At 36.5% G+C, this 72089-nt stretch overlaps 5 protein-coding genes and 1 pseudogene across 5 annotated transcripts; all 6 read left to right on the forward strand.

Annotated features, from left to right (window-relative positions):
* Positions 1-4016: 4016 nt before the first annotated feature.
* LOC107790603 (eukaryotic translation initiation factor 4B3) lies at positions 4017-6812 on the forward strand. The gene is made up of 2 exons (XM_016612553.2): positions 4017-5265; positions 6423-6812. The coding sequence occupies exons 1-2, from the start codon at positions 4100-4102 to the stop codon at positions 6502-6504; spliced, it is 1248 nt and encodes a 415-aa protein (XP_016468039.1). The 5' UTR covers positions 4017-4099; the 3' UTR covers positions 6505-6812.
* A 19795-nt stretch (positions 6813-26607) lies between these two features.
* Positions 26608-29008, forward strand: LOC107790601 (uncharacterized). The gene is made up of 2 exons (XM_016612551.2): positions 26608-27401; positions 27826-29008. Exons 1-2 carry the CDS (start codon positions 26608-26610, stop codon positions 29006-29008), a joined length of 1977 nt encoding a protein of 658 aa, XP_016468037.2.
* An 8202-nt stretch (positions 29009-37210) lies between these two features.
* LOC107776590 (uncharacterized) lies at positions 37211-40356 on the forward strand. The gene is made up of 4 exons (XM_016596504.2): positions 37211-37466; positions 38012-38145; positions 38414-38724; positions 39783-40356. Exons 1-4 carry the CDS (start codon positions 37310-37312, stop codon positions 40132-40134), a joined length of 954 nt encoding a protein of 317 aa, XP_016451990.1. The 5' UTR covers positions 37211-37309; the 3' UTR covers positions 40135-40356.
* Positions 40357-42430: 2074 nt separating this feature from the next.
* Positions 42431-51815, forward strand: LOC107776591 (putative amidase At4g34880; annotated as a pseudogene).
* Positions 51816-51931: 116 nt separating this feature from the next.
* LOC107776593 (putative amidase At4g34880) lies at positions 51932-54925 on the forward strand. Its single transcript, XM_016596505.2, has 6 exons — positions 51932-52466; positions 52543-52860; positions 53191-53405; positions 53492-53734; positions 54250-54448; positions 54528-54925. Exons 1-6 carry the CDS (start codon positions 52248-52250, stop codon positions 54879-54881), a joined length of 1548 nt encoding a protein of 515 aa, XP_016451991.1. The 5' UTR covers positions 51932-52247; the 3' UTR covers positions 54882-54925.
* Positions 54926-57660: 2735 nt separating this feature from the next.
* Positions 57661-58495, forward strand: LOC107776594 (dirigent protein 23-like). Its single transcript, XM_016596506.2, has one exon. The coding sequence runs from the start codon at positions 57923-57925 to the stop codon at positions 58472-58474; it is 552 nt and encodes a 183-aa protein (XP_016451992.1). The 5' UTR covers positions 57661-57922; the 3' UTR covers positions 58475-58495.
* Positions 58496-72089: the final 13594 nt, after the last annotated feature.

Consider the following 72089-nt stretch of genomic DNA (forward strand, 5'->3'; position numbering starts at 1 on the left):
TAGATTACATACGGCCCAAGCCAACAATAAAAAAAAAGAAGAAAGGAACAACGACAAACGACGATGAATATAAAAAAACATAAAACAAACTAAGACAACATTCTTTCACTCGGCGTCATCACCACCACCATCATCTCCAAGAAGCTCTCCCTCATCATTTGCACCCTCGTCGGCCTCCGGAGTCGCAGAGTCATAAACACAGTTGATGCGGGCCTCCCGCGCCTTTGCTCGTGCTTCTTCATATGCGGCCTCATTAACATTGCCCGCCTCCCACACACTCTTATATATATCCCGCTGAGCTTTAACATGACCCCAAAGCTCATGTAGGCAACGTGGAGCATCGACAGAGGAAGACTCAATCTGAGCCAATAGTCGCTCCTTTTAAGACTTAAGTGCGGCAACCCGGTTTCCTAAGGTCGAAGTTTCCCGATCAATCTCACCAATGCGCTCCTCAAGCCTTGCCTCCATTAACATTGTCGTCGCTCTCTCCGACTCCTGCTCAGACTGAAGGACGCAGATAGTGTTCTCCAGAGCCACCGCCCTTGCTGAAGCCGCAGACCAGGCACTCTCGATACTCTCCAGTCCGACGACCTTTCTCTCCAACTCACCCATCTTCCCCATCCACTCTGCACTCATTGCCTCAACCTTGATAAGGTTTTGGTCCATTTTGGCTTGTATTGACCTCAGCCTCCCCTGCAAATAGTCACACTCTGCTGCCACCCCCTTTCCCACCTCGAGCTCTTCATCCTTCGCGTGAAGCTGCTCTTCGAGCACACTGTTCCTGCGAATAGCCTCCATCAACTGCTGATCTCTCTTCTCCAATTCCTCGCTGAGGGATCGAGCACGAGGATTCTCCATCAGTCGCTTGTGCATCTCACGGCACTTGTTGCGATAACGTCGATATTTTTCCAACATCTTCAAGAAAATCTTGGCCCAAATGTTAGCCCTGCGCATACTCTCCACTTCCACCATGTACGTCTGAAAAACAAGAGGAGAGGTTAAAGCCATATCAACAAGAAAAATGAGAGAAGTATAAAAGAAAAGTGCAATGTACCCTCAAACCCATAACGGCTATCTCATTCATCAAATCGACATCAGGAACGTTATGGAGAGCCTCGTTCTCAGCAGCAAAACACAAAATGTTGAACTGTGGCACCAGATCCTCCGTGTCCCCCAGGAGATTAACATCCGAAGAAATCTCAAGAATACGGGCCGGCCCTCCCGCATGAACCATCGATTGGTAATACCCTCCTCAAGCATCCTAACATCATCAGGATCGAGGTCCGACTCGAATTTATAATCGTCAACCACAACACCTTTCCCTCTTTCAGCAGCTGGGGAAGAAGCACGACCAGGTACGGAGGACGAGGTTACTTCTGAAACTATAATGGCAGCCTCAAAAATCTGTCCCCCGGTTACAACAGGATGCTGATCAACAACAATAGCATGAATCTCCATCGACGGGGCAGATACGACGACTGTCTCCATCTCCATGGGCAGAGCAGTATCAACCCCCGCCCCAGATTTTGTCAAGGGAGAGACGTCTAGATGAATTACAGTCGGAGGGGCTGCCTCGAATTCCACTCGCCGCCTCTTGGATGGCCCTTCTTCTTCCTTAACATGAGGAGACTCACCCGTCTGACGAGAAACACGAGTCGGGACCTCAGTCTAAGAAGTGGCCTCCACAGGAATAACTACAGTCGCCGACTCGACTGATGCAACCCTCAATGAAGGCCGAGCGGCAGGTGCTGCAACAGGGCGAGCAGACGAGATCGGCTGATGGAAAGCCAATGGAGGAGCCCTCACTCTCCGCACTCTCCCTGGCATCGACAAACAGCACATGAGAAACTAAGTAAAAAGAGAGGAAAAATAGCAAACAGAAATGACATCTCACCTGTAAGGGGTCTACATCCAAATTTTTCATAAAAGGCCGACCATGTGTGAACCCCTACCGTATAGGGAAGGATGGTGCTCACCCACTCGCGGATACCTTCGACAGATGGATGAGGCAATTTATCGGCTGTGGAGACATAATAGGGTTTAGTACTGTAACAGAAAGTGGTCGGATATATCTCCGACTAAAAGCATAAGAAACTTACGTGCAAAGTACCAATTCTCAAGGAACCCCATTAGATCCGCCACAATGTGCCCGGTCCGCACATAGAAATAATTCTCGTAGAAATGACGGTTAGCCCTGTCGTCTATTTTTACCACCAGAATCTTCGACCCCAGAGGATGCATGTGAAGCATCGTGCTGCGGATAAGCTGAGGGGCGAAAATATTGAGCATGTGATACAAAGTGATCTCACGGCCGGCGAGTTCTGCAAACTTAAGCAACATAAGGAACAACTTGTATAGGTACGGTGAAAGTTGGGCGGGTCATACCTCATAAAAGTGGTAGAAATCTACCACCAGGAGAGGGAGAGGAAGTGTGTACCCAATAAGAAAGGGGTAGGCATAAAACACGCAGTACCCAGGGCAGTCAAAATGAACTATGTCAGTCCCTATCGCCGATCGCATGTCAACGTAACCGGGGATACCCCACCTAGCTTTCAACTCTGCAATGTATTCTTCTCTCATGACAAAAGCGACAGGTTTCGGCTCCGCCCTGGCGCGATTGCTGAAGTCGGTCAATTTTCTCCCAAGACGAGGCAAAATCTCAACTACCGACGAGACCTCCTCGTCTTCTACCACTTCTGCCCCCAGTGTCCTGAGCAACATTTTTCGGTGTCGGAATTGTGATAGGGAGATCAGTGCAAGAGGAATCACCAGCCATTTTGTCAAGATGATGCGGCAAAAAGACAATGGAAAGAAAGGATGAAAATTTTCAGTTAACTGAGGGCAAACGAAAACTCGGAGTATCAGGAAGAAAGTATATCTGCAGAATTCTTTCAAGCAAAAGGCAAATAAGTGTGTCAATCGAATGATGAGTTCCTTATATTTATAAGAGATGTAAACCCCTCAAGCACGAAACCAAAGAGTTGCCAATCGAATCTGATAGGGCACGAAACGTTTCGGTTCCCTAGGAACGTGTGTCATAATGGTAGCAGCCACGAAACAAGGTTTCATTTCCAAACGACATTTCGGTTCCGAAACAGCCGCAACGGTCCAAGGAAATCGAAAGAACGCCGTCATCCCACTTGAAATCTAAAAAGCATAACCAAGGAACCAACAATCAGATTTCTCTCGAATTCGTAGCAATCATGATCCGTCTACCTAGCCCGACAGGGGATGACTCCGACAGACGGAGGGACTAACTGTATTGGTCAAAATCCGACCGCTGCCGTCAAGTTGACCAACGTCCCGTCCAGGCGGCAAGGCGACGAAAAATGACATGACATATTCCAAATCAAGCAATCTCGATACCCGTCGAGCCAGAAGAAACGATGTTTAGAGGACAACCAAGACAGACATAATGTAAGAGCGTCGGACCAAGTAGATAGCAAAGGTCCCATGACTATATATAGTAAGGAAAAACTTTCGGTTAAGGGGCTTCTCTTCTCTCCTTACTCCCCTCTTGTGCAATCTTCCTAAAAACAAAAGGAACAATTTAGCAATCTCCAAAGAAGGATATGTAAAACAACCTCCCCATTGATTAATGGGAGACACAACGAAAGTTTCAATAAGATCGATTATATCTATTTCATCTTATATACTATTTATTCTGTTAGCTCATTAATCTGAAGTTTATTATGTTTGACTAAGATTTACCTCTTTATTTTTTTTGATTGATTTATTCAAAAATGTTTCGATATTTTTTGAGTCAAAACAATAGTGATTACTTGTAAATTCCTAGTTATTAGACCAAAGATATGTAATGCAATATTTGTGGTCTACAATTACACGCCTTCAAATAAACATAAAAGAATAGTGTAAACTCAACGCAAAGTCCATTTCCTTTGAGATGAAGGACTTAATCTCCACCGTCCAATCAAGCCGAATCTATTCCGCATTGAACGCTTACCGTTTGATCAAATCAACGCAATCCTTTTATATTTATATAAAACCTATTTCTTCGCTTGAAACAGAAGCGAATACTCTCAAAAAACCTACACAGAGATAACAAACAGAGTCCAAAGAGCAATTAGCAAGAGCAAACATGGCGGCAACTGTGAGCGCGTGGGCAAAACCAGGCGCGTGGGCTTTAGATTCAGAGGAACATGAGTCCGAGCTCCAAAAGGAAGAGTCAGTAAACGGCGACAACCACTCCAACGGCGCCACCGCTGGGCTCTCCGATTTTCCATCTCCAGCCGCCGCCGCCACCACCAAAACGAAGAAGAAGAAGCCACCAACCTTATCCCTTCAGGAGTTCTCAACTTACAGTTCCGTTAAGAAGTCTCAATACGCTGCTGCTGCCGCCGTCAAGGGATTAACGCCGGAGGAAGTCATGATGCTCCCCACCGGTCCACGCGAACGCTCCGCCGAGGAACTTGACAGCTCTCGCCTGGGAGGCGGCTTCAGATCGTACGGTTACGATAGGCAAGGAGGTAGAGGTTCGTCGGACGAGTCCCGGAGACCGGGAGGGTTCCGACGTGATTCCGACAGGGAAATTGCGCCTTCACGCGCCGACGAGACTGACGACTGGGGCGCAGCTAAAAAAACTTCCATTGGTAACAGTTTCGACAGAAGGGAGAGAGGCGAAAGGGGAGGATTTTTCTCAGATTCGCATTCCAAAGCTGATGAATCTGATAACTGGGGCGCAAATAAATCCTTTGTACCCTCTTCGGGTCGAAGATTTGATAGGAGAGGGAGTTTCGGGTCAAACGGCAGTGATTCGGATTCGGATAAGTGGACTAAAAGGTCCGGTGGAGGTGGGGCATTCGACAGTTTAAGAGAGCGAAGAGGCGGGGGCTATGAGTCCAATAATAGTGGAGTGGATTCAGAAAATTGGGGAAGAGGAAAGAGAGAAGAAACTTTAGGTGGTGGTGGTGGAGGTAGGCCCAAATTGAATTTGCAGCCCAGGACATTGCCTATAGCTGAAGTACAGCATCAGAATGGTGGTAATAATGAGGCTACTGTGGTGGTGAAGCCCAAAGGGTCTAATAATCCATTTGGGGCAGCTAGACCGAGGGAGGAAGTTTTGAAGGAGAAGGGGCAAGATTGGAAGGAGATTGATCAAAAGCTTGAATCTTTGAAGGTAAAGGAGGTGGTTTCTGAGTCAAGTGACAAAAAAGCTTGGGGGAATGGGAAGCCGAGTTTCATGCGTGAGGAGAGGACTGAGAAGAGTTGGAGGAAGCCTGAGCCAAAAGAAGTTCGTCCTTTAAGGTAGTGATGAATTCTTATGTGTTTTAGTAGCTTGTTTTATGCTGAATTAAGTTTCATGTGATGTTGGTTTTTCAATGAATTACTTAGTAATTGATTATCTATTTTTGTAAGGTAGGGTCTTTGATGAATCATATTACTGGTTGCTCTTTAGTCTTTGCAAAAGCGAATCAACTGTCACTAGTTAATTGGTTATAGATATTTGGTAATGGAACTATTTGAAAGACGTTGGGGTACGCTGTTTGGTCTGAAGAAGATTTATTTTTTGGGGTTAACAAGTTATGTTAGGGTTAAATTTTAATTTTTTGCTGGATTAGCCTAAATTTAACTCCCTATGCACCAATGTGACAGAGCGTGGGGTGTTCCAAGTATGATGTAGTCGTGTAGTCATAGTCATGGATGATTTATGGAAGAACAACTAAAGCTTTGTGCCCCTTGCTTGGTACTGAATGAAGCCAGCTGCTTTGTACCCTAAGTTTAGCATTGCCTTTTTAGGGACGCTGCAATAAAATGCTGCTTCACCCCATGCATTTGACTCAATTTTGCTCCAAAATGGCCTCAGAACAGGACGTTGCTAGAAGATCTGTAACATTTTGTTTTCGAGGTCTTCTGTCCTAATTTAGAGAAATTATGAGGGGTTTAATTTTGGATGAAACGGGGGCAAATGATTTACAGATTTGAATCCAACTAATTTGAGAATGAAACATAATTGATTGAATGCTGATTCTTGCTGCTGGTCAGTGCATTTCCCGTCGAGTAAGTTGGATAAACTCTGGTTCCGGTAGAATAGGATTGTGTGTGTTAGGCCTATTGGGTCAACTATACCCCCTTCCTGTGTTATGCTGCACTAGCAGTTTGCTAGTGGTGTTTTGTTTAAGGGTCATGAATGATTTTTCTGTTCAACCGGGTCGGAAGTGTGACTTATTATGTACAGTCTCTCTTTTTCCTCCATTATGTTTTATGGCTGCTTGGGTTGTACATGTCTGTTTTATCTGATTGTGCAGCGGTTTGATGACTTTATCTGCCTTTGTATATGTTCTACTTTCTTAGTGCACCTGAAAATTTGCTTGGTTTACTGGTTTCTCGTTTTGATTTAGAATTGTTTCCACTCTTTACCTTAGTGGCGTGGTTCTTGACCCTCATTTTTAAATGTATTGTAGTGCTGAGGAAACTGTAAATGGAGCTGTTGAAGAAACTGCACAGGGAGCTGCTGAGGAATCTGGTGGAGAGCCACAAATATGATGCCAAACAGAGGAGTTATTTATGAGCTGTGTTTGTTTCCTCAGAGTTTGAAATAGTTTTACCCCGATGCATGTGATGCGCGAAGCATTAAGGCAATTTTGATAGAACTGCTTAGTCTGTAGTGGGTTGTGTTTTTCCTGTGTACTTACACCAACATTATTGTTTTGCTATTTATGTTTGTTCTTTTTCTATTCATCATAGTCTAGAATTGTTTGTTCGTAAGCTAGTACACATTCATATGCGGAACACAAAGGCGTAAAGACTGTGTGGAAGATTACAGATTCATATAATTATTGTTATTTTATTTATTTTTGACTTCTCCCTAATTCTTATTATTATGTTTAGATCTTGTTTAGGATGTTCAGATGGGATTATTAAAAGATTACAGATTCTTATAATTGTGGAAAGTTGTTTACATATATTAGCGAGTATAGGCAGCAACTGAAATCTGCTGTCTTCTCCTTGCTTCGGCTGGTGTTTAAAGTGTTTGACCTGTATCTTATTTACCATTTATCTACTTTGTGTCGGATAGTGTTTGTAAGGTCCCTCTAGTCTGCTAGATTTAAAATTTCAAAAGAAAGTGTCTTATCTCTAGTCCTTTATAACTTATAAGCTTGTAAATGAGTTTTCTTTAACGCAACTTAACATGATAATCACAAAAAAATAACTTGAATTTGGGTCTTGTCATCTCGTGTTAACTATTCTATACATGGCTCAAAAGTAAGAATTAAGTCTATACATGATTTTCGATTAGTATAAAAACAGTTTGATTTCTGTTTCGACCGTTGGATGACCTGATAGGGGATTTACTGTTAAGGCTGTGATTTAACTCGCCAAAACTGTGGAGTTCCAATTTGCTCATAATTTGGGCAATTTGGCGGTTTTTTTCTTCCACAATGGTTTGCTTCATCGCAGCAAGTTAGATGTTTAATGTTTGAGTGGATGAATATTTGGATTTTGTCATTTTGACCTGAACGGCTAGGATTTGGAGGAGTTCTCTGCAACTAGAGGGTTTTAGGCTGTGGACAAAAGGGATTCATCTACTTTATGAGAGTTTCTGATGACCGGTGCCATAAATTGTAGTTGCTGTAAATCAGTTTCTGTAAAAGAAAAACCCGTAAGTCTCCTAACTACTATTTATGGTAAAATACTACACCTGAAGTAATTGGTAAAGTCATAACTTTGCCTTAATTCGAGAGCATGTAAATTTACACTTAGTATGGTCATGAGCTGGGATTATTTACCATTTGCAATATATAGTTTACCCTGAAACTTAGGCGTAAATCCCGGTGACATATTTTTTGAGCATATGCGACCTTTTACACACCTATTTTCTCCTATATAAGAAGCACCGTAGGAGCAGGTGAAGCAGCCTGCTCTTCGTCGACATGCCAGCTTCAGCCATACTACTTTTAACCCTGCTTTTCAACATTATTACATCAACTGCCATCACACCAGTTTGTAAATAAAGTAAACTTTTTAGGTATTTTCAAAGCCTACTTTTGACCTTTCACTGTTACCTGCCTTAGCTCTAAAAGTGACAGGTTTTATATCTTGGCTGACTCATTATAGTTACAAAGCAACACGTAGATTGACAGCTCCAAGGTATTTTCGTATAGCACAGAAAATTGTAAACCTACAGATACTCTCTTCTCCATAACTTTGTTTTTGGATTACCTTAGCTTTTTCTCTGTGAACTTCGGACTTTTAAGTTGCTGTGTCTACTCAATTGAAAGATCTTCTTTTGGTATTTTGCTTGGTTTTCCTGTTGGGTTTCTCTGAAGATCACATTGTCTGCTAATCAGAGGTTATAGTGACTGCTACTTGAGAAGTTCTATTTCGAATTTTCTACTTATTTCAAGGTAATTATTATATAGGATAATTTTATTTTACGGATGGTGTTTTGTGTGTTACTGTGATTTTGGTCGAGGTTACCAAATCAAAAAAAGGATACGGCAAATTCTCATGTAAGGGTAAAAGTTTTTGTAAATCAGCTCTTAAAAGTTTTTTATAAATCAGCTAATCCCCTGGTAATTCATAGTATTCTGATTCTTTTTTGTTCTCTAAAATTAATAGATCTAATTACAGTAAGCACCCATGTTTTGATCATTTCTTGAATTCTTGATTTAATCCATCTAAATATTATGTCTTTATATATGCGCTTTTTTTATCTTTTCCTTTTCGCTAAGTTTCCCAAGATATTTTTCAGTTTCAATTTACTAATTAGACTCAAATTTACCTAAAATACAGGTTTGAAAATTGTGTCTTTTGGTATGCCGTTTTCTGCTTTTCCCCTTTTAGCTAAGTTCTCCAAGTCATTTTCCAGTGTGAGGCCAGCATCTTTGTTATGCAAAATCAGTAATTGTATTTAAGTTAAATTAAATGATTTCGTAGTATTCTTTTACAAGATATATAGCAAATTGCCATAAATTTACATATAAAATGTACTATAGATGCTCTGAATGTTAATCATCTTTACTGGGACTGATTGTGAATGTGAATGCTTTTCTTTATTTTCATTTTTTTTTAAATTATCAGCTCATAACAGATTTATATATATACAAATTCAGGAATTCTTATTCTCATCTTTTCATTAGACGTGCTAATAGTTAGTGGTGGCTTTTGAAGGTATAAAATTACTACCAATGCCTTCTCTTCTCTAAGTGTTTGAATAAATTCTTCAATGAATTACCATTTCTATTAAATTTGTTATGCATATTTCTGTCTTCTCTATCTTTTAAGTGTTTGTGATTTATTTTTATCCCCGTTGTCTTGAGGAGTATTAATGGCTTTTGTTCTTATTTTCCTGGGGCTAAATTATATCATAACTACGGCTTGGAAGATGATATAAGTCAGAATTTTAAAAAAATCTAGGTTTTCTTTATCTTTCGATATCAGAGTTCATTCATTCAGTTGGATGCCTTTAAAAGGAAAATTGTTAGTTTGACCAACATGGGCATAAGTTGTTGTCAATTTTAATTTCTTTAGCCTTATGATGATTAGGGGAAGAGGCTAGATCAATGGAGGGATGACATTAGTTTGTTGTTAGAGTCAATTTACTGGTATATCAAAATGAGATGTAATTTCTCATGCATATTTGTTTTTATAGTCTGATAATGGTTTGTGTAGAGCAATTTAGCAACTTTAATAGAAGTTTATTCATTTTTTTGGCAGCGATTAAGTTTTGTGACTATAAAAAGATGTCTAGGCTTGAAAAAAATATTGATTCCATATGCCAACAAAAAAAGGGAAGCGTCAATGCACGGAAGAAAGAGGCGTCAAAATAAAACAGAGACGCCGTGAAATATATAAAGAGATGTCGGCAGACATAAGAGAATTAAACTTAATGCAACGACGAATGGTATACCTTCATTCTACAACACATAATCTTATTGGTAATTCCACGGAGGTACCAACTGCCTGTCAATTTAGCAAAGAGCGTATCGAGAATACGATTGGTGTAGGAGGAGCCCCATCTTCTCTCTTGGAAACAAGTTAGCACAGTATTATTTTTTTAGTCAATAACTTGCTTCTTATATGTGTATATTTTAGTTTATATGTGTGAGCACCTAATTTTTGATAATATTTAATTTTTTTTATCACTTCTTCTATGTAAATATTTTAGGGGTTTTAACCTACAATTTTTAGCTTTGTTAACTTTTATTATAGGGTAAAAATACAAAATTTAAAAGGTGAATTATTACTATTAGTATTATTTTATTTTTATTTTTATTTTAAAATAATAAAAAAATTCCGAAAAAATATTAATTTTTTTTAATTTTCGGGAGTGATTTAAAAAATAAGAAAAAGGGAAGTATTCAATAAAAAAAATAAAATTAAAAGTAGGTGGAATTCTCTTTTAAAAAGTAAAAGAAAGTAGAAAATTTTAAAAATAAAAGTAAAGTTTTGTGGAAATTTTAAAAAAATAAAAAGTAAAAGAAAGTTGGAATTAAAAAACAAATATAAAGGTATCTGAAAATTTAAAAAATTTAAAGTAAAAGAAAGTAGCATTTTTAAAAGAAAAGCAAAAGAAAGTGGATTGTTTTTTAAGAAAAGTTAAATAAAGTGGAATTCTCTTTTAAAAAGTAAAAAAAAGTGAGATTTTAAATAAGATAAAAGTAATTAAAGTTGGAATTTAAAAAATAAAAGTAAAGAAAGGTGGGATTTCTTTTTATAAAAAAATAAAAACAATTTGTAAGTGAGATTTCTTTTAATTAAAAAATAATAAAATAATAAAATATTTTTTTAAAAAAACATCTGAAAAATCTCGAAAATTTTGCTATTAATAGGAGAAAAAAAAGAAGAGAGGAGAAGAAAAAAAAAAGAGGGGTGGAGAGAGCGGTATACACTCGATATACACTCTGGATACACTGGATATACTGGGGCAGAATTCATTTTGGAGAGAGTAAAAAAGATAGAACCAAATTTTCTGAAATATTGAGAGCGGAAGAACACCAGAGAGAGTTTAAAGCTAGAAAGAGAAAACAAAGAGAGATTTTCGGACTATTTTTCTTCTCCATTTTTACTGGTTTTCTCCGTGTTGCTGGGATTTCTGGATTGAGGTGTTGAAGCTACTGTGTTGGGCTTTCTGCTGCTGTATTTTGTTGTTTGCTGTTGCTGATTGCTTACCCCATTTTTCTGTTCTACATACCAGGTACACACATGAACTCACTGATGATGTAACTATCCAGTTGAAAATGAATGAAGTGACAACCTATTGTTGTTGAAGTGGAGGCCTATTGTTGATTTACTGCTTTCATCATACTGTAATAACCGTACTGATGGACTGTTAATTATAAGTTTGTGCATTTGAACCGTTAAGTGTGTGTTAGATATTTAGAAATGCATATGAGTTTAGTTGAGTATTCGTTGTAATAATTCCATGCTACAGAATAATTTCTATTAGTTTAGTTAATTTCTGATTTTCCTAGATCTGTATAAATGATATTTTCAAGCTGTGATAAATTAGGCTGTAGACTGTTAAAGTAGTATGATACTTCTTCTGATCATGGGAGCTTTATATTTAGTAGTGATGATGTGAGTTAATCTATAATTTTGAGTTTGAGTGGTTGTGTGTGGGTTCGAAATCAGAAAGTTAAAAGTAGATATGAGATATGTAATTCGTAAGGTTAATTTAGGCAATCCATTTTCGTCCAGCATCCTTAATTCTCGAGTTTCAATTCTCATATGTGGTCACGTTAGTGTTTAATCAAAGTTCACGAGTCAGTATTTTAATAAAAATGAGTCATAGTAGGGAATTTGAAATTTGAATTAGTATGCACCATGTTTGAAATTGTGATCATAGGCAGTTTACGTGGGTCATGAAATCTGAAATCAGTTGCTTTCCAACTCATGTTTAATGTTGCATTGAATTTATTTTACTGGCTAGTTAATTTTAGTAGTAGATTCATCAGATTTGTATTCTTAATTAAATTGAAATTTCATTTAGTGTAAAGACTGGGCTTAACAGGCTAGTCCCTAAACGTTTGGGCCTCAGGATAATTGATACACGGCCCAGGCCAGTTTTGGCTCCTTTCTCATTTAGGCCTGGGCCAAGGTCTGTTTTGGCCGATTTTATGGTGTATATCTGGTTTTAAATTCCCTCTGCTGGGCTCACATCGGAGCTCAATGGTCGGATGTTGGTGCAAAAATATTACATAGTTTGCATCAGTTCAGTAACAAATTAATTAGGGCCTTTTTTTATTTTAGAGACAAATTAAGTAGAAAACTATAGATTGCTCTTGGTTTGCACTTTAAAATAATAAAACGGGATGAGCCTCGCTAAACAAAACACATAAAGTGCGGGGCCCTCGATAATTGTATATATTAAAATAGTTAGATTTCGGGATAGGCCGTTTAGCGAATTTCACGGCCTTCCCCAAAATAATAACGCGTTAGTCTTTTTAGGCGCGTATTTTAATCACATTACCTCCCTAAACTCGGGTGCGCATTTATGTGACCCAAATCCAAATCCCAACGATGTTAAAGTATGTCTATAAACCACGGGTGCATTTATGTGACGTGGTTCAAGACTTGTTTTAATGACGTTGCAATTTTCTTTAAAAATGAATAAAAGCGGTTAAGGTTAAAATTTGCACATAGGTTCATAATTGTTAAAATCAGATAATTTAAGCCAAATATAACAGTTGAGTGACCGTGCTAGAACCACGAAACTCGGGAATGCCTAACACCTTCTCCCGGGTTAACAGAATTCCTTACTTAGATTTCTGGTTCGCGGACTGTAATACAGAGTCAATATTTTCTTCGATTTGGGATTCAACCGGTGACTTGGGACACCATAAATCTCCCAAGTGGCGACTCTAAATTTTTAATAATAAATCCCGTCTCGATTATCCTTTAATTGAAAAAACTCCCTTATGCCCTTGCGGGTGTAGGTAAAAGGGAGGTGTGACAGCTCTGGGGACTCTGCTGAGGACCAAGAACCCAGAACTTTTGGTTCAGGGTTCAGAATTCGAGCTTATAATAATTGTTATATCGGGCTTTGTTTATTATCTGATTTTATTACATGTTTGGGCCTAATGTGCTAAATGTTGCTTTTACCGCTTTGATATTATCTGAACTATATATATAAACTGCTACGAAATCTCTCTCTTCTCTCTCTTGAGGAGTGCACGCTGGTCGTGACTTCTTTCTGTTAGTGTCCTATTCCAAATAGAATGAGGTTCGGACAAGTTGCAAAATTGGTTGATCTTTTAGTTACCGGTATGCAGCCCCCTCTCGGCTCGAATTGTTCGCTCGGGTAAGCCAGGTCTAGAACAAATAAACCTAGGTTTTAAACCTAGTATAACAATACCTCATGCCGGATCCCTAGTAGGAACGCTTGTTTGCATCATGTGCATTTTGACTTTGGGGACTCAACACAGGGGTTGGGTCCGTCTAGGACAGGTGTACCCAAAATAACAGACCAACTTGATGCATCCTATGTGCTATATGTTGCATTTCTTCGAGGGTAAAAGGGTTATTTGGCGGACTAATGATAGTTGAGGGCAAATGAAAAAAAAATGAAAACAAAATAAAAAAAAGAAAAAAAAGAGAGGGTGAAGTGTGAAGATAAAGCGAGTGGGGCCTAATTATGTTTTCTGTTACATTTTGTTAAGAGAAAAAAAAAAGAGCTTGGAAAATTCAAAAGATTTTTATAATTTTTCATCATTTTTCAAAAATCAAAAATCAAAAAAAAAGGAAAAAAAAAATTAAAATAAAAGAGTTTACACGTTTCATCATTTTTTCAAAAAAAAAAATGAGAAAGAAAAAAAAACATATTTTCTCTAAATTAGTTGTTATTTTTACTTCTCGCCCGTATCCTATCAGCCCAAACTACGCGAACCTGATTCTCGTCTCTCGGGGCGGGATACGTAGGCAACCCACATAGGGTCCGGTCTTCCTAGTAAATCTTAGGTTCTTGGCTTTGCGGGGTCTTAGCCAAATTTTGCACTTCTAGCCACCTTTTGGCCAAATAAGCCATTTTGCAAAAATAGCCTCAATCATGTCTTGCATGTGTCCAGTAGGGAGTGTTATTGTCTCACATAGTGTTGGTTTAAAGTTTTCTCATACAGGTGTGGATTTATTTACCGGAGTTTGAGCATGACAGACACCCCGTGACCATCCAGTCAGGATCGCTCAATCAGGAGTTGCTTAAGGAGATTTGTTTTATTTTTATGTTTTGAGTCCGTTCTTCATTTTATGTCTGTCTTTTACTTTCTAGTTTTGTACAATAATGTCAAGTCTTTTGTTATTGTATTTTCTTCTTTATATTTGAAAAACATGTGTTGTAACTCAAAAATCCAGAAAAAAAGAGATATTGCATTTTATATTTCCGTTATAAGTTTTCTTTAGATTACTAATTCTAGAAATGGGAAAAAGAAAAATTTTTGAGGTTGTTTTTCCTTTAGGCAACCAATATCTAGGACTTAAAATGAATTGTTTTTATGTTTCCTTTAAGTATATTAGGACCAAAATTCCAAAACAAAAAGAGAATTTTTTTTAGTAGTTCTTTAAAATCTTTATTTAAGGTGTTAATTCAAAATCTAAAAAGATTTTCTTTTGAGAAGTTTCTTTGGGAAATTAGTGAAAAATGAAAAAAAAAATCTTTTTATTTTCTTTAGGATATTGTACATAGAAGAGAAAAAAGACAACATACTTTCTCTTTGATTTATTTTCGGAATTTCTCTTTTAGGCAATAAAAAAATTGAAATCAATTTTTTTTTCTGCTTGTTTCGAAATCTTGCGTCAAGATATCAAATGAAAATTCAAAATATTTTTCTGTGGTTTATTCTTTAGATTTTCTTCCTAAAAGAAAAAGAATAAAAAAAATATTTTTCTCTTCTACGATTTTCCCTTAATAATTCCCATAGAGTATTTGTTTCCAAAAGAGAGAAAAAATATGTGTTCGCTAAGCTTGAGTTTGAAATAGGTTTAGAACATTCAGTTTAGAAAATTCAAATTCTTTTAGTTCTTTTTCTCTTCAGAGTAGTCATTAAGGTAAAAAAAAATAAAAAAAAATGTCAGTTTGTTTACTTTATTCTCGATCTTCCAGAACTACGCAAAGATCTTATTCATGCGGCGTCATGATACGTAGGTAACCTACATAGGGTTCGATCGAATCATTTTATTTTTTTAAAAGAAAAAAAAGAAGGAAAAAGGGGGGAAAAGAAAAGAAAAAAAGGGTGAAATTATGGGACGTGAGAAATGAGAGGAAAGAAAAGAGTGATAATTAGAAAAAAAAAAAGAGGAAGGAAAATGATCAAGCAAGTGCTAGAAAAGCAAAGAAATGAGAGGTTGAAATGAACAAATTGGGATGATGCCAAGTGACCTTATGACCCTCGAAGTCATTCTAGAACCGTTAATTGTGGCTAGGTACATTGCACGCAATATGATATTTTTGTTATTAAATGCCTTAACGCTAACGTGATGGCCTCATTTTGTTATATTCATAGCAGAAGGGTGGTTGGTTTGTGGTTTTTAAAGTGGTAACTCTTCTATACAGCACAAAGTCAAAAGGCAATGGCAGACAACAACATAACCGAGTTGGTTGATACCAGTGCCCGAAAGCAGTTGGTTGAACAGGACAGTGGGTTGGTTGAAGAGGTAGAGATGTTAAGACAACACATGGCGGACATGTATCAGGCTTGGATGACTGGGAAGGCACCACCCCCGCCACCACCTAACTTCCTAGATGCTGCCCTTACCCAAACTCCGGACACAATGCCAGACGATCCTCCATACTTTCCAGATCTACCCGCTTATCACAACTTTCCCAACCACCCTAGTAGCTCCATCACTCGTCCTCCAACTATCTTTTCCCAAAAGTGCCCTCCTGTCATTTCTACTATTCCCAACAATGAATATCTACTCAAAGCTTATGACCAAAACTACCCCGTAGAGGTTGCCTACAAGATTCCTGACTCATACATGAAGAGCCCTTGGGATAAGCTTCATGTTGAAAATGAAAGGTTCACAGGAAGAGAAGGGAAATAAGGGATACCCAGGAGGCTGAAAGGCATAGAAAAATCCTTGAAGAACAAACAAGGAAGGGAAGACCAGGGTAGCATGGCTTACAAAGAACTGTCTATGTCCCCTGACGTTCGCCTGCCCGCGGGGTTCAAAGTGCCAAAATTTAACTTGTATGATGGGTGTGGAGATCCGATAGCCCACCTGAGGGTCTATTGCAGTGAAATGAGAAGCGTTGGAGAGAAAGATGTCTTGTTGAGTGCATATTTCAGTAAGAGCCTAACTGGGGCAGCTTTGGACTGGCATATTCGTCAAGATGTTGGTAAGTGGCCTACATTGGGAAACATGGCTCAAGATTTTGTTCGATACTTTTAGTACAGATCAGGTGTTACCCCAGACCGCTCCTCCCTATCTAAAATGGAAAAGAAGACGGAGGAAAGCTTTAGAGAGTTTGGGCTCAGATGGAGGGAACAGGCTTCTCGAGTCAATACCCCGATTGGTGAAGAAGAAATGATTGAGCTTTTCCTACGAGCCCAAGGGCCCACCTACTTCAGTCATTTGATCCCAGCCTTGGGAAATCCTTTCAAAGATGTGTTAAAATGGGGGAGCTAGTAAAAGAGGGAATCAAATCAGGCAAAATCATGAGTTGTTCGAAAGACATTCAGAACATCCCAGTAAGCTTGGGTGGAAGAAAGAGAAACAGAAAAGATGATCCGATGGGCTTTCCCGATCAACACTTCCAGCCTCGACATCGTCCCCATAGATATCCTGATGTACCTGGTGATCCTCCCCAATGCCACTTCTCTCCACGGAACTCCCAAAATCGTACATCACTCTCTCAGTACCCAGCTCCACAAAATGCCTATCCACCCCCACGGGCCTATCGAAACCCCCCTGGATCAGGTTTCTGGACCAATCAAGCATTTAAGAATGAGAGGTTGCTGAAAAAAGAAAAGGCTTTCACCCCATTGGGAGTGTCATACGCCAGTTTGTTCCAAAAGTTGAAGCAATTGGACATGTTGAAGCCGATCCAGATAAAAATGCCAAACTTTCTTCCAAAGAAGTTTGATTTTCTCAAAGGTGCGTATATTGCTCAGATGCCCCGAGGCATGACATAGAGAAGTATTGGAATCTGAAGAAAGCAATTCAGAAACTTATTGATGCATGCGACATTGTTGTGCAAAATCCAGATGCAGCAGACACTAGCCAAAGTCCATCGCCTATGCATAATGAGACGCATATGATGGGTATGATTTATTTTGAAAAGGAATATGAGAATTCTTCTAAGAACCTCGGAAGTCCACATGCTACAAAGCTTTCAGCGCTATTAGAGGTTGATCCTAAGAAAGAGCAGGCAAAGGGAACCCAAAAGAAATTTGCTAAGAACAATGTGATGGAGACTTGTGAAGGTCCTAGTATTGTTGATGCAGAAGTCAGTGGCTAAGAAGTTGAGTTTGGTGATTGGAAAGACGCTCTTTTCTTGGTTAACCAGGGAGGAGTTTGGTGGTTTATTTTGTTGTCATTTCTGTTGTCCGAATTATTCCAAGGGTTGTAATCTGGATATGGTCTTGTGACTCAAACCCTTCTATCCTTTTATTTATGCCTGATTTGTTTAGTCGTAGTAACTCTTTTAGTGCTGTCTAGGTTGTTCCAGGTTTGTAACCCCAGTTTAGTGCTTGTTTTGTTGTTCAAAAGCCTTCACCATCTATCTAATGCAAGTTTCTGTTTTCTGTTATTTATGGTCATTTTGTTTAGTTCTCTTTTCTTTTACAGTTCTTTCCCTGTTGACTCTAGTGACATGATATGCATGCGTAATTCTTAGCCTGGTCTTAAAAAACAGTTTAGTCATGAAACAATGAAACAATTTTATAGATGATAGGGACATTTGAGGGAAATAAGTAAAGACATTTTGAGATCATTTCAAGCCTGAATTGCGTGAAACTGGGGCAGATAGAACATAGAGAAACCCTATTGAAATGCATCCTGCCGCATCAGGTTGAAGCCAACGGCAAGTTTGCCCCAAATTGACAGGGGTCGTTCATGGTAATGAGAGTGAGGGTGTTGTCCAATGGTGCTTTGTAGTTAACAGATGTAGAAAGCGAATGCGTGGATATGGTTATCAAGTCTGGTACAATCAAAAGATGATACAAATGTTTTCCTTGGTTTGTTTAATTGTGTAGTTTGCACTTGACATGTTTTGGAGATTGGAATGACGAAGACATTTTGTTCTGCTATCTAAACACTTTATCCTTCGTTACCCCTTTGAGCCTTATTTATTTTCTTTCATACCCCTCTTTCGGAATCAGTAGCAAAGATCAGAAACGCAAGCATGAAAGATAAGTGAAGGAAAAAGAGAAAAGAAAAAGAATGAAAAAAGGAGAAGAAAAAGAAGAAGAAAAGGAAAAAAAAGAAGAAAAAGAAAAAAGAAAAAAAACAATAAAACAACAAAAAGAGAAAAGGAAGAAAGAAAAGAAAAGAAGAGGAAGAGGAAGAAAAAGAAAAGAAAAATCACAACAACAAAGTAATTTCTATGACATAAACTACGTTCGACCTGATTCCTTTTAAGGATACGTAGGCAGCCTCACGGTTCGGTCCCATCAAAATAAAAATTCAAAAGTCCCCAAGCAAAGAAACTGGGGCAGAAGTTGTGTTTGCTGTAAGAAATCTGATTCCAAAAGTTGTAATTTTAAACTCATGTCAAACTGTTTTGAGCCTTTGATACCCTTTCTTTCTAACCCCATCCAAAATCCCACATTACAGTCCAAATAAAGACCTTCCGATCAGTCTTTGAGAGATGACAAGTCGAGCAAATAGAGGTGATTCATATCAGGGTAACACTCTGGTCCAAGCAGGAAAAGTAATGAAAATGAGAGAGTCTTATCGGTGAAAATACTCACAGGCACCGTAAGGCTATGGGAATTGAGAGAAATAAAAATGAGAGAGTCTTATTGGTGAAAACCTTCATGGGCACCTTGAGGCGACGAAAGTTGATAGAAAGAATCAAATGAGATAGGCTTGATAGTGAAAACCCTTTGGGTCAGATTGGATAATCGGAGTATTGAAGCCTAGTTTCACGGCTTAGAGGGTACAACAATAGTTGAACATCAGACTTGCTTGACAGAATAGGCCACATGTTCATGTCATGGTCGTTAGAGTTGGTATCCAATCTGATAGGTTTCTCATTTGTAGTTTTTTTGTTAGGAATCATCTCTTTCCCTTGTCCTTTACTTTGTTTCTTTCGTCGTGTTTACTTCCTTTTTCTGAGTCTGTGTGGTCCAAATAAGTGAGAAATGACTTTAAAATTTGCCACCAGCTATCCAAGTGCACAAAATGAGATCTCGCTAGCACATCAAAGCATCATAAGTCAGTAAAGAACAACAAGCACACTAAACTGGTAACAATCAACTTGCTTTGGGATCCTTGTGAAATACAAAGCTTTGGTACATATCAATCCATAGACGATACAACAAATAGAGGGTGTTAGGTGAACGGATCAAATGTATCTTCTGTGTTAAGATTGACAAAAGTGGTTAACTAGTGGCAAGCGAGGTCTTCCAAGCAGAAATCAAAGTTATCATGGCAAGCGAGGGAGCAGTAGACCTCAAGGCCAGGGCCAGTGGTTTAAGTCAAGGAAGAACAACACATACACTGAGTTGGTAACAATCAACATGTGTTGGGATCCATGTGAAATACAAGGAAAAAAAAGGTGGTAAACCAGTGACAAGTAAGATCTTCCATGCAGAAATCAAAGCTATCATGGCAAGCAATGGAGCAATAGACCTCAAGACCAAGGCCAGTGATTTAAATCGGGAAAGAACAATGTGTACATTGAAGTTGGTAATAATCAATATACAATGGGGATCATGTGAAACACAAAGGTTTGGTAGATGCCGGTTCATGAGCAATGCAACAGATAGAAGGTATTGGGTCTGAACGGATCAGAGGTATTTTCTGTGATAAGGATGACAGAGAAAGTGGTCAGTCAATAAACAGGTAAGGTCTTTCAAGTTGAAACCAAAGTTATCATGTGAAGTGAAGGAGCAATCGCCTTCAAAGTCAATGCCACAAAGCAACCACCATATTTATAAACTCACAAGTTTTCTTTGTTTGAAACAGGGACAAATATTGTGTCCAAATCTAAGCTTGCAAGATTGAATTTTTTTCAAATGTCATGCCCAAATTTTGTCAGCACAAAGGCGGTTTAAGAAGGGGAAAGGAAAATTTGTTCTATCTGTAGGAACCCTCCATGAGGAAAGGCATGGTTCAGAGGCAAGGAATTTTGTTCGTCATGCGAGATCCTCCAGAAAGAAAGCATGGCTCAGGTAAGTTCATTCTCGTCTCTTTAGGACCCTCTTGGATAATGGGATTTAGTTTTAAGTGTTCAGGACCCTCCTGGACAATGAGATTTAGTTCTAAGACCTTCATAGAAAATAAGATTTAGCGTAAGTTTTACCTTTAGGAAATATGATTTAGCTTTGAAGTTGTCACTCTTAAGGTGAGATTTAATTTGAAATTTTCAGGACCCTCCTGGAAAATGGGACTTAGTTTAAAATTCAAAACAATCATGAGTAGTAACATCTAGCATAAATGTACCTCAAAAAAATATAAGTTGGTTACAATTTTTTTTTCTGTAGATAGAATTCAGCTAAGAGTTGTCAGGACCCTCCTAGAAAATCGGACCTAGTTTAAAAAAATGAAACAATCATAAATAGAAAAATATAGCATAAATGTACCCCAAAGGAATATAAGTTGGTTTCAAAGATTACATGTTTAAGATAGGATTCAATTAGGAGTTTTCAGGACCCTCCTGAATAATGGGACCTAGCTTTAAGATTTTCATTAGATAACAAGATTTAGCATAAGTTCTGTTGTAGGGTAATATAGTTTAGCCGTAAAATTGTCACTCTTAAGATAAGACTTGATTTTTGATTGTTAGGACCCTCTTGGATAATGGGACGTAGTTTAAAACTGGCTTGGATAACAACATTTAGCATAAGACATACCTTCAGTAGATATAATTCAGCTTTAAAATTGTCGTTTAATTAAGAGTTGTCAGGACCCTCCTGGATAATGGGGAATAGTTTAAGACCGACCCTTTTAGATAACAAGATTTAGCGGAAGTAACACCTTTAGAAGATATAACTTAGATTTAAAATTGTCGTTTAGTTAAGAGTTGTCAGGACCCTCCTGGATAATGGGGAGTAGTTTAAGACTCTCTTAGATAACAAGATTTAGCAGAAGTCATACCTTTAAAAGATATAGCTTAGATTTAAAATTGTCGTTTAGTTAAGAGTTGTCCAGATCCCCCTGGATAATGGGACATTACTTTCAAATTCTTAGTAATATTTGGTAATATGATTCAATTTAACACTCACATATGCGCCCAGCTACCAAACTGGGGCAGAAAATTTTCTTTGTTTTGTCTATTTTTGTTGAAATCAGGGACCCGCTTGGAGAACAGGGAGAAGCAAGTCAATTTTCAGCAATCAGGCGCCCACCTGGAGAGCAAGAGAATACAACAAATTTCAGCAATCAAGCGCCCACCTGGAGAGCAAGGGAATATAATTCAAGTTTTGGCAATCAGGCGCCCACCTGGAGAGCAAGGGAATACAATTCAAGTTTTGGCAATCAAGCGTCCACCTAGAGAAAAAGGAGTAACAGTTCAATTTTCAGTGATCAGGAGCCCGCCTGGAAAGCATGGGAACACATTCAAGCGCAGCAGTCAGGAGCCCGCCTGGAGAACAAGGGAGTATAATTTAAGTTTTAGCTTTCAAATTCTTGGTTTGTCTATTTTAAGTCAGGAACCCGCCTGGAGAGCAGGGAATACTTTCAAGCGCAGTAGTCAGGAGCCCACCTGGAGAGCAAGGGGATACCATTCAGATTTCAAGTAATTAGGAACCCACCGGAAAAACGAAGGGAAGAAGCAATTCAAGCTCAAGCAATCAGGCGTCCACTTGGAGAACAATGAAGGGCAATGGAAGATTCCGCAGGGAGATCATCTCAAGAATAAAATTCGAGTCAGCAGTGAAGGAACGACTGAGGGAAATGCAATTCAACAAGGCAACAACAGTCACAAGACCAAGTTTGAAAATAAATCTTTGTAAAGCATAGATTATAACTTAGTCCAGCTTCTTCATTTTTGTCATGGTGTAATAAGGAGGACAGTAGGCAGTATCAGCAGCAGCAACAGCAGTAACAGTAAAACCGCAGCTTCATGGTAGTCCCAGCTACCAAACTTCTTGAACTACACGCAACCCGATTCCCCTATAACCCGGGATATGTAGGCTGTCCAAAACCAAGACTCGGTTGTACCCTTTCTATTTTCTCTTATCCTTATTTCTTCCCTTTTGAATAATTATATGTTCAAAAATTAGACACATGGCTCACCTTATCTTTGCTTGAAAACTCTTCATATTTCCAAACAAAGAGGGGCAGCTGTGAGCACCTATTTTTTGATAATATTTAAATTTTTTTATCACTTCTTCTATGTAAATATTTTAGGGGTTTTAACCTACAATTTTTAGCTTTGTTAACTTTTATTATAGGGTAAAAATACAAAATTTAAAAGGTGAATTATTACTATTAGTATTATTTTATTTTTATTTTTATTTTAAAATAATAAAAAAATTCCGAAAAATATTAATTTTTTTTTAATTTTCAGGAGTGATTTAAAAAATAAGAAAAAGGGAAGTATTGAATAAAAAAAATAAAAGTAAAAGTAGGTGGAATTCTCTTTTAAAAAGTAAAAGAAAGTAGAAAATTTAAAAAATAAAAGTAAAGTTTTGTGGAAATTTTAAAAAAATAAAAAGTAAAAGAAAATTTGAATTAAAAAACAAACATAAAGGTATCTGAAAATTAAAAAAATTTGAAGTAAAAGAAAGTAGCATTTTTAAAAGAAAAGCAAAAGAAGGTGGATTGTTTTTTAAGAAAAGTTAAATAAAGTAGAATTCTCTTAAAAAAAGTAAAAAAAGTGAGATTTTAAATAAGATAAAAGTAATTAAAGTTGGAATTTAAAAAATAAAAGTAAAGAAAGGTGGAATTTCTTTTTATAAAAAAATAAAAACAATTTGTAAGTGAGATTTCTTTTAATTAAAAAATAATAAAATAATAAAATATATTTTTAAAAAAAAAATCTGAAAAATCTCGAAAATTTTGCTATAAATAGGAGAAAAAAAAGAAGAGAGGAGAAGAAAAAAAAGAGGGGGTGGAGAGAGTGGTATACACTCGATATACACTCTGGATACACTAGATATAAAGGGGCAGAATTCATTTTGGAGAGAGTAAAAAAGATAGAACCAAATTTTCTGAAATTGAGAGCGGAAGAACACCAGAAAGAGTTCAAAGCTATAAAGAGAAAATAAAGAGAGATTTCTGGACTATTTTCTTCTCCATTTTTACTGGTTTTCTCCGTGTTGCTGGGATTTCTGGATTGAGGTGTTGAAGCTACTGTGTTGGGCTTTCTGCTGATGTATTTTGTTGTTTGCTGTTGCTGATTGCTTACCCCAATTTTCTGTTCTACATACCAGGTACATGTCCTGAAACTCGATGTATGAAAATATCCAGTTGAAAATGAATGAAGTGGAGGCCTATTGTTGTTGAAGTGGAGGCCTATTGTTGATTTACTGCTTTCATTATACTGTAATAACCGTACTGATGGACTGTTAATTATAAGTTTGTGCATTTGAACCGTTAAGTGTGTGTTAGATATTTAGAAATGCATATGAGTTTAGTTGAGTATTCGTTGTAATAATTCCATGCTGGACTAACAGAATAGTTTCATTAGTTTAGTTAATTTCCGGTTTTCCTAGATCTGTATAAATGGTATTTTCAAGCTGTGATAAATTAGGCTGTAGACTGTTAAAGTAGTGTGATACTTCTTCTGATCATGTGAGCTTTATATTTAGTAGTGATGATGTGAGTTAATCTATAATTCTGAGTTTGAGTGGTTGTGTGTGGGTTCGAAATCAGAAAGTTAAAAGTAGATATAAGATATGTAATTCGTAAGGTTAATTTAGACAATCCATTTTCGTCCAGCATCCTTAATTCTCGAGTTTCAATTCTCATATGTGGTCACGTTAGTGTTTAATCAAAGTTCATGAGTCAGCATTTTAATAAAAATGAGTCATAGTAGGGAATTTGAAATTTGAACTAGTATGCACCATGTTTGAAATTGTGATCATAGGCAGTTTACATGAGTCATAAAATCTGAAATCAGTTGTTTTCCAACTCATTTTTAATGTTGCATTGAATTTATTTTACTGGCTAGTTAATTTTAGTAATAGATTCATCAGATTTGTGTTCTTAATTAAATTGAAATTCCATCTAGTGTAAAGACAGGGCTTAACAGGCTAGTCCCTAAACGTTTGGGCCTCAGGATAATTGATGCACGGCCCATGCCAGTTTTGGCCCCTTTCTCATTTAGGCCTGAGCCAAGGTCTGTTTTGGCCGATTTTATGGTGTATATCTGATTTTAAATTCCCTCTGCTAGTCTCACATCGGAGCCCAATGGTCGGATGTTGGTGCAAAAATATTACTTAGTTTGCATCAGTCCAGTAACAAATTAATTAGGGCCTTTTTTAAATTTTAGAGACAAATTAAGTAGAAAACTATAGATTGCTCTTGGTTTGCACTTTAAAATAATAAAACGGGATGAGCCTCGCTAAACAAAACACATAAATTGCGGGGCCCTCGATAATTGTATATATTAAAATACTTAGATTTCGGGACGGGCCATTTAGCGAATTTCATGGCCTTCCCCAAAATAATAACGCGTTAGTCTTTTTAGGCGCGTATTTTAATAACATTACCTCCCTAAACTCGGGTACGCATTTATGTAACCCAAATCCAAATCCCAACGATGTTAAAGTATGTCTAAAAACCACGGATGCATTTATGTGACGTGGTTCAAGACTTGTTTTAATGATGTTGCAATTTTCTTTAAAAATGAATAAAAGCGGTTAAGGTTAAAATTTGCACATAGGTTCATAATTATTAAAATCAGATAATTTAAGCCAAATATAACAGTTGAGCGACCGTGCTAGAACCACGGAACTCGGGAATGCCTAACACCTTCTCCCGGGTTAACAGAATTCCTTACTTAGATTTCTGGTTCGCAGACTGTAATACAGAGTCAATCTTTTCCTCGATTCGGGATTCAACCGGTGACTTGGGACACCATAAATCTCCTAAGTGGCGACTCTAAATCTTTAATAATAAATCCCGTTTCGATTGTCCTTTAATTGGAAAACTCCCTTATGCCCTTGCGAGTGTAGGTAAAAAGGAGGTATGACAATATGTTCACACATCAATGTGATGTGACTAACTTGTTTTCTCTTTGTATGTCTTACCAAATGTGCACTCAGTTGATGATTCTATTATTTCTGATAATGACAGAGATATAAGTAGTAGCTCCTGCATTTTTGAAGTTGGTAAGCCTAGAACAATGGTGTTATTTGTAGTTTTTTGACATATTCATACTTATGTGATAATTCCTTATATGTTAGGGTCCACGTCGGGAACGTGCACCGAACAATACACCATTACGTCGCATACAACAACAAAGAAAGGTTTGCTTTCAGCTACTCTTCAAACCATTTTAGTTATTTTTTTCCTTGAACTGATATATGTTCCTTCGCTAAAATTTGAGATACACAAGTCGTAAAAATAGAATATTGGGTCGTTGCAACACTAATAAATTGCCTACTAGCTCTTTTAGACTCAAATCCGTATCAAACTGTGAATTTTGTAGAGCCAAAAGATTTGAATATGAACCGTCGAGGTTTTGTTGTGACAATGGTTCAGTGAAATTGGTTCACTATGGAATGCCTGCTGAATTGCTAAATCTTTATTTAGGAAACTCTGAGGAATGTTAATATTTTCGCACTTATGTTAGAATGTATAATAATATGTTCGCATTTACTTCTCTTAGATGAAATATGACAGAGATTTAGCGAGAAGAAATCGCGGTATTTATACATTTAGAGTTCAAGGAAAATGTATCATTTTATAGATGACTTGGTGCCATCGAGTCAATCGGCTAAAAATCTACAGTTGTATTTCTATGATACAAATAATAAAGTAGTGGATCGAATGACATTCTCTGACAAGCTTAATGAATCAGTTATCAGAACTTTGATGGACACTTTAAAAATGAACCCATACTGCATTTTCTTGAAATCGTTAACAGATATTTCAGAATTATCCAACTTTATATTGCGCTTAAGTCTAACTCTGGTTTAGATCAAAGAACATACAACTTACCAACATCGTCAGAAGTAGCAGCAATATGGATAGAAGATGAGAGTAGTTCCAATATTTCTTTACCGTACATTCGAATTTATACACATAGTTGTAAGAGCCAATTGATAAATTATTACTACGGCTGTTATGATCCGTTGTAGTATCCATTACTATTTCCTTATTGACAGAATGGATGACACTGTGGTATTAAAAAGATTATTCGAACAAACAATACTATTAGTACTGGAATTTACTGTGAACACGACCAACTTCCGAGTGTAGAAAATATGTGCTCAATTGACATGCTTCTTGATATGGAAGCGGAACTTCTGCAAAAAAAAGAAACGAAAAATAAATACTGTATCTTGCTGTAAATATTACTGTTATAAGCTTCAAATGAGGGATGACGAAGAAAACGGAGTTCTGCATGCTGGGAGAGCATTTCAACAGTACTCAGTTGATCAATTCATCAAGCTTGAGACTCAAAGGTTAGATTTCTATTCATTTAATCAAGATTTATTTCGAGTTGAAGCGTTAGCGGGGCTTCTTGATGTTCTAAGACACGGAGAGAGAGATGCATCAAGTATTGGTAAACAAAGTTTTCTTCCTGCGAGTTTTGTAGGAGGTCCTAGAGATATGCGCCGAAGATATATCGACGCTATTGCGTTAGTGCAACATTTTGGAAAATCTGATATATTTTTGACAATGACATGTAATCCATCTTGGCCTGAAATAGAAGAACATTTATTTGTAACAGATGGGGTACAAAATCAGCCTGATTTAGTTAGTCGAGTATTTAGAGTGAAGGTAGAAGAGATGAAAACAGATATACTGAAGAGAAACATATTTGGAAGAGTTGCTGCTTTTATGTTTACTATTGAATTTCAAAAGCGCGGTCTTCCACATGCTCATTTTCTTATCATACTCAACAACGAATATAAATTGTTAACTCCAGAAGCTTATGATAAAATTATTTGTGCTGAACTGCCTGATTCTGATACGAATGATTATTTGTATACGCTTGTTACTAAACATATGATGCATGGACCTTGTGGTAGCTTAAATCCTAAATGTCCTTGTACAGAAAAAAAGGATATTATAAGTTTGAATATCCAAAAGAATTTGCCGATCACACATCAAAGGGAAAAGATGGGTATCCAATATATCAAAGACGAAATACCGGCAAAGTTGTAAATATTAGAGGACAACTTCTTGATAAATCCCGGGTGGTTCCTTACAATCCATATCTATTGGGCAAATTTAATTGTCATATTAATATTGAAGTTTGTTCTGATATTAAAGTTGTCAAATATTTATAAATATATTTGCAAGGGACATGATAAAATTACTTTTTTCGTACATACTAATGATCCAAATATTGAAATAGATGAGATCAAATAATATCAATCCGTTAGATGGGTTTCGCCGCCGGAAACAACTTGGCATTTATTTGGCTTTTCCACTAGCGAAATGAGCCCAGCTGTTTACCATCTTCATCTATATCTTGAAGGACAATAATTTATTTCTTTTAAAACTACACAGACCATAAATGCAATTATAAGTAATCCCATGATTAGAAAAATAATGTTGACAGATTTTTTTTTTGATAAACAGAGAAAACAAAGATGCTAAAAATCTAAAGTTACTTTACAAGGAATTTCCAGAATATTTTGTATGGTCCAAACAATATAGGATGTGGACACGTCGACAACGGGGTACTGTTATTGGACGTATTGTGACATGTCATCCTACAGAGGGGGAAAGATACTATCTTCGATTGTTATTAATGATTATTAGAGGATCAAAATCATATCAACATTTGCTAACTGTAAATGGAGTATGTTGTAGTACATTTAGAGAAGCCGCAGAAAAAAAAGGATTACTACAATGCAACAATAATTTGGTTGACTGTATGTCAGAAGCTGTAAGATATCAGATGCCTTATAGTTTAAGATGTTTATTTGCTATGTTGTTGATCTATTGTAATCCTGCTAATCCGAAAGAACTTTGGGACAAATTTGAAGATTCTATGTCTGAAGACTTTAAGATTATGCCAAATTTGAACAAGAAACAGATTCGTCATATGACTTTAAACCATATTAATGATATTTTGCATTCAATGAGTCATGACATAAATGAATTTACACTTGTACCTGAAAGAATTTCAGTTTCATCAGCTGCTAAAGAGGCTCAAGATTCTCATTTTGAAAGAAATATAATTGTTAGAAAAGAAGATTTGTTATTGGAAGCAAAATTGAACAATGAACAACGAGAAGCATATAATATAATTCTTGATAGAATATTTAAAAATAAACCTGGAGCTTTTTTTATAGATGGTCCTGGAGGAACAGGAAAAACTTCTTTGTATCATGCATTACTTGCTGCTATACGATCAAAAGGATTTGTAGCTTTAGCAACAGCAACCTCTGGTGTTGCAGCTTCAATTCTTCCCGGAGGACGAACTGCTCACTCCCGTTTTAAAATTCCTATTGATATTGATAGACAATTCTCATGTAATATTAGTAAACAAAGTTCACTTGCATTATTGATACAAGATGCCAAATTAATCGTATGGGATGAAGTATCAATGGCTAAAAAAGAATTGATAGAGGCTTTTGATTTACTATTGAAAGATCTAATGGATACGAAGATACTATTTGGTGGGAAAGTTGTTGTTTTTTGTGGTGATTTCAGGCAAACTCTTCCAGTTATTCGTAGTGGAAAAAAGAGGACTTCATACAAGAAAGCTTGCTATGTTTTGACATTTGGAATCAACTCGAAAAATTGCGATTATTAGTAAATATGCGAGCGAGAACATATTCTGCTTTTTGTGAATATTTGATGAAAATAGGGAGAGAAAAGAAAAAACAAATTGGCAAGGTAAGATTGAAATCCCTAATTGTTTCAGTGTCCCTTTTATTAGTGAAAAAGAATCGTTAAATCTTTTATTTAGAGTAACTTATCCAGATTTTTATGCATCTCCTTGTAATATGTCTTTACATCTTCTCGTGTTATTCTAACAACAAAAAATGACTTTGTTGATGAAATAAACGATATGCTCATAACTCAATTATTTGGTGATTCTAGGACATATGTTGGATTTGATGAAACTACTGAAACAAATGATCAAAGTCAATATGAAGATTTTTTGCATAGCTTACACCCTGCTGGTTTACCTCCGTATAAGTTAACTTTGAAAATAAATTGTCCTGTTATGTTATTACGAAATTTAAATCCGTGCAAAGGCTTATGTAATGGTACACGACTTGTATGTTTTAATTTTGAAAGGAATATTATAAGTGCTAAAATTGCAAGCGGGGATTTAAAAAACACACATGTATTTATTCCGAGAATACCGTTGTTATCTTCACAAGATGAAAAAATACCTATTCCTTTCAAAAGAACACAATTCCCTATTAGGTTATGTTTTGCTATGACTATAAATAAAGCTCAAGGTCAGACGTTAGATTTTGTTGGAATTTATTTACGAGAGCTTGTTTTTTCTACGGTCAACTTTATGTTGATTTATCCCGAGCAAAAAACTCGAATTCTGTGAAATTGTTGATCCGACTGCCAACATTTGATAGCAATGATTATCATACAACACACAATGTAGTATACGAAGAAATCATTCAGGCAGCTGCGATCATATAAATTGACCATTGTACTATCAAAAGTCAAGGTATGACACAATTTGGGCACAACACTGGCTATCCGGTAAGTAATTTTCTTGTTGAATGGATGAATTTAACAATTGCTGTTACTGTAGACCACCTAAAAATAATATCTTCTCTCATTATTACATACAACAAGAGATGCAACGGGCGTTCTCTATTCATACTCAGGATATGCAATTAATACTTGCTATTCACATCATCTTAAGGTCTACTTAGCTTCTTAGGTCTTCTTGTTTTGAAGATTTCGGGTATTTGTATCAGAAAGAGGCATTTAGGATTTCTTGGGACACCCATTCCTAATTCGCATAACTACATGATCTAAATCATTTGTATCAAATATGAAATAGCTAACTAACTCTACAGTAGCGTAGATTTCGAAAATATGAATAACAAGTGTTGATTAATAGAGTAGAGCAGAAAACATGATCCTTCCTTATTGAAACTCTATTCTTCTGCTTCCTAAGGCAATGTCTTGTTTCAACACTGTATTTTTCTTCCTTTACTATATCTTCAGATGTTATCTGGGGCTTAGTGGTACTGCTCTAGGTTTATAGCTCATAGATTTTCAGTTTTGCTGATATGGTTAGCTCTTTACAAGAGTAGACTTTTGCTGAATATTCTATACTTATGCGTGTATCTTCACTTGCAACTTTGATATTTATTGATTACTAAAACTGAATTTCCATTAACGAGCTTCCTAAATAGGTGCAACTGATCTCTTTTAGCTTAATTAAAAAATTCTATAATATTCTCCGCATATCATTCCTTTGTCTTCTTGAAATAAGTGCAATTGATCTTTTTTGCATACTTGAAATCAAATACTATACAGGAAAAAATTCTAAATATGCAGGATCAGTACCAACAGATTGTACGTGTGTGCAAATTGACCTTTCTTGTGCATTAGTTGTAAATGAAGATTTTGAATCTCCAAAAATCGTGAACCCTGTAGCTTACAGATTCTCCCGTGTCATCTCTTAAACATAAAGGAAGGAACAAAAACTGAAGCAATGGAACACTCAGCTGCACTTCTTTGTCAGTTTCGCTCAAGGATATGCTTTATCAGGTGTTTTCACGCAGTTTTATCTCATTCACTGTGTTTTTCATATGCGTATGCGTATATATACATGTATATGTGTGTATGTCTCTGTGTGTTTGTATGTCTTAGGTGAATGGCAATGTATAAACTAAGTACCTTACAATGAGAGAGATTGAATCGCAAATAGTGAAGTGTATGGAAGTTGAAAGTGCTTTGACTACTCGACAATTGGAGTTGATGAGAACTGCATATAGACTGCATATCCATATCCAGACATGCTAACTTGTAAGTTTAAGAGAGCACGCTAATGTACACCCTTCATGTTATAAATTTTATTTTGTTACATCTAAAGCAAGGGATTTATTGAACAAGGCAAAACAATTCACCTTTTTAAATATTTATTAATGAGATTGGCGGAGTTGGGAGGCAGAGAGGAACTGTTATTGATGAAGTAACTGATGAGAGCAGACACTTAATAAAGTTGTCACCGAAATGGATAGTTTCGCTGGAAATACTAGAGTCGTTGTGATTGCTCCTACTAATAGGTCTGAAATTCTTGACCAAACTTTGCTTAGACCTGGAAGATTTGATAGGCAGGTAAAGAAATGAGTTTTTGATTTTAAAATTTCAAAACCTTTTTTTAAGTAAAAAGATCACAGTTTCCAGGATATATTTCACTAATTGGTATTACATTTGTTTTGTAATACACTAGGTAACACTTGGACTGTCTGATATAAGAAGAAGGGAAGAAATATTGAAGGTTCATACTTCTTAGTAACAACAAGAAGTTTGATAAAAATGTCTTCTTCCACGCTTGGAGGTACTGATATTTCTGCTTTTAGAGCAAGAATTAGAGTTATTGTTATAACTACACTTGCAATAAAAAAGTCACTTCTACACCTTTATCTCCGAAAGAGATTACATTTCTATTTTACACAAACAACACCTTTGAAAACAACTAATAGATTTTATTTTATACTATTTGGACACTGTTATTCGTCCATTGGTCGAGCAAGATTCTCAAAGCCTGCAGCAATTACTTCCTGAAATTTTTTGTTTGGATTTACTGTCCGAATATTGACCGTGTACTTATTCAGTTACATGTTTAACCTGTATTTTTAAAATTGCTTAGTTATGTGTATATATAATTATTTTCTCTATGTGTTGCTGAAGTTGGACCGACTCAATAAATTGCTTGAGCACGTGTCCTTATTTGGACAACGTACTCTTCATTTCTTAAAAAGTATCTTGAATAGGTAACTAGCTTGTGCTAAACTATTTTGTATAAACAAGTTACTTACAGGACTGCAAAAAATATTATTGGAGAGCAAATTTTGAAGTATAAAATTAACCCTGTAGAATTTGAAACATCGAATGGGGTTCTTTACCTACTTTCCAAGCTCAATGGTTTCTTAATGGCCAGAAATAAACTTAGTTGTTGCTTTTATTTTCAGATAGTGTTCCGACTTGCTAGAAACTAAACTGTGGCATAAGATACTGAAGATGTTATTTCTACCTGCCTTCTTTCTATTTGTATTGTAGAAAAATATTAGATGACAATTGTTAAGTGGTCTTAACATTTTCATTTAGCAAATAAATGTTCTGCATAATTCGCATGATTAGTGCAAGTTATGGACGAATTTGACTGTATTGAAAAAGATCAATCAGTAAAGCTTATGCCTTTGACACAAAGATACAAACTAGCCAACTAAAAGGTCTTGTACAGGTAATAAAGAAAAGTGAGCGAAGGAGTTAGAAGTATAATCTTCCAATAAACTAAGAGGACACTAAGAGTTCTCTGATTGTAACTTGATTTAAAAAAAAGGTCTTCTGATTGAATAAGTTGGCTAACGTATTCATCGATAGTGTTATCATCTTGATGGAGTTTTCCTGTTCGTATATGCTCTCTATACTACGAGTTCTTTACGAGATACAATTTCATGCTTTTTCTGAGAAGAAATGGCTTACATCTGAAATTTTAATGGAAGTGACATGTACTTACTTAATCTTGGGCAACCTTCTTGAGATATGGTTTTACCAAGTTCACTTAAGTTATCAAATATAAATTGGTATGCTCCTTCAATCATTATCAATACGTGTATGTACATCAGTTATGCTATTCATCTACTAATATTTTTGGAAAGTTTTACTTGATTCTGCTTCAACAATATAAAAGTCATCATGAATATTTTCATAGATCCTCCTTTTAACTCTGTTTTCTACATTCTGCAGATCAATCAGGATATTATTATTGAACGCAGATATTCTAGGCAAGCTTGTTTTGATCTTGGATGTGTTTTTTTTTTTTTTTTGGTAATTCATTTTTTGTGTTCAGCTGTCAAATTACTTGCTTTCAGATTCTTTTATATATATATATATATATATATATATATATATATATATATATATATATTACGATCCTCTAATTTACTACCCTAAATATGAGCTTAAAACTAAATTTAGAACTATAAAAATAAACACATGAAACACATACAGAAAACTTTTTCTGGGGTGTTTAATAGTGGTGAACTGGTGATGAACTTTTATTCACACTGCTTTTATAATTTTCTCTCAGTTCGTGTCTTTGTTTTTAGCTGATTCAGAGACCTCTCCTAAACATTTGGATGAAAAGATTTGTTGTCTACGAAGGAGGCACGACGAGATACTTATAAGTATCAATAACAGAAGGTCCTATTCTTAAACTATGTAACACTTTTATGTGTGAAAATGCAAACGAAGAGTTTTATATCTCTAATATGGGGCAACATCTTTTTGTTAGCAAATTTCATATCTCAAGACAACTGTTAGTAAACTTTAGCACTGACTTTTGCAGATATAAATTCATGTCGTCGCTCGTGCCTTTCAAATGAACTTTCTGTGAAAAATAATGATGACATATGCACTTTGCTCACAGACAAGGAGGTATTACAGAATGAAGTTCATAGCTTAAATAAGAAAAAACAAAGCTTTGGAAAGTTCAACAACAGCTTTTGTGGGAGAGCTTCTTGATCATCTACTAACTCTCTTCCTGTTAATTACGTTTCTATCTTCTATATATCTTGATATCATTTCTGCTTTATTTTTGTTGTATTCTTCATTAGTGATATAATAATGTCAATAGCTCTTATAGCCTCTTCTATCTTTTTCGTCCAGGCTGCTGTTTTAAGTGTAAACAGCTTGAAATACCATGACTCTATTTACCAACAACTCTGAAAGAACTTTAAATTGTGTATGCTTGGTAAAAAATACAACAATGGGTGTTTCATTTCAAACCCTTTGGTTGTTTTGAGTTGGAGTTTGATGTGAATCGCAACTTTAGATGTTGAAATAACAAATGGCAATATTGAGAATGAGAAATTGCTCAAAAATATTGACGAATTAAAGAAAACTTTGCCTTTACTTATGTTGACCAGAACGCAGGAAATGGTAAGTGTCTTCTGCTTTATTTTCGACCTTTCTGTTTAATGCCATCTTTGACCCCCTTTTCCCCCCACATCCTTAGCAGTATGTCACTTGTATGTTGAAGTTATCTGTACATGAAAATATCAAGAGATCACTTAATTCTGAAAAATCATAAATTTCAGTTCGAAGCTCTCATAGTAGTTAAATAATGACAGAAATAATGTCTTGGCTCAATGCTACTAGAATTCTAATTTTTACTTTAGAGGATTGAAATTCAAGCAAGTCAGCGTGTAAATGTTTTAGATGTTCTGCCACCAAAACTAACGTAACAATACAATGCAAAGAACAATCATATCTTGTTCTTTTCACATCTAGTCTTTTAAAGTGGGTCTAAGACATTGAATTTTATCCATTTTGTATTCATCTTTTGAATTTTAGCTTCAAAGATACATTAGCCTTTTCTTATGTGTTGACACTTTAAATACATTACTATGATAACAGTGCATATTACTCTTTCATGATATTACAACAGCACAATTTTTTATTTTTTTTTGGCAAATGATATTTATGAATGCTCCACATGACTCGGACGGCTATCTAATATATCCATCACCATCGAGTTTTTGCCACGTTATCACTTGTAGAAAATTAAAGAATTTCAGAAATAAATAGGCGGTCTTCTTCAATTTCTATTTTATTTTATTTAATTTCAGGCAAACGTGGTTGTATGGCTATAATTACTACATTCACATCAACAATCACTTTATAACTCAAAAGTGATGCTGCTTTTTGCTCTGATTGTCAACGCTCAACTATAAACTGTATTACTCAACAAGAAGTTGTCTGTTCTTATGGAATATTTACTCTTTCTGTTTTTTTTGTCAATTTGACATTCATATATAGCTGTAATATGCGACCACCTTTAGTTTTCCATTTGTGCTATTCAATTTCTTAAGAGCAATTCTCTTGTCACATGAGACATGATTCGTGGTTTTTGCTATGTTTGGATATCCACAATAATGCTGAAATTAGAGCTGAGTTGTTTTTTGAAAAAAGATGACTTATTCACACTCAACATGTAATATGTATTTAATCGTGTATAATCTCTATATATATCGACTAAAAACAGCAAACATTGAATTCGGCAGACTATTTGTGTAAAGATATCTTACTTTAACTTTTGTTAGTTAAAATATTAAAAAATTTCTAATATTTAGTCACATACCGGTGTACATTCGAATCTGTTTATCGATAAATCGAATCGATTATTTGTTATCGGTTTATCGATTTACAGATTTCGATTTCGAAATTTTCCTTATCGAGTTATCGATTTCGATTTCGATTTTGTCCTCTTCGGTTATTGGTTTATCGATAAACCGATAAGATATACTAAAATGACAAAAAAAAAAATTTAATTTTTTTTTTTACCCTTATTCTATAATACCCTTCCCTTTACCCCCTGTCCCTAACCCTATTATTTCTTCTACCACATTTAAGGAATGATCATATTTAAAGCTCAAGGGAATGAAGTTCAAATTAATGAAAAACAGAATTAGCTGTGATGATGTATTTTTTTTTATACCGTTTGAGTGTTAGAAGCATACATTTGATCCCTTACTTTAGTTTCGTTGCATGTGCTTGTTGACACAATTTTTATGTTATAAACGGTATTCGTCTTATTTAAGCTTCTTTTTGTCCATATTAGTTAGGCGTGTTTATAGCGATAATACTTTCCGTGGAATCACGCAAATTTTCTTATTGGAGTGATCGATAACCGAATCGATAAGCCCCAAAAATCGATAAATCGAAATCGAAAAAATCGAAACCTTATTGAAATGATAACGATAAACATATGTACAAATCGATAATTGATAAGTAATTATCGATAAGGGTCAAAATCGAATCGATAAATCGAATGCACACCCCTAATCACATACTTATCTCAAAACTACCACCAACTGTGAGGTATGTAATTTAGTGATGACTTGCAAATTAAAAAAAAAATGCTCCTCTCCTTCCTGTGTCATTCTTATTAATATTGTTATTATTATTATCTTACAAGCAACCCGATTCTGTCATGTGACCAGGAAGTCACGAATTCGAGCTGTTGAAATAACCTCTTACAGAAATACAGGGTAAGATTGCATCCAAGGGTCTGCTCCGATCCCGCGCAGAGCAGGAGCTTAGTGCACCGAGCTAAGAAAAAAGAAAGAAAGAAAAAAGTACATAAAACTTAAACTGATCATATCTGAATGCAGGATTTTGTAAAAGCACAAAGTCCTCTGTAAACTTGGTTTCCAGGTTGCCACGTTCTCTTTGCATCGCAACTACCTTCCTCCCTGCCATATGCATGATATGAAATATAACTGCAGATGCATAACAACAAACAATCATTTACTATGACATTTCCATAAGCTTAATTAATGCACCTAAAATATGTCATTAGAACTGTATGCAAGAAAAAAGAGAAAGAAAAAAACACAAGAACATTCAGCACATTAAAAATTGGTAGGTCTCTCAGCCAAAACCTTAAAAATAATTAAGAACCTTAAACACTTGCATACGTTAATTTGAAGGATATTTAAGTGGTCATAACTCACGAGTCAAGTTTCTAAAAGAGTATAATTTTGCAAATTGCAAATATGTCTATGGCTATGTGGTATCTATAATAAGTCCAAGGTACAACAGTATAGCAAAATGAGAGGCTGGTGAATGCAATAAATTGCTTTAGTTTGTCTAATAAAAAGCTGGATCATAATGATTTTTTACCCGTACCGATCCAAATACTTTTTCAAGAACCTTTTTTTTCAAAACCTCATTAATGGAGACAGTTGAGTGTTGCTGTATAGCCAAGCTTCATAAATTCTTCTACCACCATATCAGTGCTTTTTATTCACATTCAAGATTGAACTCAAAACCAACCACTGGCTTTACTACTTAAGTCTCTTTCTCTTCCCTCATTCTCAGTAACTAAAAAAAAATCATGGATTGGTCCCAAAAGCTTTATTTTACAGCTTTTCTAATTGTTACAGCAGCAGCATTCATTCGTGGAATTCATGGTTATGCAATGGTCTCTGGCACTGTCTTCTGTGACCAATGCAAAGATGGCCAAGTCTCTCTTTTTGATTATCCTCTAAACGGTAACTAAACCTATATTGTGGTAATTCTTTTAATTTCTTTTTGAGTTCACATATGACATTAATTAGAATCAACTTAGTTTTTTGGTATTTTTGCATTTCATCTTCTTGTGCCGAGGGTCTATTGAAAACAACTTCTCTAGCCCCAGGGTAAAGATAAGGTCTGCGTATACACTACCCTCCCAAGACCCACTTGTGGGATTATACTGGTTGTTGTTGTTGTTAGTTTTTGGTATTTCTCGTCCAAATTCCAATGTTTGTCCTGCTTCTTGATATCCTTGAATCTTGATTATAAGGGCAGTACAGGTGCTGGAAAGGGTCGGGCCACATCAAGTCTATTATATGTAGCTTTATCTTATATTTATGAAAAATGTTGTTTTCACGACTTAAATCTGTGGCCTCTTGGTTATATGGTGACAAATATTTCCATTGTGTCAAAGCTCCCTTTTAGTCTTGAATCTTGATTTTACTCGAAAAGAGATTCTGTGATCTAAATGCTTCTTATTACCATTGTTAGTTAAGGTTTTGAGTGCCAAATTTATGTGCAGGAATAAATGTAGCAATGGCATGCCCAGATAACAATGGGCAAATGACAACATGGAGAGAAGAAACAACAAATTGGCTAGGAAACTTTGCCATGAGATTCGATGGTACTCCAGATTTGAGTGGTTGTGTTGCACAGGTTAATATAGACAACTTTTATATTTTGCATAATCTTGAAGAGGAGCCTTTACGTAACTGGTAAAGTTGTTGTTATGTGACCAGGAGGTCACAGGTTCAAGCCGTGGAAACAACCTCTTGTAGAAATGCAGGGTAAGGCTGCATACAATAGACCCTTGTGGTCTGGTCCTTTCTCGGACCCCGCGCATAGCGAGAGCTTAGTGCACCGGGCTGCCCTTTTTTTCTTGAAATGAGATGAGCTTAAATGACTCGACATTGTTGTTGCACAGGTTACGGGTAGTAGTGAGCAAGGGACAAGAGGATGTGGGACAGGAGGAGGTCAAGGGAAATCACCAAGATTAATGTTTAGGATGTTTGATATGGAAATGTACATAGTTGATCCTTTGATTTCTCAGCCAGCAGATCCTATGTCTTTCTGTCCAAAATCTTCTTCATATCCACAACCACAACCACAACCACATCCCAACCCTGTTTCCCCTTCCATACCTCCATTGCCACCACTACCACCTACTCCTCCAATGCCTCACTTACCCCCAATGCCTCCTTTCCCTTATTTGGAAGCCTCAGCTTGCCCACACCAGTAAGTATCTATAATTACATTCGTGGCATTAAAATTCTATACATATGTCAATCTCTTATTGAGGTCTTTGTTTGGTACAGTCAAACAAGTGTTGTTATAGATGACATATATTATATAACATAACATAAAAATCAATTCCACAAAAAACTTAGACTTTTATATAAAGATAATGTTATAGAAAGGTCTGACTGTATAGCAAAAAATATCTTTTGGGAATTTCCTTTTCCATGAAAATGAGTGGTGGTGTTTGGTTTCTAGAAAATATTTTCTTAAAAAAAAGTTCCGCAAAAAGGGAGAAATTAGATGGGAGTCATTTTCAATTACAATTATTTCAATCTTTACTTTATATCACTTAATTTCCAGACATTATTGTAATTAATATTTAGTACTAATAAATTTCAGACGCACCATCAATTTACTAATATTGATATTGATGTTTAGCCTCCAATCGAACACCAGAAAACATTTTTCAGGAAATATATTTCAGCAAATAAGTCATTTCCAGAAAACATTTTTCAGAAAATGATTTCCTTACTACTGAACATAAGCTCACACCCTAAATTAGTACTGCAGCAGTTAGTATCTGACTAACCTACTTCTACTATCTGCTTTCTTTAAAGACCATTCCTTTTGGCTCCTCTTAGGGTCGTTTGGTCGAAAAGAAATTATTTCAGGATTAATTATTTCGAGATTAGTTATTCTACCTTTCTACAAGGATAAAAAAAATACTACAATCGCAGGATAACTAATCTCGGAATTAATTATATTGCAATTTTTTACCAACCAAACATGGCATAAATTCTTCCTAAATTTAGTCCCGGAACTAATTATTCATTATCCCTCATACCAAATGAGCCCTTAATTAGTTAAAAAGGAACTGTTTTTATTGGTTTGTACATATGGACCCTTATTTTGTGCACTTCTGTAACTACTACTTGCTATAAGTTTTTTCCAGTGTCGGTGGATGCTAGTCAAACATGGCTAGGAATACCATTTACGTGTTGAGATCAGAAAAAGAAATTTTGTACGTAAAACAATGGCATCATTTTGTACTGCAGGAACTGGATGATGCCAAAATACAGATGCTACTGGAAAGTAGTGACACCAGATTCAAAAGTAGGAGTTGTATTTGGTCTAATTGCTGCTAGAAAATATGGAACTGATATAACATTATGGGAAGGAATGAAAGGCAGAGGAGAACCTTATAAGACTTTGCTAAGAGAAGGAACAACTGCACTTTTGAATTCTTATAACAGTGTGCAGTTTCCTTATCATCCATTGGGTGTAATTCAGCATATGAATTGGGCATTAATGGGATCTACTCAACATGTTTTGCACACAGCTTTGAATTTTATGAGGGCTAATTCTGGCAATTGGAATGCCACGTGCAAGTTCAATCCTTGCAAGTGATTAATTTGGTTTAATTAATTTGTCTTCCTTGTATACTTTTCTTAATATATAGTTGAGCTAATCACGTTATACTATGTTTAGCTATACTGCACGTTACGTTATTGCTCCATTGCATGGATAAGAATACGACGTTTGGTGTATACTGTTCGTACATTTGCTCTGTATTTCTTACTGTAGTATTTTGGAGTATACCATATTTTAATTTATTGATGTTACTGATTATATTCTTGTGGATGTGCTCTACATTTATCTACCTTGTAAACTCGAAGTGTCAAATGAGCGGGTTGAGCCGATTTGGGCGGGTCAAAATGAGTTGAGTCAATAATAGGGTGGGTCATTTGAACCGCTTAAAAGTTACTTGGGCTAAGATGAGCTAGGTCAAGATAGACTAAAATTTGGGTCATAACCCAACGCGTCCAACTCTTATCAAGCTTCTTAATATGTGTTATTTTCTTATGAATTGTATAGATACTAAATAAGACTTTTTTTCCTTTTGATATGGTCATAACAGATCAACCAAAAAAAATTATTTCTAACATATTATGACAAAGTTACTCATGGATGAATTTGGGCTAAAAATCAGCCAAACTTTAAATGAGTTGAGATCAGTTGGGTCAATATGAGCTAAGTTCAATAAATAGACAGGTCAATAACTAGCCCAATCCCAGCTTTGGGTGGGTTGAACGGGTCATTTGGGCTTACGCAAAATTTGACTGCCCTATTGTAAACTCTTATATTGACTCCGAAATGAGAGTTGATTGCTGGGAGAAATTCAAAAATAGCCAGATTTACAAGTGGTCATTCAAAAATAGCCACAGTTTCAAAAGTAATCGAAATTTAGTCACTTTTCATGTAAAGATAAATTTGAACGAAAACACTTTTCAAAATCCGAAAAATACTCCAGCATAATATACTGGAGTTCCAGCATAAGTATACTGGAACTCCAGCATATTATAATGGAGTTCCAGCATAAATATACTGGAGTTCCAGTATAATATACCGATCCAACATAATATGCTGGAAGTTCATACACAGGTGCTCCAATCTCCAGTATATTATGCTGGAACTTTCCGCGTGTTAGATTTCCAGCATAATATGCTTGAAGTTCATATACAGGTGCAGCGATCTCCAGTATATTATGTTGGACCGGTCTCTGTTGCAGCAAAATAGTGGTTATTTTTCAATGACTTTACAAACGCTGACTATTTTTGAATGACCAGTCCGAAAACTGGCTAGCCCGTGCTATTTTAACTTGATTGCTTCAATGAAAATAAAAAAAAAAACCTTAAAATTATTTTTCATGCCTAAACTCATGGTGAAACTTCATTTTATCCAAATTTTCGAATGATTGTTTTCAAAATCATCATGGTATGATTTTATTTTTTTTTTGTTAGCGGGATTTAACAAACAAAATGAAAACATCATATTCATACTCGTTGTGAGATGATCTTCCTAATCAATTTTACATTTTCGCAAAACATGTAAAGGGACTACATTTTTAGAGGCAAAATAAACTCTGAAAATGGAACAAGTCCGGCACTGGCAGAGAAAGGGAAAAGTGGGTTTATAAACCATTTTGTTATATTTATTTCTTCATTTTAATATCTTAATATTTATCCATGTATCATATAAATAGTAAACATGAAGATGAAAGAATGATTCAACTGTATATATGTTTTGATTGTCTCTTAACTAATTGAGATGAAGATGAAAAAACTGATTAATTAATACTATTATTTTTGGATATCTTTAATTAATGCTAAAAGGTGGATTCAACAATTAAAAATATTAATTAACGACTTGTTTGGAGGGTTATTATGTATCGTTCCATTATGTATCGTATAATATAGTATTGTATTGCACTGTATCGTTTTGATATATATAATGTTTGGATAGATTGTATTGCTTTTCGTCGTTTCATGGTGTGATGCAACAACAATATGAAGAATGAATTTGCAATATTATACAATGAAAAGGTAGAGTAAAGGATAAAATATGATTATTTAATAATAAGGAAGGATAAGATGAGAAAAAAATAAGGGAACTATGCGACCACAATAAATCTGTCGTTCCATAAAGTAATTTTTTTATCGTTATGTAACAACAAATTTAACGATACGATACAATAAGAATTTAAGTAACAATTAAATCAAAGCAAACACGTAACAAACATCCAAACAAGTTTTAAACAAAGGCGGAATCCATGATTTATATTTTATGAGTTCGATATTAGCATTGAACCCATTAATTTTTATAATTTTAAGGAATTTTTACATATAAATTTGTGGGTGAAAAGTTAGGGTTCAATTCGTAGTCAACCATCTACCTCCGCCTCTTGTTGTAAAGTGGACCTGAGGGAATATTTTATTAAGGGGCAAACACTGACAAATAATTTGAAGCAGAAGGAGGAGTATAAGATAATCATCCCCCAAGTCAATCGGCTCTATGCAGTAGCTTCGAAGTTATGCACATGGTACCTTTTGCCCAGAAGAAACGAAAAAAGAAAAAGAAAAGAAATGGAGCTCATATATATCAAAGAACTCGTAATAGTAATACTCATAAGCTCATAGTTCCACTAATTATCTTGAATTACAATCAGAAAAAGTATGGAAGGCGAAATGGCTTTCAAGATTGAAGAAATCACCATTAAGGAAATCCACCAAGCATTTGCACAAAACAAACTTACAGCAAGAAAGCTGGTTGACTTTTACCTTCACCAAATTGAAACCCTAAATCCGCTGCTTCGCGGCATTATCGAGGTTAACCCGGACGCTCAGAATTTAGCTGATGAGGCTGATAAAAAGAGAAGTAGCAGTATCACTAATCAAGGTGGTAATTTTTTAGGGGATTTACATGGAATTCCTGTACTTGTTAAGGACACATTTGGGACAAAAGATAAGTTGAATACTACTGCTGGATCTTATGCTTTGTTAGGATCTGAGGTTCCACGAGATGCTGGAGTAGTGGAGAAGTTGAGGAAAGCAGGCGCTATTATTTTGGGGAAGGCGAGTCTCACTGAATGGTATAAGTTTCGTTCTCTCAGTGGAGTTCCTAATGGTTGGTGTGCTAGATCTGGACAAGGAGTGGTTTGTTACTCTTTGCCCCTTTTATCTTTCTTTATTCAGAAGGTCGAAAGAAATACATATTTGACCAATTTGATGTATATGTTGCTTCTCTGTTTCCATTTATAGAGATTTTACTTGTGAGCTGAGAGATTCATGCCTTGTTCTAGTTTTGTCATTTGATCTTTGTTCCCAGATTATAAGATTAATTTATCAGCTTTCCTTACTATGAAAATAAGAGGGCAACCCGGTGCACTAAGCTCTCGCTATGTGTAGGGTTCGGGAAGCGCCAGACCACAATGATCTATTGTACGCAGCATTACCCTGCATTTCTGCAAGAGGTTGTTTCCACGGCTCGAACCCGTGACCTTCTGGTCACATGGCAACAACTTTACCAGATACGCCAAGGCTCCCCTTCTTCCTTGATATGAAAATAGATACCAAATAAGTGCTAAATGTTGCGGAAGCCAAATGTATATAGTGTGTATGAGTCACAACTACTATACCAAAATTATGTCAGCCACTAAATAATAAATAAGACAACAATAAAAGGAACACCAGAATTTACGAGGTTCGGCTAATTTTGCCTACTTCCTCAGATACAACCAATATTTTATTCCACTCCAAAATACAAGTGAAATAATACTAAAGAGAGAAGATACAAATGCCTTCAGAAGATGAGAAGTCAAATGAGAGGTGTGTCTTAATCCTAAACATTAGGCCTCCTTTTATAGGAAAAAATTCCCATCCAAAATTGTCACCCAAGGACTTTTGACAATTTTAAACAAATCTCCACCTTAGCAAAATTTCACACCTTCAATTTTCTCTCAATAACAAATTTTGATTGTGTCTTCATCTTCAATCTTTAGTGTTCAACAATGTTGATCAAATCCTAACAATGTTGAAACTTGACCGCAGTCACCACTTTTGTCTGCATATCAGCAGGATTCTCCGTAGTATGAATTTTCTTCACCGTGACTCCACCTTCTTCTATGATTTCTCGTACAAAATGATACTGAACATCAATGTGCTTCGTCCTTGCATGATAAACTTGGTTCTTCGCTAATTGAATAGCACTTTGACTATCACAAAAAATTGTGATACTTTTTTGTCCAATACCAAGCTCCTTTAGCAACCTTGAAGCCAAATTGCCTCCTTCACAGCCTCTGTAATAGCCATGTACTCTGCCTCTGTTGTAGACAAAGCAACCGTTGACTGTTAAGTAGACTTCCAACTATCTGGTGCCTTTGCAAAAATAAACACATAACCAGTAGTTGATCTTCGTTTGTCCAGGTCACCCGCAAAATCTGAGTCGCAATATCCAACTGCAGACTGATTGCATTCCTGCTCAAAAACTATCCCAACATCTACAGTATTACGAATATACCGTAGAATCCACTTCACAGCTTGCCAATGCTCCTTTCCTGGGTTATGCATATATCTGCTAATAACTCCAACAACTTGTGAAATGTCAGGTCTCGTACAGACCATTGCATACATCAAGCTACCAACAACATTTGCGTATGGTACCTTTGACATATACTCTCGTTCAGCTTCATCTTTTGGCGACATAGTAGTACTTAGCTTAAAATGGGGAGCAAGTGGAGTACTAACTAGCTTAGTCTTTTCATCTATACCAAAACGTTGTAATACTCTTTTCAAATATTCTTTCTGAGATAAACAGAGTTTCTTTGGACGTCTATCTCTTATTATCTCCATGCCAAGAATTTTCTTTGCCTCACCAGATCCTTCATCTCGAACTCCTTCTTCAGTTGAATCTTCAACTTATCAATTTCTTCCGAATTCTTGGAAGCTATCAACATATCATCAACATATAAGAGAAAATATATAAAGGAACCATCTTTAATCTTGCGCAAATACACACAATGATCGTACTTGCTTCTCTTGTACCTTTGCCGCAACATAAACTTGTCAAATCGTTTGTACCATTGTCTAGAAGATTGTTTCAATCCGTACAACGATTTTTCAAGTTTGCACACCATATTTTCCTTTCCATCAACTTTGAATCCTTCTGGCTGAGTCATGTAGATTTCCTCCTCCAAGTTTCCATGTAAAACCGCAGTTTTTACATCCCTTTGAACTAGTTCCAATCCAACTGTGCTACCAAAGCCAACATAATTCTAATGGAGGAATGTTTTATAACTGGAAAAAACACTTCATTGTAATCAATTCCCTCATTTTGAGCATATCCTTTGGCCACCAATCTTGCTTTGTAGCGAACATCTTTTTGGTTAGGAAATCCTTCTTTCTTTGCAAATACCCATTTGCACCCAATTGCTTTCTTTCCCGGGAGATTGGCTAATCTCCATGTATGATTCTGATGAAGGGACTGTTTTTCATCATTCATGGCAATCCTCCACTTATCTTCTTCTGAACTTTGGACTGTGTCTTTATAAGTTGTAGGAACATCATCAGCTACAATTGAGGCGGCACAAGTAACCGTCTCTATAAGGCGAACATGTTTTGTTATTGTCCTTTTTGGCCTGCTGGTTGCTATTGATTCAAGTTGCTGTTGAGGTTCCTGAGTTGGAATCTCCCTCTCTACTGGCTCTTCTTCCAGAGGATAATCTTCATTTGTTACCTCATCTGCTTCTTGTGTAGGAAAAATAAATTTTCCCTCAAACTCCACCTGCTTAGAAGCACCCTCATTTTGTTTGGTATCTTCTGTTACCTTATTTACCATAGCAGATTCATCAAAGGTAACATCCGTGCTGAATATTACTTTCTTTGTCATAGGACTCCAGAAGTAATCCTCGTAAAAATAGCCTTCTTTGCCCTTGGATCCAATTTTGACTCTGTCACATGATAATATGCAATTGAGCCAAACACGTGCAAAAAGTCATAATCTACAGCAGGCTTTCCATACCATTTTTCAAATGGTGTCTTGCCGTCAGTAGCAGCAGATGGTAGACGATTAATGAGGTGGCATGCATATGATATTGCCTCAGCCCAAGCTAGCATTGGACAACATGCACCGTACTTTCTCCAGTAAGGTCCGGTTCATACGTTCTGCCACTCCATTCTGTTATGGTGTATGTCTGATAGTGAAGTGTCGGACGATGCCATCATTTTCACAAACCTTATTGAAATGATCATTTTCGTATTCACCTCCATTGTTTGTGCGAATACACTTGATCCTCATGCCTGTTTGATTGTCCACCATTGTTTTCCATTTGAGAAAAATTCCCAACATTTCATCTTTCCTCTTCATTGTATACACCCACACTCTTCGGGAAAAATCATCAACAAATGTTACAAAATAGTGCTTCCCACCCAATGAAGGTGTTTTGGAAGGACCCCAAACATCAGAGTGTACATAATCCAAAATACCGTTAGTATTATGGATCGCTGTACCAAATTTAACCCTTGTCTGTTTCCCTTTTGACATAATGCTCACAAAACTCCAAGTTGCAAGTCTTTACTCCTTTTTAACAATCCTTGATCTGATAGAGTTTTCAGGGATTTTCCTCCAGCATGCCCTAAACGCATGTGCTATAGCCTGGCTGCTTCTGCCTCTTTGTCGTCACTGGATGTCACTGTCGCTGTCCCAATAATTGTACTACTACGATAGCGGTACATATTATTGTTCTTACGATTGGCCTTCATTACCACTAGTGCACCAGAGCATATTCTCATCACTTTATTTTCTGCAATGATTTTGAACCCTTTTGATTCTAGAGCTCCCACAAAGATAGATTCTTTTTCAAACCCGGTACATATCGAACATCTGTTAATGTTCTGATCATTCCATCATGGTTCCTTAATCGTATTGAACCAATGCCATATGAGGTAAGAGGGTTGTTGTGTGCTGTGTGGATGACTCCATATTCTCCTTCTTGAAAATTCACGAACCAGTCCCTGTTGGGACACATATGATAACTACAAACCGAGTCCATCAACCATATGTCTGATGATGTTGACGACTCTGTTGTAACTAATGAGAAGTCTGAATCATCACAATCAGCTACATTTGAATCCATAATGGCCTTTCCATTGTTATGTTTGGCTTTATTTTCAACTTCGGAAAGTCTTTCTTCCAGTGCCTCTTTTCTCGACAAAAAACTCATTCATCTTTGCTGGATCTAGATCTTGACTTGGATCTTCCCTTCTTTATCCTCGTTTGATTTTGAGGACGACCCCTCACAACCAGTGCTTTTCCTTCTCCGCCCTTTTGTTTTTCTCCCTTTCTTTGTTCATAGCTGTACAAGGCCGAACAAACTTCGCTGAGAGAAACTTCGTCATTTTCATGGAGTAGAGTAGTTTCAAGATGCTCGTACTCATCAGGAAGTGACCCCAACAATATCAAGGCCAAGTCACCATCATCAAAAGTTGCATCCATATTTTGCAAATCTGTGACCAACTTATTGAAACTGGTGACATGTTCATTCATTGTGGTACCAGGAACATAGGTGAAGCGAAACAGTTTTTTCTTCATGTACAATTTATTTTGACTATTTTTCTTCAAAAATATATCCTCCAGTGCTTTCCATAATTTACTTGCAGAAGTTTCCTTTGTGTATGGATATTTCTGCTCTCTAGCAAGGTAGGATCGAATGGTACCGTAAGTAATACGGTTGATAATTTTCTAATCTTCTTTTCCAATAACATCTGGTTTCTTTTCTTCAATGGCAAGATCTAACCCTTGTTGAAAAAGGACATCTAGAACCTCGTCTTGCCACATCCCAAAATGTCTTGACCCGTCAAAAATTTCTATCGCAAATTTTGCATTTGACACAATTCTTGTCATAAATGAAGATGGCAACGATGACGTATTATTGACACTTGATGTAGATTCTTCTTGTTTATTGTCTCCCATTTTTGTCACAAATATTATTTAATAGCGACACAAATCAAGATTATTTCCTTTCTGGTGTGGAAGATCAGACTAAGCTGCAACCAAAGAGCATATTCAGTCAGAACCTTGGCTCAGTTACCAAGATAAATCTTTTCTGATGTAGAAGATCAGACGATGCTGCAACCACAGAGCATACTTAGACAATACCTTGGTTCCGATACCAATTGTTGCGAAAGCCAAATGTATATAGTGTGAATGAGTCACAACTACTATACCAAAATTATGGCAGTCCCTAAATAATAAATAAGACAATAAGACAACAATAAAAGGAACACCAGAATTTACGAGGTTCGGCTAATTTTGCCTACTTCCTCGGATACAACCAATATTTTATTCCACTCCAAAATGCAAGTGAAATAATACTAAAGAGAGAAGATACAAATGTCTTAAGAAGATGAGAAGGCAAATTGTCACCCACCGATGTGGGACTTTTGACAATTTCAACACTAAACACCGTGCTGCTCTACATTTTACCTTGCCTGTTGCTGTACGCAAGCAGACTGTCAATATAATTTAACCTGTGATGGCAAGTTAGTTATTACAAATTAATGTTTATCACAGAGATTTACTTGTAATGACCTTATATGTGACCTGACTGTATGATTTTTTTTGTACTGTCAGTGTTAGTGCACATAACATAAACTCTTTGGTCATTTGTGTCACATATTCCTTACAATTAAACAAACAAGAAAGCAACAATTGTTTTAAAAAAGGGAGACGGAGAGAGAAGTTACAGTTCTGAATGCGGATGACGACTATATTTTGTGATAGATTGCAATTTGCGCAGATTACCAGCATAGGATGTGGCATATGGATGATGCAATAGAGCTATTTGTTTGGATAACAATTCATGCTTCGAAATTTCTTATCTTGTACAAGCTTACTGGGACCAAGTTAGTTATTACAAATTAATGTTTATCACAGAGATTTACTTGTAATGACCTTATATGTGACCTGACTGAATGATTTTTTTTGTACTGTTAGTGTTAGTGCACATAACTTAAACTCTTTGGTCATTTGTGTCACATATTCCTTGCAATTAAACAAAGACGGAGAGAGAAGTTACAGTTCTGAAAGTGGATGACGACTATATTCTGTGATAAATTGCAATTTGCGCAGAGTACCAGCATATAATGTGGCATATGGATGATGCAATAGAGCTATTTGTTTGGATAATAATTCATGCTTCAAAATTTCTTATCTTGTACAGATTTGAATAAATCTTATTTGTAGAGCTAGAAAGAGTATTATATTATCATGTACAAGCTTACTGGGACCAAGTGTCAAATTTTTAACATTATAAACATTACTTTTACCTTTTTATATAATGTAGAATCCTTATTGCCCGTCTGGATCCCCATGTGGGTCGAGTAGTGGCTGTGCAATATCTGTTGCTGCAAATATGGCGGCAGTCTCTCTAGGGACTGAGACTCACTGCTCCATCATCTGTCCAGCAGATCACAATTCAGTTGTAGGGCTGAAACCTACGGTTGGGCTCACAAGTCGGGCTGGGATCATACCAATGACATCCCTCTGGGACACTATTGGGTGAGTGTATTTTTGTTAGTGTTTTTCAATTAAATTGATTATTACTGAACACAAGTTAAAGAAGAAGTTGTGTTACTGTCTCAGTGATGTTGACAATGATGTTAAAGAAGCAGACTTAAATAGAGGTTCTTTATCAGAAGAAGTGCTTTCAAGTTTCTCGTGAGCTAACAGAAGATCACAGCAGCAAGTTATATAAAAAAAAGTATTTTATTGATCTGATGCTACTTGTAATCTAGTTTGATATAAATGTAGATTTAGCTCAACCTAATTTAATTTGTAGCATTTGTTTTCTAAAGGTTGGGTGTTAATCAGGATTCCACTTAATCTTCGTGGCAAATATTTGGTTTAAGATTATTTTTTAGAAACTTACATGCTGATATTTTAGCAATGTGAATCAGACCTCCATAAAACATAAATATGTATATATATTTTTTTGCTTTTCAGGCCTATATGCAGGAATGTCACTGATGCAGTTTACCTGCTTGATGTAATTGTTGGAGTGGATCCAAGAGACGAAGTCACCAGGGAAGCAGCTAAATATATTCCTGAGGGTGGCTATAAGCAGTTTCTCAGGGAAGATGGTCTGAAAAGGAAGCGGATAGGCATTGTCAGACATCCATTTGTGGAAATGATACATGGAGAAATTGAAAAATCAGCTTTTGAGCATCACCTGGATTTACTAAGGTATGAAGCTTTGTAACCTCAAGTCACATTTTATCTTCAAAAATTGCAAATGAAAAATAAGAAGGCATGACTTGCTTTCCTGGTTATAGAACACTTGTAGTTATCTGATGGACCTTATGATGCTTTGTTATTTTTGGTGGACCTTATGTTGGAATTTAAGACAACAAGGAGCAACTCTGGTAGACAACCTGAGCATGGTGAAGAGATTATGGATCCAAATCACAGCGGTGAAGCATTGGTGATGATGGTTGAATTCAAGACGGCAATCAATGCATACCTGAAAGAGTTGATCACTTCACCTGTCAGGTCATTGGCTGACATTATCGCTTTTAATGAGCGCAACTCTGAGTTGGTACGTAAAATTGCTTTGCTGTAAAGATCATTATGCATTAAGTAAAACCAACATGAAGTAATATCAAGAACCAGAAACAGTATCTCATTTCTGCCTTAGACTAGTTTTGATTAAGTAGAACATCCTCTGTCCATGTGAGGAAATACCAAAACGGCGAATTTTTTTAGCATTGTGTCAAAATTAGTACATAGGGTAGTCTAGCTCATCTACTCGAAGGCTAAGATAGTTTCAAACACAGTCAAGACAGTTCCCTTACTTCCTAGACGGGGTGCAATTCACTCAACAAATGAAATGGCTATATGTGTCATAAAGTTGATGTCTAAGACCCCAACCTTTTGATACTTTTGGGAGCTTTGGGTGTAAAAGGCAATAGCTTTTCCCTGCCCTGTGACATGGAGGTGGAATAAAAATAGTGGCTTGATTTTTGAGCTGTATATACTTTTATCTATGTAATTTGAAAATATCCAATGGACATTTTTACTACAGGAGAAACATACCGAGTATGACCAACATACCTTTATAGCAGCCGAGAAGACTGACGGATACGGGGAGGAAGAGAAGAAAATTGTGGAGAAATTGCGTAAATTTTCACGAAATGGATTTGAGAAAATGATGAAGGACTATGAGCTAGACGCAATGGTCGCGCCTGGTTCACGTGCCTCCCCTGTTTTTGCAATAGGATGCTACCCAGCAATAACCGTGCCAGCCGGCTATGAAAGTGATGGCATGCCCTTTGGAATCTGTTTTGGAGGGTTGAAGGGTACTGAACCAAAGCTAATCGAAGTTGAACAATCTAGCAAAGTTCGGCGACCTCCTTCCGTAGTTTAATGTGAAGGAAGCAAAGCAACTGTTTCACATTGATATTGTTTGCCCTGAAAAATAGAGAAGATTTTGAATCAAAGAAAGTAAAGAACATTGCTTACTGCTGCATGTGCATCTAATGGTGCATTGTACCATGTTATTTGCTTGCTATTTTTTGAAATCCTTTGAATTTGTCTAACTTTGACCAGTTAAGCTTAAAAGAAATTCTTTTCTAGTTATGTAGGGATGGTAATGCAAGGGTTGTTTATGAAGTAATATAGAGATTGGTATATAGTGAATAATTATGTAGGGATTGTGAATTTGTGATATGTGAATTACTTATTTTACCCGTTCTGTATTACGACTAGATTCCATTGTCTATTTTAGAATACTAGCAGCCTAGCTATATGATGTTGCCGCTTATAAAGCTGTCTTATTATTAGCTTAAGTAGGTTGGATGTTAATAACTGAATTATCCTATTGTTGAATAACTCAACAAGGATAAGGCACAGGATCTAAGTCGATCAAACAGATATCTTACATTGAAAATTCCTTAAAATTCAATACTGCCGAATGCTGCCGGCAGACGTACCGTGACAAGAATTAAATATCTTGGCACTCTATAAATATTTATTTTTCGATTAATCCCTGACATCATTCAAGAATTGTTTATTTTCCAATTCACTCGTATCAAAATAGAAAAGTCACTGAATCATCAAAAATTTGGAGAGTGAAGTGCAGTTACATCCATCTTTTAGGGATATGCTGCATCTTGGCTAAAATTAGCACTATGAACGTTTATTCCTTGTTTGCATTTCTTATTCTAACGGCATTATCTCTTTTGGGATGGTCGCAAATTGATATCTGCCATGCATTCTCGATCAAAGAAGCTAGCATTACTGATCTTCAGCTTGCTTTTAGCCAAAACCATCTAACGTCGAGGCAGCTGGTCGAGTTCTACATAGGAGAAATTTCACGCCTTAATCCAGTTCTTAAAGCTGTTATAGAGGTAATGTGAAAAAGTATTACCAAGTTCAAACTGCTAAAAAAATACACAATTATTTATTTAATAGTATCTTCTACAGATAAATCCTGACGCACTCTTGGAAGCTGAGAAGGCCGACAATGAGAGGAACGAGGCAATTACGAAGTCATGTTCTTTATCCATGTTGCATGGTATTCCAATACTTCTTAAGGATAATATAGCAACAAAAGATAAGCTTAACACAACTGCTGGATCTTTTTCATTACTGGGATCAGTGGTGCCACGGGACGCAGGTGTAGTGACAAAGCTGAGAAAATCAGGGGCAATTGTACTAGGCAAAGCTAGCCTTAGTGAGTGGGCTCATTCTAGGGCGCTAACGGCACCCAATGGCTGGAGTCCCAGAGGTGGACAAGGAAAGGCAAGTTATGCATGTATTTAGCTACTACTTTAGCACATTTTAATAGGAACATTGACGTAACTGGTAAAGTTGTTGTCATGTGACCAGGAGGTCACGGGTTCGAGCAGTGGAAACAGCCTCTTGCAAAAATATAGGGTAAGGCTGCGTACAATAGACCCTTGTGGTTCGGCCCTTCCCCGAACCCCGCGCATAGCGGTAGTTTAGTGACCCGGGCTGCCCTTTTACTGCTACTAGTATCTAGCTACTACTTTAGCACATTTTAATAGCTACTTCAATTTGCAACCTAAGTTACTATGCCAAACCAGTTATATGTGCGCAACTCCTATGCAGAATCCTTATGTTCTCTCAGCAGACCCTTGTGGCTCCAGTAGCGGATCAGCAATATCAGTGGCAGCAAACATGGTATCTGTATCAATAGGGACAGAAACCCGTGGTTCCATTTTATGCCCCGCCAGCTCTAATGCAGTTGTAGGCATCAAACCAACCGTTGGTCTCACTAGCCGAGCTGGGGTCATCCCAGTTACTCCCAGACAAGACTCCATTGGGTAGATCACATCTAAGTTCATATCCATTTGATTTAATAATTCTTAATTATACCAATACTAACTTGTCTTATGCTTTGGTTAGACAGGCCAATTGCTAGAACTGTAGCGGATTCTGTTCATGTTCTTGATGTTATTGTAGGCTTTGACCACAATGATGCAGCTGCAACTCGTGCAGCAGAAAAATTAATCCCTCCTGGTGGTTATACTCGATTTCTGAAAGTAGATGGCCTCAAGGGCAAGAGATTGGGAATAGTGAGGGAACCATTCTTCAATTTCACAGATAATCCTGCTTTGGCTCAAGCTTTTGAGAAACATCTCCAAACACTCAGGTACTTTGTTGTTGCTGAAAGACATCATTTTAGGAGTTCCTAATTTCTCATGCGAGTTAAATTTCTATACACTAAGTGTAAGAAAATTAATTCACTGAAAAAATAACTACATGTAACTGTTCCTAATAAGTGAAACTAATTTCTTGGGACATAAGACATGGAACCAACTACAACAGGTTAAACTAGAGTGAAAATTATTTACACCATCAATCTATAGAAATTGAATTATCTTTAGTATCTAATTTGGAAGCAATAATCATGTCTTCCAAGGGGGCAGGTGGTACACTAAGCTCCCGTTATGCGCGGTGTCTGAAGAAGGGCCGGACCACAAGGGTCTATTATATGCAGTCTTACCCTGCATTTCGGCAAGATGTTGTTTTCATGGCTTAAACCCATGACCTCCTGGTCACATGACAACAACTTTACCAGTTACGTCAAGGCTTCCCCTCAATAATCATGTCTTCCAAGGAAACATAAAAATAATCCTTCTTTTATGATGTTTTCCTCAAATGCAGGCTACAAGGTGCAGTCTTGATAGATAATGTGAACATAGCGAACATTGAGACAATTTTAGACTTTAATCTGAGCGGTGAAGCATCAGCAGTATTGGCTGAAATGAAGATAGCCTTAAATGCTTATCTACAAGAGCTAGTTGATTCCCCTGTTCGATCTTTAGCAGATATAATAATCTTCAATCAAAACAATTCTGAACTGGTACGTTATCCATGATCAAATAATCTACAAGATTCAATTTATATCACCTTAGCAACTAATTTAACTTAATTTATTTCAGGAAATGCTCAAGGAATTTGGTCAAGATATATTTTTGGCAGCTGAAGCAACAAATGGAATTGGGGAAACAGAATTGAAAGCTTTGAGGAATTTATCAAGATTAACAAGAGATGGATTCCAAAAGTTGATGAAAAAGTATAAGTTGGATGCATTGGTAACTGCTGATTCTGGTGTTGCTGCTGTTGTTGCAATTGGTGGATTTCCAGCAATTAGTGTGCCTGCTGCATATGACAAAGGGGTGCCTATTGGCATTTGTTTTAGTGGGTTGAAAGGGTCTGAGCCTAAATTAATTGAAATTGCCTACGGCTTTGAGCAAGCAACCCTGGTTAGAAAACCTCCTACATTTTTACCCTGATTTATTATGACAGCATCTAAATAAAAATGAAAACTTACCTTTTCTATTTTTTGGAGAACGCAATGGAGACCTCCTACCTCCTCACATTCACAACATAGGGGTAAGGTCTTGCGTATACACCCAAACCCTACGATATAAAATAATACTGAATATGTTATTGTTATTGTTGTTGGAGAACGCAATGAAGACCCATAATAAATACTTACATTTTAGCTGCCGTGGTTACTAAAAAATAATTGAATTAAAATACTTGTCATTTTTGGAAATCAAGATACAATTAATTACTTTCTTCCCAATTTAGTATTAGTTGTTTTTTTTAGGAAAAAATATTGACTACATACCATAATAAACCATCTCTTAATAATAATTTAAGAGACGTGTAAAATAGAAACATAACAGCTAAAATGTGGAAGAATATACATTGACTATTCTATCATGTTACGCAAGGATTAAACCCATAATCGTGGTAGGGGCAGATTTATAGGCAAATATATGAGGCAAGTGAACTCATGATCTCTCCACCAAACAGGTATTTTATGTACATATTTGTTTTTAGAATTGGTCTAATATTATTTGTTGCACCTATGCTCCAAAGAGGCAAAATAGAGCACTTGATTGAATGTTGAGTTATTTACCTAGAATAGCAGAGATCAAATATTACTTAAATACTTTTTTTCTCTCCTTTCTTTAATGATGCACCCATGTTATAAAAATTCTAAATCCGCCTGTCTTAGGGTTATGGTATTGAAGCCTTAGCCTTGATCATCAGGCCTAAGCATCTTGGCAAAAGCTTTCGAACTTTCAAGATAAATAGTTTATTCACATGTATGTTGCCAAAACGAGAAATCATGACAAAAGATATTCACACTAAAAACAAAACATAAATGTATACAGATGTCTATACATCTTTCATTTATAAATATGATTTTTAATCATATTAGGTACGTTGCGTTGCGTACCTAATATAATTATGATTTTTATAATTATGATTTTTGAATTAGAAAAGTGAAAAAAATTAGGTACGTTGATCAACTAAATTATGTATTTGCGTTGCGTCCGAAGTTGGAACTCTTGAAAATATTGTCAAACTCCATAACTACGTGAGATTCTCGTGGTTGGTGTATCATTTTGATGACTGATGTACTAAATACCGACACTTACCAACTCTTCCTCGTCAAAATTTTCAAACCAGACCTCTCAAACCCAGCACCTATCTATCATGATTTCAGTATGGAAGGTGTATACGGGTAAAATCCGAAACAATGCTTACCCGATTTCCCGATGAGGAAGACGGAAGAAGGTTACGGACATACAAAGTTGAAATCGAGGTTGGGAGCCTTTCATGTCGAGGTCTATAACAGGTGTATGATGTGCTTATCGTCGGGCATGATGAAGCAACACTCCCGGCAGGGACGGATTTAGGGTGGCGGAAGGGTGTTCACCCGAACCCCTTTCGTCGAAAAATTATACGGTATATCTAAGATAAAATCTGTCTTTTACCTCTATATATTATGTTTTGAATTCATTTGACATAGCCTATAAGAATAGCTTAGTGGTGAAGGGGTTTAAAACATTTGTAAGGTCATTGGTTTTATTCCCACTAGTTACAACATTTTTAACTTTTTCCTTTTTGAACCCCTTGGCGGTAATCCTGCCTCCGCCACTGCTCCCCGGGCCTAAAAACGAGCTCCAAGACCTTGGAAATATGGCAAACGGTTGCGCATGACTAACAGAGTGTCGTGATATCCGTACTCAACCGGATATCACGGCGCAGATCTCGCCCGATACGGATAAGTAATTGGCGAGAAAGGAAGTTCTTTTTACCCTTTTTAGAATTGTACTAAGGATGAAACCCTCCTACTATACAAAGGGGAAACTCTTTTTTAAGAAGACACATTGTAACGCGCGAATTAAGGCAATACAAATTCATTTTTATGCTTTTTAGCTATTGCAAAGTTCTTACTTTACTGTCTGTTTTTCATTCACAATTAGTTTCGAACCAAGGTTCGATCGAAAGCAAAACTACTGTTCAATTTAAGTTCGAGTTGGGCCTTAACATTATAATTGGTTTGATCATTCATTTTGTCTTTAACTCGTTTATTTATTATTGATTATTTGTGTTGAATCTATCCACATATTTTTAAAACCGTGTACAAATTTAATTGTTATCGGGTTTAAGGGCAAACAGAAGGTGATAGAGAAAAAGAACCAAATCAAAAAAAAAAAAAAAATTCTTGGCCAAAAATATAAGACAAAAAGTTGAAGCAACAAAAGCAACCAAATCTTATTAGTCCAGAAATTTCAAATAATGTGACTTTGGCGCCAAAGAGATACGGAAACACTCATTATAACAACGGACAAGTTAAGTACAATTTTGGATGTAAATCCTATTTAATTAAATTTCTAACAACAATTTTCTCCATCCCACCTGCTCCTAGTATCTTTTTTTCTCCTCACCTGCTCCTAGTATACTTGACAAAACTTGGCTCATATATTTAAAACTTTGAAATATATAGGATTTGAAAAATATTTTTGTCGATTTTTGTGTTGGCAAACCAATGCATGACTAAAGATGCTAAAACTTCTAGAATCCTAACTTGACTTTATGCTCAATATATGGAATTTTTTTGTTTGTTTTTTGTTCTTTCTCAAGAGTTCAATAAAGGTTCTAACCTTTAAGTGGGACCAGATTAGTTAGCAATGTAGTTTGCTTGATTTATTTAAAAGTCAAAAAAGGCTTTTAATTTATAACTAATCTCCCAACCCTTCTTATAAAAAGCACTATCCCCTCAACATATCCTAGTTGATTTTTGTGTTGCACACAAGTACTTAGCAAGCCAATAGCTCAATTTTTGATCTTGCCCTTTTGTACCTTTTTTGTTCTTCTTTATTCTTCGATCTCGTTTTTCGAACCTGTCTGTCCAAAATGGCCACCGGCTCCTCATCATAAGTCAGATCTTCGCCGTCCTCTTGTAATTGATTTTTTGATTTCTGTTACGCTTATTCATCCATAAAATTGACATCTAGCAAGTAATTGGGCCATGGAAAGGGTTGCTCTACTTGTCATATTGTTAGTGATAATATTTGGATGGGCTGAAGGACAAGACCAAGAGTCATGGGCCAAGAGGGTAGAATCAGGCAAAGAAGTAGTAACAACTCTTCAATTCTATTTTCATGATAAACTCAGTGGATCCAATCCAAGTGCAGTCAGGATAGCCCAAGCAGCTGAGACCAACAATTCGGCTACAATATTTGGGGCTTTACTTATGATTGATGATCCACTTACTATTGGACCAGACCCAACTTCAAAGTTATTGGGCCGAGCCCGTGGTCTTTACGGGTCAGCTGGTCAAACTGATTTGGGCCTTATCATGGTGCTCAACTATGGGTTCACAGATGGTATTTACCAAGGTAGTTCGTTTAGCCTGCTAAGCTTGAACCCGGCAATGAACCCGGTTCGTGAAATGGCTATTGTTGGTGGGACCGGTCTATTCCGGTTGGCTCGTGGGTATGCTATTGCTCAAACCTATTCGGCGAATCCTAATGGTGATGCTATTGTTGGCTATAATGTTACCATTGTCACATATATTTGATCTCTTTTTGTTTTTCTTATAGATGCAACTAGTCTGTATGCATTTAGTCTAGTTCTTAAATTTTTTCTTGCCTAATTTTGCCTTTTTGGAATGAGATTGATGTGTGAGCAATAAAGAAATTGAAGTACTTGAACAAAAATAACCGAACCAATAATTTCTTAAAGTATATGATTGATGCACAGCGACAGCGTCTTAGTTGAAGCTGGTCAACTACTTCTGGACTTTTTATTAAAGGGTAGGTAAAAATAGATGGAGTTGAAAAAAGAAGAAAAAGACAATTATTAATTTGTAAAAGAAAACTCGATGTCAATGTTGAGGTGCTTACCCCCTTTAACATTTTTATCTGTCGGACTCTAAACAATACTTCAGTATTTGCAAATATTTGTTTGTTCAAAGGTATTTGCAATTGTATTTGTTTATCTCGAAAATACGAGTAATAATTAAATTTAATTTGTAATTTTAAAGATATGTGATTTAGTTCAATACCAATTAATAATCAAGAAATATGAAGTAGAAATGAAAGAAATAACTGAATCAAACCAATATTACTCAACAGAGGTGACCTCGGGCTTAGTGATCTCGAGATGAACTAAGAGCAATAAAGTAAGAACAATAAATGTAAAGGACAATTTTGATGAACATTAAGAGAGAAAAGTATGATAGTATATTTTTTGCCAATGATTAGATTGTGTTACAAATGATTGGGGTCCCCTTTATATAATAGGGGAACCCTAAATAAGGTACATTTCTATTTACAGTAAAGAATCTTATTGGGACAACTGTCTAACCGCCTAGTACGAATTCGTACAAATTTGTCCCGGAATTTACGCCATGATTTAGGGGACGTGGCGGGGATCTTGCTCATTCTGTTACAAACTCGTAACGGTATTATCTTGAGGCTGCTCACGTTCGGCCTCGATATTCATCGGACACCTTGATCTTCGAAGCCTCCCATCGGGCTCGCTCCTGGTGTTTTTCGATCTCGCTCTCAAAGTGACCCGCGAGCTCACGAAATCGGATAGCCCTGATTTCTACCGTATACAGATAGTCCCCGCGTTTCTTAGAGTATAACGACAATAAATGAATTGAGTCCTTGATTTTTATCCTGATTTGCAATGACATCATCATCGTAACGCAAGCGACTAAAGAAACGAAAGCTTGGAAGTTGGCCTTTCTCGAGGAAAACTCCGAGAACTTTTAGTGAGTCCGACGGCGGGGAAGATTCTTAGGGCGAATACACTTCCACCAATAAGGACCGTGCCGCTTACGTTTCGTGCTCTTAGTAATTTTTTGTTTTTGAGGTCGATCGGCCCTAGCGAGGAACTCTTGATCGTGATCTATGGCTCTTGTAAAAGGTTTATATAAAGCCATTTTCCTTCCATGGCTTCTGAATCTGTTACCCTTTTGTGCGGGTCAAAGCGCCTTAGCATAAAACTCTTTTTGAATGTCCAAAGTTTGAGATGGTAATGACCGACAATAAGTTCTTTCCTCGAACGTTTCTGATCAATGGTCCTCAAACGACCATTCGAACTTGAGTTTGAGTAGCTCTTAGGCTCAACAGTCGATGAGGTAAGGTAGCCCTTGGGCTTGATAGTTGAGTGAGTGCACGCTCGAACTTGGAATGAAAATAGCCTTTAAGCTTTATGGTCGAGCGAGGATTTGCTCGAACTCAAAGTAAAATTAGCCCATAGGATTCATAGATAGTCCTCGAGTGAGAATTTTCTCGAACTCGGGTAGCCCTTGGGCTTAGTAGTCGAGTGAATACTTGCTCGAACTCGAAATGAAAATAGCCCTTAGGCTTATAGTCGAGTAAGGATTTGCTCAAACTCGAAGTAAGTTAGCCCTTAGGCTTTATGGATAGTCTCCGAATGAGGGTTTGCTCGGACTCGGGTTAAGATATCCCTTGGGCTTTTATGATCGAGTGAAGACTTGCTCTAACTCGAAATAGAGTTAGCCCTTAGGCTTCATAGATAGTCCTCGAGTGAGAATTTTCTTGAAATCTGGTAGCCCTTGGGCTTATTAGTCGAGTGAGTACTTGCTCGAACTCGAAATGAAAATAGCCCTAAGGCTTTATAGTCGAGTGAGGATTTGCTCGAACTCAAAGTAAAGTTAGCCCTTAGGTTTTTTATATTGGCCCTTAGGCTCTTTTAGATCGGCCCTTAAGCTCTTTAAGTTAGGCCAATTCAGCCTCTAAGACGGCTATAATTTTTCCCTCTTTTCGGCTAAAAGACTTAGTGAAAATTTCTTTATGCCTTAGCATGTGTTTTTTGTACCCGTTGGTTTCGAGGGTTCAATCGATCAGAATCCTTTATGTTAATGCCTTTTGAGGATTTTTCGAAAGCTAATGTTATCGAAGCCTTTAAATTATTTGAGGGCTGATTTTATCGAAGCCCTTTTTTGCTTTTGCCGAGGGTACCCGAGTTTAACCGATTTTTCGAAGTATTTGAAGGCCTATAATTTATGGCGGAAGTCGGACGTCTCCGAGCCGCATTATTTCGGTCGTATCCTTTTACATGACCGTAGTCTTTAATATGGCCGTAACCTTTTAATATGGTCGTAGCCTTTTACTATGGCCATAGCCTTTGGGTATGTCTCCCGGACTTGTTTCTCGATAGCCTCTCGAATTTGTCCGAAAAGTTAGTCCCCGAGTATGATGGCCTTGGCCTGTGTATCGGGGGGTGCCTCTTTGTGGTCTTATGATTTCGAACTTGGATAGATCGAGTAGGTAGTCCCCGAGCATTCGAGGTATGCTCGTACTTGGGTTAAGATAGCCCTTGGGCTTTTATGATCGAGTGAGAATTTGCTCAAACTCGAAGTAAGTTAACCATTAGGCTTCGTAGATAGTCCCCGAATGAGAGATTGCTCGAACTCTGGTTAAGATAGCCTTTGGGCTTTTGTATTTGTTACAATTTCGGATGCTCCCGACCTGCGTTAACTTGGCCGTAGCCTTTTTAGTTCGGAACTTGCCCTTCGGGCTTATCTTCCGTTTTACTTAGAGCTTGACCGAAGAGTCAGTCCCCGAGTGGGGTGGCCGTGGCCCGTAAAATCGAGGATCGCCTTTAAGGTCTTATGGTCTAGAAATGTTAGCAGTTTGAACTTCCGTTGTGATTGGCCCCTTAAGCCTGTTTACACAATAAATAGAGAGTATAAAATAGAAATTTTTTCTAAAAGCATGAGATATCGGCAAGGAAAAATACTTCTCTCAATAGACTATTATACATGATGTTAAAGCTCGAGTAATCTATATGGGCACGGCTCATCTGACCATTTGACCCTTACAACATTTTCCTATCGAGGCCCTATTGTCATGAAGTAACTTCCTTGCAACAAAGTGGACATTCGAAAGTAATGCCTCCCAGATCTCGAAGCTTATCTCAGGGAACTGGCGGATCCAATTCATTGGCGAAAGAAAAGTCTATCGTTTTAACACTCAGAAAAGGGTCCTGCTGGTCTCTGGTGCTCAGCCTTAACCAGCTGGCACACTAAGCATTTAGCCACATACTCAGCGACATCCCTCTTCATACCTTTCCACCAATAGTGTAGGCGATACCGTTGAACTGCTCTAAGTTAGCACGAACAATGGTTGCCTCATTAAAAACCTTGTCGGAAAAGCCCCTTTGGGATAAAAACCGGTCCAATAAAAAAAGAGTGCAACGCGTGCTTTAAGATTCAAAGCTGCATGTCGATCCTTGTCGATAGCTTGCAAGTGTTAGTCGAAAAAATAGAGAGAGTTGAAGTGGGGTAGTACCTTTATTCGTATTTTGGATATTTAATGTGATCTTCCTCGACATCAGGCCCTCGTGAATTTTGACCTCGACCATTTCTCCTCTCGTTTTGTGCGAAGCTTCGCCCATACCCGCTGCCTCTATGGTCTCCGTTGTACAGTTGATATCGATCTCTATTCGACCTCTGTTCTCAATCGACATCCCCTTTGATCATACCCATGGGCCTGCTAGGATAAACGGACCCCAAAGGAATCCTTCGACTCTAATCTTCGATTGGTACCAATTATGTACGTCGGCCCAAGTGATAATCGGGTACTCGAGCAAACTTTGTTTCAATTGATGTGAAGCTATAGAACTCCGAGTGTTGAGACCTTGAGTGAAAGCTTGAATGGCCCAGTCATCGGTGGCCTGAGGCAAATCCATTCTCTGTGCTTGGAATCGAGATACGAATTCCCTGAGCATCTTGTTTTCTTTCTACCTTACCTTGAAAAAGTCTGACTTCCTCGTTGTTTTAATGGCTCCGGCATGTGCTTTTACAAAAGAATCTGCAAGCATAGCAAACGAATCAATAGAATTAGGGGGTAAGTTATGATACAATATCAAGGCACCCTTGGACAGAGTCTCCCCGAACTTTTTCAGTAGTACGGATTCAATTTTGTCATCTTCCAAGTCATTTTCTTTGATGGAGCACATATACGAGGTGACGTGTTCATTCGGATCGGTCGTTCCATTATACTTGGGAATCTCGGGCATACAGAACTTTTTGGGAATTTGCTTCGGAGCCGCACTAGGGGGAATTGTCTTTGCATGAACTTTTTAGAATCTAGCCCTTCTAAGATCGGGGATGCCCCCGATATTTGATCAACACGGGAGTTATAAGTCTCCATTTTTTGTCATTATCCTCGATCTTTTTTCCCCGGACTCGATTCTCTTGGTGAGTTCCTCGAGCATCTTCATAATTATGGGGTCAATCCCCGAGCCATTACCATTTGATCCCTCCGGCACCAGCTCAGTATGTCGAGTGTTCCCTGGTTCGACCACATTTAGAGTTTTATTCTAACTTTGAAGTTGAGCGATGGAAATCTGTTGAGCTTGTAGCATCTCTAATATTACTTGAAGGTTGATTCCCCGTTTCCTGTACCTTATGTTCCTTGGCCACCAGATCTGACTTCCCTACGTACACTTCCCTCGGGGTCTGCGCCTAAATCCGCATTTAAAGCAATGTGTGAACTAACATCGACTGGTTCCACATTTGGCACTTCTCCAGAGTTAATTGGTGGTATACCGGTTCCCGGAACAGCTACATTTTCGTTTTCCCCATGAAATCTAAGACCGTCATCGCCGTGCACGGGAGGATTTTTTGAGTTTGACATGTTTTAACCTGAAAACAAAGAATCTTTGACAAGAACAAGTGTAAAAATAACGTGTGTTATCAGAATCAGTACTGAAATAACCACTTTATCTTTAGCCCCACGGTGGATGCCAAACTATTTACCTCGAAAATATGAGTAACAATTAAACTTGATTTGAGGTTTTAAAGATATGTGATTTAGTGCAATACCAATTAATAATCATGAAATATGAAGTAAAAATGAAAGAAATAAATGAATCAAACCAATGTTACTTAAGAAAGGTGACCTCGAGCTTAGTGACCTCGAGATGAACTAAGAGCAACAAAGTAAGAACGATAAATGTAAAAGACAATTCTAATGAACAGTAAGAGAGAAAAACAGGATAGTATATTCTTTGCTTATGATTAGATTGTGTTACAAATGATTGGAGTCCCCTTTATATAATAGAGGAACCCTAAATAAGGTACATTTCTATTTACAGTAAAGAATCTTATTGGGACATCTGTCTAACCGGCTAGTACGGATTCGTACAAATTTGTCCTGGGATTTACGCCATGATTTAGGGGACGTGGCGGGGATCTTGCTCATTCTGTTACAAACTCGTAACGGCATTATCCGAGGCCGGTCACGTTCGGCCTCGATGTTCATCGGACATCTTTATCTTCGAAGCCTCCAATCGGGCTTGCTCCTAGTGTTTTTCGATCTCGCTCTCGAAATGACCCTCGAGCTCACGAAATCGGGTAGCCTCGATTTCTACCGTATATAGTATTATCAAAGATCAAACTAATTGTAGAAACTAAAAGTATGGGATTAGTCATTAGCCAATAACACACAATCAATGCATATGCACAACAATACCTCAACGATAAATGCTTACTCTTATGAGTGTTTACATCAAATCAACCAACCTAATTATAAGAGTCACAAATTAATTTAAGAATATATATCACTTAATCATGATAAAGGAATGCAGCAATATGCATGATTGTGCCGCATCTAACATTTGAATCGGTAAGCTTCCCTTCGAGTAGGGTTGGCAAAATGTTTAAAAGATAATAGTTAACTATCCATATTATTCGCTAAAAAATGGGTTGGATAATGAACTTTTTAAAAACGGATCAAATATGGATAAGAATCATATTGTCCATTTAGAAAATGGATAACCAATGGATAACCGACGGGCCTAACTTTTATACTATTTGTAAAGTCTCAAATTGGGGGTTTCTCAAATTAGGGAGACAAAGAATTCTCCCAAAATTGATCATATGCAAGAAGTCATGGATAATACGGTTAATCCGTTAACCCATATTATCCTCCGATTAATCCGTTTTTTATCCGTATTAAATATGGGTCTGATAGGATAATTTATCTATTTTTTCATTATACATTTTCGACCCAAACCATATCCGATCCGATCCGCCCGTTTGCCACTCTTACCTTCGAGGTAGGTCACAAGTCGAATATTTCATCCTAGACAAAATAAAACAAAAGGCAACCTCCTTTTATGTACTCTATATTATAAGCTTCCTTTCTTCTTTTTCCAATTTGAAATGAATTTATTTGGCAACCTCCAATGACTTTCTACGTACGTAAGTAATTATCGGTAGGGGCGAAACTATATGCATTAAAAAATTATACTGAGTATTTAAGAAATTATACTACTATATATAGGTCAAAAATTACTTTTTATGAATATATATTAAACCTTCAACAACTTTTACAAAATTTCTAGGTTCGCCAATTTTTATAGGTTGGCACTTGGCATGTCTCTACAAATTCAAATAAGAGTAATTGTGTCTAACTTTAGAAGCGTTTCCATGAATGCAAAGAAAGCTCAAAGCTGAACCAGAAATCATAGCTCTATATCATGAAGTTCAATCATCGACATCCTTTTTTTTCCTTTATCTTTAGTTGCTTTTGTTTTTTTCTAATGCATGTATACTACTCCTTTCGTTCTAATTTGTGTGAACTTGTTTAATTGAACACGAAATTTAAAGAAATGAATACTTTTAAAATTTGTGGTCCAAAACAAATTTAAAAAGGGCCCAGAGTATTTATGTGGTTATAAAAACTTATTATTAAGGGTGAAATTATAAATTTAAGCTAAACTAATATCAAATTTAGAAAGGAATCATTCTTTTTTGAACAAAAAAAATAGATTCATAAACTTTAACAAATGAGAGTAACAAATTTCGCCAAATGTCAAGGGTCAAAGTCCCAAACGACCCTACCAATAAACTGAATGTGCCTTTTCATCAAGTCTAAAGGTCAAAGCCGCCCCGTGAGGTGCTACTGTATGTGCCAGTATATCTGTTACTCCCTTCGTTCCAATTTATGTGAACGTGTTTGACTGGACATGGAGTTTAAGAAAAAAATAAAGATTTTTAGAATTTATGATTCTAAACAAGTCCAAATGGGCCCCAGAGTATTTGTGTGGTTATAAAAGCTTCTCATTAAGGGTAGAATTGTAAGTTTAAGTTAAATTGTTACCAAATTTAAAAAGGGTTCATTCTTTCTGGAACGGACCAAAAAGGAAATAAGTTTACATAAATTGGAATAGAGGGAGTACCTTAATGCAGTTATTCGAACCCTAATGTGAAGAATATGTCTTTGGAAACTAATATTGCTCCAGCCCACACAAAAGTAGGGTTATATATATACTTTTCACTTGTCAACGGGAACTTTCACCTATATTCATAATTTACATGTTGTGATTTCTTAGTTAAGAAAGTGAATTTTGAAAACAAAACTCACTTAGAAGAGAATATGGTACAGCTAACCCAAATCCTATCGTTCTCCATTGTCATTTTCATGTCGGTGGCTTATGGCATTATGCAAGAACCCAAAGCAGTTGAAAACTAGTTCCAAAGGGAAACAGGGGAAACAGGGGAAGATGACGGGAAAATATAAAAGAATATACTGGAATATATGTAAAAGGAACTCTAAAGAACTGAAGTTGAAAATTTTATATAATTTCACTGCATCTTGACTACAATTTATCAGAGAAATACTAACCTAAAAGACCTAAAAATCAGCACAAAATTGGCTGAAAATAACAAATTCCTAGAGACTAGTTCTCTCCTAAAGACTAGTTCAAAATTATTTAAAATTCAAACGAAATTACTGCACTAAATAACTCTTAAGCTGAAACAATAAAATAATTTTACTGAGTGCACCTTCTAAAGCATATTTCTAACACTTTTCCTTGCTTTTGAAGCTGCAAATTCTAAATTTATGTCTTGTAAACCTTTACTTGGAATCGACTTTGTACGTAAATCTGCCAACTGATCTTTGTACTTGCAGTAAATTGAGTTCAATTTTTGTTGCAAATCATGCTTGTCAATAAAATAAGTTGGCTCTTTTTTTGGCTTCATTTGCATTTTGCCTTGAGGAATATCAACTTTCTTTCAGATTTGTATTTTGCCTTGAGGCTTGTCAACTTTCTTCCATATTTTGTTTTTCCCAAAATGTTGACAACTTCTTCTGTACCTCATTTTCACATATGTTTTCAGTTGGAGGATTATCTGCACTTTGTAGATTCTTTTGGCTCCATTTTTCATCTTTTGTTGGATCTAATGAGAAATTTTTACCTCTCATTTTAACCCTTAAAATCTCAAGTCCAGTTGCATCATAAATGAAAAAATATTTATCTTTAAAGAATACTTTAAATCCATTTTTCATTAGTTGTCCAACACTCAATAAATTTAGATTAATATCAGGAACATAAAGAACATCTAAAATTTTCTTAGTACCTAAATTTGTTGCGATTGCAACAGTTCCTTTTCCTTTAGCAAGAATATAATCACCATTCCTAATTCTGACTATCTTATTTCCCATATACGTGAATTCTTTGAAAAGATTTATATCATATGTCGTGTGGTTTGTACAACCACTATCAATTATCCAAAAATCAGATTTCTTAATTGAAAGAAAAGTTGCCACAAACAAATGATCTTCTTCTTCTTCTTCATTGGCGACTTGGGCATCTGCTTCATGCTTTTGAGATTTGCCTTTGTAAATTACAGCTTCATGACTAATTTGGTTGCAAATTTTGTACTTTGCATCTTCCCTCTTCTAACATTTGAATGGTGGATGACCTTTTTTGCAACAGTGCTAACAAGGTGGGTAATATTTCTTTGCAATGTTACCCTTGCTTTGAATTTTGAGGTTGGCTGTCAGGGCTCCTTCAACCATACCGTCTTGCCTCATAAGCCTCATTGGCTCTTGTGCCTTCAATATATTTAACAATTCTGCCAAGGTAATCTTTGATAGATCCTTTGTATTTTACAAGGTAGTTACGGACATTTCATATTTTTCAGGTACCGTAACAAAAATAAAATAAGCAATTCTTGAATCTTTAAATTTAGTACCAAGCAATCTTATATTGTTAACAATTCCAATCAACCGATCTAAGTATTCTTTGACGGTCTCAGATTCCTTCATTTTCTATAACTCGAATTCCCTTATTAAATTCAACACCTTCATGCCTCGTATTCTTTCATCTCCTGTATATTCTTCCTTCAGATAATCTCAAATTTCTTTTGTTGATTTGAGAGTCATAACTCTCGTGAAAATTATTGCAGACACACTAGCAAACAAAGTTGCATTCGCCTTTGATTTTCTGTTTTTTTTTCCAACAAAGGCTAGAGTTTCAGCAAATAAAGTTGCGGAAGAACATCATAATTCTCTTCCACGGTCTCCCAAAGATCTAAAAAGCCTCCAAGTAAGTCTCCATTCTCACTGCCCATAGTTGGTAATTTTCACCATCAAAGGTTGGAGGAGCCAATTGAGAAAAACTCGTTTCACTCTCTGGAATCCATATTGTAACGATCATTTACTGCTGCAGAATAAACCGATTTCAAGATTATTTTTTTTACTCGGATCCCTTAAGAAGATGGATCTGATAGCAATTGTTGGTTTTTGATAAAAGAAACTAAGGAAAATAAAAGGAATATACTTGAGTAGATGTAAAAGGAACTCTAATGAAGTTGAAAATTCTATATAATTTTATTGCATCGTGACTACAATTTAGAAGAGAAATACTAAGTTAAAAGACCTAAAAATTCACAAAATCGACTGAAAGTAACAAACTTCTAGAGACTAGTTTACTCCTAAAGACTAGTTCAAAATTATTTAAATTTCAAATTAAATTACTACAGTAAATAATTATATTGAGAGCAGTTTCTAAAGCATATTTCTAACCTTAACCAATCTCCATTTCTATCTCCGCGATATAGTTAGTGGCAAAAAATCAAATGCAGTTCAAATAGCCTAGGACAATTCTACTTCTCAGTCGCCCGCGACATTTGGCCTATTGGCAATCTTTGACGACCGACTGACGGGTGACGGCGGGATCGGAGCCCAATTCAACGACGATTGGTCAAACCCAGGGAACTGCGAGCTCAGCTTCTCTAAATGAATTCAATCTGTTGATGAGTTTCAACTTTATGTTCACTGAGGGAAAGTACAATGGTAGCACTCTCGGTGTCCTTGGCCGAAGCCCTATTTTCGACGAATACTGAGAGATGCCGGTTATCGGTATTTTTGCAGTTTTCCGGCTAGCTAAGGGTGTTGCCACCGCAAATAACTATTTCTGAGTAATATCATATATAGGGTATGCTATCATATTGAGTACAATGTTACTAAGTCATATGTATTCTTTGTCACTTGTTGATTTTCTTGTGAACCTATTTCACTTTTCTCTTTAATTGCCGTTTCTCTCCTTGATTTTTCTATCCGGAAAATGTACTTTTGCTAGACGTTTAGTAAATAGAAATATTTCATTAAATCAGTGATCCTTGCGACGATTTTGAGAAAAGGTAATTTTAGTTATGAAAATTGAAAAAGAGGATGTAGTTGTCTAAGGAATAACTTAGTGTTCAAGTCATCAAGGTTACGTGGCACTTTCCTTTGCCAAGGAAACACATTTTCCAGTTTTCTAAAAAAATTACCATTCTTAATTTCTTGTTTTCCCAAAAATTATTATTTATGTATGCGTCTAACACTATCCTATGCCTCTTTCTCAAAAAGTTGCAACTTTTCCCGTCTTTACATTCAGTTTCTGTTACGCTATTTCTGTTATGTTATTGCATTTATGCTATGACCGTTTTGCATAAACAACCATTCTGAAGAGTTGCACCTCTTCAGATTTCAACCCAACTTTGGCTATAAATACAAGTCTATTCTCTCAGAATTTTCATACGATTTTTTGAGTTTCTCCTCCTTCTTCTGCATACTTTTAACATCAAACAAAGCAACAGTAAGTGTGATTTGCTACCGAACTTTGTGTTCGCTGAAACACTAGGGTTTGAAGTACCACTACACCAGTGTGTAATTCATTCTATCTTGGGAGGAAATAATCATAACCTTGGGTATTAAGAGGGGATTAAATTCCTTAAGGAAACACTGTGAATTTAGTGGGCTCGGATTAAAATTTTGTTTCTGTTTTTAAATTCTGTTTATACGTTATTTTATATTCTCCAGAATTATTTTACAAATACATATTACTAACAAATACTTCTCTCTGTCTTTGCATTACGAGTTACACATCATGAGAGTGTCAATTGCCCCTTTATTTCATAATTTATTGTCGATGAATTTGACCAGAGTGAGTGTGACGACCCGGCAAGTCGTCTCATGAGTTGTCGCTTCGTTTTTCCTATTACTGCTTTGCTATGCTTTAATTATATATATCCTGTGGTATCGGGCTGGTCGGATCGAGTTCGGAAAGAAGTTGGCAAGGTTTGAGACACTTAGTCTCTTTAGAGTGAGTTTAAGTTAAAAAAGTCAATCAAATGTTGACTTATGTATTAGAGGGATCGGGTGTGAGTTCCGATGGTTCGGTTAGCTTCGGGAGGTGATTTGTGGCTTAGAAGTGCGATCAGAATGAATTTTGGAGGCTCGTAGTAGATTTAGGCTCGAATTGGCGAAATCGATATTTTGGCGATTTCCGGTTGTTAGGCGAAATTTTGGTATAGGGATCAGAATGGAATTCCGAGAGTTGCAGTAGCTTCGGTATGTCTGTTACACCCCAAGTTTTCATACGTGAGAGTACATCGTAAGTCATTGATATAAGCTCGGAAATGAGATTCTATTTGGAAGCAAATAAAGTAAGTTAATCATGTTACCTTGTAGGTTACAAATATTTAAGATCATGAATAACGAGTACCAAGAGGGTTGGAAATCTTAGAAGCTAAACCAATTGAAGAAAATAAGTTTCGTCGAAAGTCGACAAGTTTTGAATGTTATAACATGTACTTTGGGGTGAGACTAGGGTTATTAACATGATAAGGAGGTTGTATGAGTTATTTTAGTCGTATGATATTCATTTTCTACATTTTGAAGTCAAGCAAGTTGTGGAACAAGAGTTGGCAAAGGTCATCACAAGTTACATTCATAAATTTGCTGAAATTTAGGTCAAATGTATCTGAGAATTTCTCCAAATATACTTGGAATCATGGGGTGTTCTACCTGCCAAATTGAAGGTCTACGAGTCTAGTTTCTAACTCATTAAACCGTTTGTCAATAGACATCGGATTAGAGAGATATTTCGTGTTTTCGCGAGACTACGCAAGCAGCTCCCAATGGGACCCACTTAGGCGATGGTTGACCTACTTCAATTTATAAACGATTTTTACGCCTATTTTTGCTCATTTTTCAACTAAAATTCATCTCCAAACTTCTCCTAACCCTCCTAAACATATACCACAAGGGTTTGAAGTGATTCCAAAGTGATTACACCATATTTCAACATCAAAACTTAGTTCTAGTGAAGAACAACACCTCTTTGAGGTTGTGTTGTCATTGAGGATTGTTGTGGGCTGTATTTGGATGAAATTCCAAGTTGTTACTGCTGTATAAGGTGAGTATAACAGCCTAATAATTGTGCTTAAGCTTGCTTGTATGTTGGTTAAGTTGTTAGGATGATAAACTACAAGATAATACTTGGATTAGCTTAAGTCACTTCTATGGTGTTGTATTGCTATTAAGGGTTGTTGTAAACTGAATATAACTTGGATTTTGACTTGAAGTTACTGTATAAGGTATGTATATTGTGATCTTGCTTGTGCCTAAGGTTATCTTGATGTTGATTAAGTTAAATGGATGGGCTAGACATGAACTAGTGAATAAAGTTGCTAATTGAGGATAGTTGAAGTTGTGGATTATTTTCGTTGTTATAAATATATGGTATAAGGCTGGAATCATTGATTAATGACTTCATTATCATGTTAATTATACTTTTATGTTGAAGTAAGAAGTCTATAAGGATTGATAAGGGGTATACGGATTCCAATCGGAGCTTGCCGCTCGTCGTAATGTAGTTGTGACTTGTTGTTGTTATATGGTGTCTTGATATTGATAATTATGTATTGATGGATTGCTCTGGTAATTGTTGTTGGTATATGGTATTGGAGGAGGCCCTTGTTACAAGGGAGATGCTGCCCAAATTTACGTAAACGAGCTACTAGCTTAAGTTATAGACTTAGCCTTTGCTCAGCACTGATTTTGAATCTCCTTATACTATGATAGATTGAGTTG

This window comes from Nicotiana tabacum, chromosome 7 (genome assembly GCF_000715075.1).
Source record: "Nicotiana tabacum cultivar K326 chromosome 7, ASM71507v2, whole genome shotgun sequence".
Taxonomy (NCBI): domain Eukaryota; kingdom Viridiplantae; phylum Streptophyta; class Magnoliopsida; order Solanales; family Solanaceae; genus Nicotiana; species Nicotiana tabacum.

Coding starts and splice junctions, on each gene's coding strand:
- LOC107790603 (XM_016612553.2), top strand. CDS start 4,100: ATGGCGGCAACTGTGAGCGCGTGGGCAAAACCAGGCGCGTGGGCTTTA. Junction 5,266..6,422: donor AAAGAAGTTCGTCCTTTAAG/GTAGTGATGAAT, acceptor AATGTATTGTAG/TGCTGAGGAAACTGTAAATG.
- LOC107776593 (XM_016596505.2), top strand. CDS start 52,248: ATGAACGTTTATTCCTTGTTTGCATTTCTTATTCTAACGGCATTATCT. Junction 52,467..52,542: donor TTCTTAAAGCTGTTATAGAG/GTAATGTGAAAA, acceptor TATCTTCTACAG/ATAAATCCTGACGCACTCTT. Junction 53,406..53,491: donor CCCAGACAAGACTCCATTGG/GTAGATCACATC, acceptor TTGGTTAGACAG/GCCAATTGCTAGAACTGTAG.
- LOC107776594 (XM_016596506.2), top strand. CDS start 57,923: ATGGAAAGGGTTGCTCTACTTGTCATATTGTTAGTGATAATATTTGGA.
- LOC107776590 (XM_016596504.2), top strand. CDS start 37,310: ATGGATTGGTCCCAAAAGCTTTATTTTACAGCTTTTCTAATTGTTACA. Junction 38,146..38,413: donor TGAGTGGTTGTGTTGCACAG/GTTAATATAGAC, acceptor GTTGTTGCACAG/GTTACGGGTAGTAGTGAGCA. Junction 38,725..39,782: donor GCCTCAGCTTGCCCACACCA/GTAAGTATCTAT, acceptor TTTGTACTGCAG/GAACTGGATGATGCCAAAAT.
- LOC107790601 (XM_016612551.2), top strand. CDS start 26,608: ATGAGGGATGACGAAGAAAACGGAGTTCTGCATGCTGGGAGAGCATTT. Junction 27,402..27,825: donor GACGAAATACCGGCAAAGTT/GTAAATATTAGA, acceptor TTTGATAAACAG/AGAAAACAAAGATGCTAAAA.